The sequence below is a fragment of the Arachis hypogaea genome, chromosome 2 (genome assembly GCF_003086295.3).
Source record: "Arachis hypogaea cultivar Tifrunner chromosome 2, arahy.Tifrunner.gnm2.J5K5, whole genome shotgun sequence".
Taxonomy (NCBI): Eukaryota; Viridiplantae; Streptophyta; class Magnoliopsida; order Fabales; family Fabaceae; genus Arachis; species Arachis hypogaea.
The window spans coordinates 41,733,136-41,805,224 of NC_092037.1; the positions used below are offsets into that span (position 1 = coordinate 41,733,136).

The window sequence follows — 72,089 nt, forward strand, 5'->3', positions numbered from 1 at the left end:
GTGGTGGCTCAATACCATGGCATTACACAACTTCGCACAACTAACCAGCAAGTGCACTGGGTCGTCCAAGTAATAAACCTTACGCGAGTAAGGGTCGATCCCACGGAGATTGTTAGTATTGAAGCAAGCTATGGTCATCTTGTAAATCTTAGTCAGGCAAACTCAAATGGATATAGTGATGAACGAAAATAACACAAAGGTAAAGATAGAGATACTTATGTAATTCATTGGTAGGAACTTTAGATAAGCGTATGAAGACGCCTTCCCTTCTGTCTCTCTGCTTTCCTACTGCCTTCATCCAATTTTTCTTACTCCTTTCCATGGCAAGCTCGTGTAGGGTTTCACTGTTGTCAGCAGCTACCTCCCATCCTCGCAGTGAAAACTAATGCTCATGCACTCTGTCACAGTGCGGCTAATCACCGGTTTGGTTCCCTCCCCTACCGGAATAGAATCACTCTTTTGCGTCTGTCACTAACGCCCAGTAGGTTACAGGTTTGAAGCACGTCACAGTCATTCAATCATTGAATCCTACTCAGAATACCACAGACAAGGTTTAGACCTTCCGGATTCTCTTGAATGCCGCCATCAGGTCCTGCCTATACCACGAAGACTCTGATCTCACGGAATGGTTGGCTCGTTTTTCAGGCGAGCGCTCGGTTGTCAGGCGATCAACCATGTATCGTGCAATCAGGAATCCAAGAGATATTCACCAAGCCTCAAATGCTTGTAGAACAAGAGTGGTTGTCAGTCACTTTGTTCATGAGTGAGAATGGTGATGGGCGTCAATCATCACCTTCATCAAGTTGAAGAACAAGTGATATCTTGGAACAAGAACAAGCGGAATTGAATTGAAGAACAATAGTAATTGCATTAATACTCGAGGTACAGCAGAGCTCCACACCTTAATCTATGGTGTGTAGAAGCTCCACCGTTGAAAATACATAAGCATAAGGTCTAGGCATGGCCGAATGGCCAGCCTCCCAATGATCTAAGATAGCATAAAAATGAAGATAGCTACCAAAGTCCTCTATACAATAGTAAAAGGTCCTACTTATAAGAACTAGTAGCCTAAGGTGTACAGAAATGAGTAAATGACATAAAAATCCTCTTCCGGGCCCACTTGGTGTGTGCTTGGGCTGAGCAATGAAGCAAATTTCGTGCAGAGACTCTTCTTGGAGTTAAACGCCAGCTTTAGTGCCAGTTTGGGCGTTTAACTCCCATTTGGGTGCCAGTTCCAGCGTTTAACGCTGGGATTTCTTGAGGTGACTTTGAACGCCGGTTTGGGCCATCAAATCTTGGGCAAAGTATGGACTATCATATATTGCTGGAAAGCCCAGGATGTCTACTTTTCAATGCCGTTGAGAGCGCGCCAATTGGGCTTCTGTAGCTCCAGAAAATCCACTTCGAGTGCAGGGAGGTCAGAATCCAACAGCATCTGCAGTCCTTTTTGGTCTCTGAATCAGATTTTTGCTCAGGTCCCTCAATTTCAGCCAGAAAATACCTGAAATCACAGAAAAACACACAAACTCATAGTAAAGTCCAGAAAAGAGAATTTTAACTAAAAACTAATAAAAATATACTAAAAACTGACTATATCATACCAAAAACATACTAAAAACAATGCCAAAAAGTATACAAATTATCCGCTCATCACAACACCAAACTTAAATTGTTGCTTGTCCCCAAGCAACTGAAAATCAAATAAGATAAAAAGAAGAGAATATGCAATGAATTCCAAAAACATCTATGAAGATCAGTATTAATTAGATGAGCGGGGCTTTTAACTTTTTGCTTCTGAATAGTTTTGGCATCTCACTCTATCCTTTGAAATTCAGAATGATTGGCTTCTTTAGGAACTCAGAGTCCAGATAGTGCTAATGATTCTCTTAGTGAAGTATGATGATTCTTGAACATAGCTATTTATTGAGTCTTGGCTGTGGCCCAAAGCACTCTGTCTTCCAGTATTACCACCGGATACATACATGCCACAGACACATAATTGGGTGAACCTTTTCAGATTGTGACTCAGCTTTGCTAAAGTCCCCAATTAGAGGTGTCCAGGGTTCTTAAGCACACTCTTATTTGCCTTGGATCACAACTCTTTATTCTCTATTTTTTTTCGTTTTTCTTTTTCTTTTTCTTTTTTTTTCGATTTTTTTTTTAATAGCTTTTTCTTGCTTCAAGAATCATTTTTAATGATTTTTCAGATCCTCAGTAACATGTCTCTTTTTTCATCATTCTTTCAAGAGCCAACATTCATGAACCATAAATTCAAGATACATATGCACTGTTTAAGCATACATTCAGAGAACAAAAATATTACCACCACATCAAAATAATTAAACTATTATAAAATTCAAAATTCATGCAATTCTTCCTTTTTCAATTAAGCACATTTTTATTCAAGAAAGGTGATGGATTCATAGGACATTCATAACTTTAAGGCATAGACACTAAGACACTAATGATCACAAGACACAAACATGGATAAACATAGGCATAAATTTTCGAAAAACAGAAGAACAAATAACAAGGAAATCAAAGAACGGGTCCACCTTAGTGATGGCGGCTCTTTCTTGCTCTTGAAGATCCTATGGAGTGCTTGAGCTCCTCAATGTCTCTTCCTTGTCTTTGTTGCTCCTCCCTCATGATTCTTTGATCTTCTCTAATCTCATGAAGGATGATGGAGTGTTCTTGATGCTCCACCCTTAGTTGTCCCATGTTGGAACTCAACTCTCCTAGGGAGGTGTGTAGTTGCTCCCAATAGTTTTGTGGAGGAAAATTCATCCCTTGAGGAATTTCAGGGATTTCATGATGAGTGGGATCTCTTGTGTACTCCATCCTTTTCTTGGTGATGGGCTTGTCCTCATCAATGGGGATGTCTCCCTTTATGTCAACTCCAACTGAATAACAGAGGTGACAAATGAGATGAGGAAAGGCTAACCTTGCCAAGGTGGAGGTCTTGTCCGCCACTTTATAGAGTTCTTGGGCTATAACCTCATGAACTTCTATTTCTTCTCCAATCATGATGCTATGGATCATGATGGCCCGATCTATGGTAACTTCGGGCCGGTTGCTAGTGGGGATGATTGAGCGTTGTATGAACTCTAACCACCCTCTAGCCACGGGCTTGAGGTCATGCCTTCTCAATTGGACCGGCTTTCCTCTTGAATCTTGCTTCCATTGTGCGCCCTCTTCACATATAACTGTGAGGACTTGGTCCAACCTTTGATCAAAGTTGACCCTTCTAGTGTAAGGATGCTCATCTCCTTGCATCATAGGCAAGTTGAACGCCACCCTCACACTCTCCGGACTAAAATCCAAGTATTTCCCCTGAACCATAGTAAGATAATTCTTTGGATTCGGGTTCACACTTTGGTCATGGTTCTTGGTGATCCATGCATTGGCATAGAACTCTAGAACCATCAAGATTCCGACTTGTTGAATGGGGTTGGTAAGAACTTCCCAACCTCTTCTTCGGATCTCATGTCGGATCTCCGGATATTCACCCTTTTTGAGTGAAAAAGGGACCTCGGGGATCACCTTCTTCAAGGCCACAACTTCATAGAAGTGGACTTGATGCACCCTTGAGAGGAATCTATCCATCTCCCATGACTCGGAGGTGGAAGCCTTTGCCTTCCCTTTCCTCTTTCTAGAGGTTTCTCCGGCCTTGGATGCCATAATGGTTATGGAAAAACGAAAAAGCAACGCTTTTACCACACCAAACTTAAAATGTTTGCTCGTCCTCGAGCAAAAGAAGAAAGAATAGAGTAGAAGAAGAAGAAATGAGGAAGAGGGAGATGGTGGTGTGTTCGGCCAAAGAGGGGGAGAAGTGGTGTTTAGGTTGTGTGAAAATGAAGGGTTGACGAAGGGTATATATAGGAGAGAGGGGGTAAAGGGTTCGGCCATGATGGGTGGGTTTGGGAGGGAAAGTGGTTTGAATTTGAAGGGTGAGGTTGGTGGGGGTTTATGAAGGATGGATGTGAGTGGTGAAGAGAAAGATGGGATTTGATAGGTGAGGGGTTTTTGGGGAAGAGGTGTTGAGGTGATTGGTGAATGGGGGAAGAAGAGAGAGAGTGATGGTAGGGTCCTGTGGGGTCCACAGATCCTGTGGTGTCAAGGAAAAGGCATCCTTGCACCAAATGGCATCAAAATCCACGTTTTGAGCCATTTCTGGCATTAAACGCCGGGCTGGTGCCCATTCCTGGCGTTTAACGCCAGGTTCTTGCCCTTTACTGGCGTTTAACGCCAGTCTGGTGCCCCTTTCTGGCGTTAAACGCCCAGAAGGGTGCCAGACTGGGCGTTAAACGCCCAACTGCTAGGCTGACTGGCGTTTAAACGCCAGCAGCATCTTCCTCCAGGGTGTGCTGTTTTTCTTCCTGTTTTTCATTTTGTTTTTGCTTTTTTCATTGTTTTTGTGACTTCTTATGATCATCAACCTACAAAAAAGATAAAATAACAAAAGAAAATAATTAATTATAAAACATTGGGTTGCCTCCCAACAAGCGCTTCTTTATTGTCATTAGCTTGATAGAGGACTCTCATGGAGCCTCAGAAATGCTCAGAACCGTGTTGGAACCTCCCAACACCAAACTTAGAGTTTGAATGTGGGGGTTCAACACCAAACTTAGAGTTTGGTTGTGGCCTCCCAACACCAAACTTAGAGTTTGGTTGTGGGGGCTCTGTTTGGCTCTGTTTTGAGAGAAGCCCTTCATGCTTCCTCTCCATGATGACAGAGGTATATCCTTGGGCCTTAAACACCAAGGATTCTTCATTCACTTGAATGATCAACTCTCCTCTATCAACATCAATCACAGCCTTTGCTGTGGCTAGGAAGGGTCTGCCAAGGATGATGGATTCATCCATGCATTTCCCAGTCTCTAGGACTATGAAATCAGTAGGGATGTAATGGTCTTCAATCTTCACCAAAACATCCTCTACAAGTCCATAAGCTTGTTTTCTTGAGTTGTCTGCCATCTCTAGTGAGAATTTTGCAGCTTGTACCTCATAGATCCCTAATTTCTCCATTACAGAGAGGGGCATGAGGTTTACGCTTGATCCTAAGTCACACAAGGCCTTCTTGAAGGTCATGGTGCCTATGGTACAAGGTATAGAAAACTTCCCAGGGTCCTGCCTCTTTTGAGGCAATTGCTGCCTAGACAAGTTATCCAGTTCTTTGGTGAGCAAAGGGGGTTCATCCTCCCAAGTCTCATTTCCAAATAACTTGTCATTTAGCTTCATGATTGCTCCAAGGTATTTAGCAACTTGCTCTTCAGTGACATACTCATCCTCTTCAGAAGAAGAATACTCATCAGAGCTCATGAATGGCAGAAGTAAATCCAATGGAATCTCTATGGTCTCATCTTGAGCCTCAGATTCCCAAGGTTCCTCATTGGGGAACTCATTGGAGGTCAGTGGGCGTCCATTGAGGTCTTCCTCAGTGGCGTTCACTGCCTCTTCTTCCTCCCAGAATTCGGCCATGTTGATGGCCTTGCACTCTCCTTTTGGATTTTCTTCTGTGTTGCTTGGAAGAGTACTTGGAGGGAGTTCAGTAATTTTCTTGCTCAGCTGACCCACTTGTCCTTCCAGATTCCTAATGGAAGATCTAGTTTCAGTCATAAAACTTTGAGTGGTTTTGATTAGATCAGAGACCATGGTTGCCAAGTCAGAATTATTCTGCTTGGAACTCTCTGTCTGTTGCTGAGAAGATGATGGAAAAGGCTTGCTATTGCTAAACCTGTTTCTTCCACCATTATTGTTATTGAAACCTTGTTGGGGTCTCTGTTGATCCTTCCATGAAAGATTTGGATGATTCCTCCATGAAGGATTGTAGGTGTTTCCATAGGGTTCTCCCATGTAATTCACCTCTTCTATTGAAGGGTTCTCAGGATCATAAGCTTCTTCCTCAGATGAAGCTTCCTTAGTACTGCTTGATGCATTTTGCATCCCAGACAGACTTTGAGAAATCATATTGACTTGTTGAGTCAATATTTTATTCTGAGCCAATATGGCATTCAGAGTGTCAATCTCAAGAACTCCTTTCTTCTGACTAGTCCCATTGTTCACAGGATTTCTTTCAGAAGTGTACATGAATTGGTTATTTGCAACCATTTCAATCAGTTCTTGAGCTTCAGTAGGCATCTTCTTCAGATGAAGAGATCCTCCAGAAGAGCTATCCAAGGACATCTTGGACAGTTCAGAGAGACCATCATAGAAAATACCTATGATGCTCCATTCAGAAAGCATATCAGTGGGACACTTTCTGATCAATTGTTTGTATCTTTCCCAAGCTTCATAGAGGGATTCTCCTTCCTTCTGTCTGAAGGTTTGGACTTCCACTCTAAGCTTACTCAATTTTTGAGGTGGAAAGAACTTTGCCAAGAAGGCATTGACTAGCTTTTCCCAAGAGTCCAGGCTTTCTTTAGGTTGAGAATCCAACCATGTTCTAGCTCTGTCTCTTACAGCAAAAGGGAATAGCATCAGTCTGTAGACCTCAGGGTCAACCCCATTAGTCTTGACTGTGTCACAGATTTGCAAGAACTCAGCTAAAAACTGATGAGGATCTTCCAATGGAAGTCCATGGAACTTGCAATTCTGTTGCATTAGAGAAACTAATTGAGGCTTAAGCTCAAAGTTGTTTGCTCCAATGGCAGGGATAGAGATGCTTCTCCCATAGAAGTCGGGAGTAGGTGCAGTAAAGTCACCCAGCACCTTCCTTGCATTGTTGGCATTGTTGTTGTTTTCGGCTGCCATTTGTTCTTCTTCCTTGAAGAGTTCGTTCAAGTGCTCTAAAGAGAGTTGTGCTTTGGCTTCTCTTAGCTTTCTCTTCAAGGTCCTTTCAGGTTCAGGATCAGCCTCAACAAGAATGCCTTTGTCTTTGCTCCTGCTCATAAGAAAGAGAAGGGAACAAGAAAATGTGGAATCCTCTATGTCACAGTATAGAGATTCCTTTAGGTGTCAGAGGAAAAGAAGAATAGAAGACAGAAGTGGAAAATTCGAACTTAACAAAGGAGATGGAGTTCGAATTTTGCATTAAGGGATAGTGTTAGTCCATAAATAGAAGGATGTGAGAAGGAGGGAAGTCATTTTCGAAAATTAAGTGGAAAATTTAAAAAAAATATTTTTGAAAAACATTACTTAATTTTCGAAAATGAAAATGGAAAAGAAATCAAGTGATTTTTGAAAACGATTTTGAAATTAGAAATCAGAAAGATTTGATTGAAAAACTATTTTGAAAAAGATGTGGTTAAGAAGATATGATTGGTTTTAAAAAGATGTGATTGAGAAGATATGATTTGAAAAACATTTTAAAAAGATTTGATTTGAAAATTAAAAACTTGACTAACAAGAAAAGATATGATTCAAACATTAAACCTTTCTCAACAGAAAAGGTAACATACTTGAAATGTTGAATCAAATCATTAATTGGTAGCAAGTATCTTTGAAAAAGGAAAGAAGTTAATTTTGAAAAAGATTTGATTGAAAAATTGATTTGAAAAAGATTTGATTTGGAAGAAATTTTGAAAACTTAGAAAAAAATTGATTTGAAAACAAAATCTTCCCCCTTTAGCCATCCTGGCGTTAAACGCCCAGAATGGTATCCATTCTGGCGTTTAACGCCCAAAATGCTACCCTTTTGGGCGTTAAACGCCCAACCAGGTACCCTGGCTGGCATTTAAACGCCAGTTTGTCCTTCTTCACTGGGCGTTTTGAACGCCCAGCTTTTTCTGTGCAATTCCTCTGCTGTATGTTCTAAATCTTCAATTCTCTGTATTATTGACTTGAAAAGACACAAATTAAAAATATTTTTGGATTTTTAATAATAAGGACAAACCAAAATGCAACAAGAATCAAATGACAATGCATGCAAGACACCAAACTTAGCAGTTTGTATACTACTGACACTAACAAAACGAAAATGCATATGAGACACACAAAACACTCAAGTCAATAGAATTCAAAGATCAGATCAAGCAAATCATCAAGAACATCTTGGAGATCAATAAGACATATGAATGCATGCAATTGACACCAAGCTTATGATGAGACTCTAGACTCAAACAAGAAATATTTTTGGATTTTATGATTTTGTAAATTTTTTTGTGTTTTTCGAAAATTAAGTGGAAAAAGGTATCAAAATTCTCAATGAGAATTCCAGGAATCAGTGCAATGCTAGTCTAAGACTCCGGTCCAAGAATTAGACATGGCTTCACAGCCAGCCAAGCTTTCGAAGAAAGCTTCGGTCCAAAACACTAGACATGGCCAGAGGCCAGCCAAGCCTTAGCAGATCACTGCTCCAAAAGCAAGATTGATAAGAAATCAACAAGCTCTTGTGGTGATGAGTTGAAACCTCGGTCCAATCAGATTAGACATGGCTTCTCAGCCAGCCATATTTCAACAAATCATCATGAAACTCTAGAACTCATCTTCAAGAATTTCGAAAAAAAATAAATACCTAATCTAAGCAACAAGATGAACCGTCAGTTGTCCAGCCTAAACAATCCCGGGCAATAACACCAAAAACTTGATGTTGTTGCCGGATCTTGGCACTGATGTTACCAAAAGCTTGCTCAAAACTTGAACAATCCCCGGCAACGGCGCCAAAAACTTGGTGTCGCGAAATTGTGAACATTACTTTTTCACAACTCTCATAATCCCCGGTAATGGCTCCAAACACGTGGTGGCTCAATACCATGGCATTACACAACTTCGCACAACTAACCAGCAAGTGCACTGGGTCGTCCAAGTAATAAACCTTACGCGAGTAAGGGTCGATCCCACGGAGATTGTTAGTATTGAAGCAAGCTATGGTCATCTTGTAAATCTTAGTCAGGCAAACTCAAATGGATATAGTGATGAACGAAAATAACACAAAGGTAAAGATAGAGATACTTATGTAATTCATTGGTAGGAACTTCAGATAAGCGTATGAAGACGCCTTCCCTTCCGTCTCTCTGCTTTCCTACTGCCTTCATCCAATTTTTCTTACTCCTTTCCATGGCAAGCTCGTGTAGGGTTTCACTGTTGTCAGCAGCTACCTCCCATCCTCGCAGTGAAAACTATTGCTCATGCACTCTGTCACAGTGCAGCTAATCACCGGTTTGGTTCCCTCCCCTACCGGAATAGAATCACTCTTTTGCGTCTGTCACTAACGCCCAGTAGGTTACAGGTTTGAAGCACGTCACAGTCATTTAATCATTGAATCCTACTCAGAATACCACAGACAAGGTTTAGACCTTCCGGATTCTCTTGAATGCCGCCATCAGGTCCTGCCTATACCACGAAGACTCTGATCTCACGGAATGGTTGGCTCGTTTGTCAGGCGAGCGCTCGGTTGTCAGGCGATCAACCATGCATCGTGCAATCAGGAATCCAAGAGATATTCACCAAGCCTCAAATGCTTGTAGAACAAGAGTGGTTGTCAGTCACTTTGTTCATGAGTGAGAATGGTGATGGGCGTCAATCATCACCTTCATCAAGTTGAAGAACAAGTGATATCTTGGAACAAGAACAAGCGGAATTGAATTGAAGAACAATAGTAATTGCATTAATACTCGAGGTACAGCAGAGCTCCACACCTTAATCTATGGTGTGTAGAAGCTCCACCGTTGAAAATACATAAGCATAAGGTCTAGGCATGGCCGAATGGCCAGCCTCCCAATGATCTAAGATAGCATAAAAATGAAGATAGCTACCAAAGTCCTCTATACAATAGTAAAAGGTCCTACTTATAAGAACTAGTAGCCTAAGGTGTACAGAAATGAGTAAATGACATAAAAATCCTCTTCCGGGCCCACTTGGTGTGTGCTTGGGCTGAGCAATGAAGCAAATTTCGTGCAGAGACTCTTCTTGGAGTTAAACGCCAGCTTTAGTGCCAGTTTGGGCGTTTAACTCCCATTTGGGTGCCAGTTCCAGCGTTTAACGCTGGGATTTCTTGAGGTGACTTTGAACGCCGGTTTGGGCCATCAAATCTTGGGCAAAGTATGGACTATTATATATTGCTGGAAAGCCCAGGATGTCTATTTTCCAACGCCGTTGAGAGCGCGCCAATTGGGCTTCTGTAGCTCCAGAAAATCCACTTCGAGTGCAGGAAGGTCAGAATCCAACAGCATCTGCAGTCCTTTTTGGTCTCTGAATCAGATTTTTGCTCAGGTCCTTCAATTTCAGCCAGAAAATACCTGAAATCACAGAAAAACACACAAACTCATAGTAAAGTCCAGAAAAGAGAATTTTAACTAAAAACTAATAAAAATATACTAAAAACTGACTATATCATACCAAAAACATACTAAAAACAATGCCAAAAAGTATACAAATTATCCGCTCATCAGGAGGCAACCCAGCCATTTACAAGTTTTATTTGTTAATTAATTGATTTTTACAGGTTTATGTCAATTTTTTTCAAGGTAAAATAGCAATTGCTTGAGCTCACAGAGTTACAGAAGGATTCAGAGGATAAAACAGCAAAAAGAAGCTCACTGGTGCGAAAAAAACCAGTAAGAGTTGTTTTGGGCGCTGAACGCCCAAAAGAAGCACTTATTGGGCGTTCAACGCCAGTAAGGATAGCCATCTGGGCGTTAAATACCAGAAAGAAGCATCTTCTGGGCGTTGAACGCCAGAAAGAAGAACCTTCTGGGCGTTCAACGCCAGATTTATAGCGTCCTAGGCGTTCAGAAAAACGCCCAATATGACAAAGGAGTTCCTAGCGTTCAACGCCAGCTAGAAGCAACAGCTGGGCATTGAATGCCCAGGAAAAGCTGCAAATGGGCATTAAACGCCCAAGACATGCAGTGTTTGGGCGTTTAATGCCAGGATTGTGGGGAGGAAGTAATTTCGTTTTTACTTCACATTTTTTTTCAATTTTCATATTTCAATTCATGATTCCTTGCATAAACATGTTACAAACTCTGATCCTTCAATTCCAAAAATTTTAATCCTAATTTCTAAAATCCCTTTTTCAAAAATATCAAATGCATCTTAATTCATAAACACAAATCCTTTTTCAAATCCCATCCAACTTCTTTTCAAATCTTTTTCAAAAAATCAATTATCTTTTCAAATTAATCCCAAATCTTTTTAAAAAAATTCAGAAATATCTTTTTCAAATATCTTCTATATCTTTTCAATTTTCAATTATATCTTTTTCCTATCATATTTATCTTTTACAAATCATATCTTCTATCCTATCCTTCTTCAAAATTTTTGAAAACCCACCCCTTCCCTTTAAATCCACTTTCGGCCTCTCTCCTCTCCTCAACAGTTTGAAAACTAGCTATCCTTCTATCCCTCTCCTTTCTTTTCTTTTGCTTGAGGACAAGCAAACCTCTATGTTTGGTGTGTTTATCGGTGATCACTAAACCATACCCACTAAGATCATGGCTCCTATAGGAAAACAACCCACTCCAGGAGGCAAGAAAGAGAGTATTCCAAAACCACTTTGGAATCAAGGGAGGTTCTTAACCAAAGAACATTCAGACCATTACTACAAAATAATGGGTCTAAGGTCAGTGATCCCAGAAGTCAAATTCGATCTGAAAGAAGATGAATATACGGAGATCCAAGAGCAAATTCAAAACAGGAGCTGGGAAATCCTAGCTAATCTTGAAACAAAGGTGGGAAGAAACATGGTTCAGGAATTCTACGTTAATCTATGGCAAACAGATAGGCAGAGAATATCTGGAACTGCTCTCTATGACTATCGGACCCTGGTTAGAGGAAAGATTGTTCACATCCACCCTGATAAAATCAGGGAGATCTTTAAGCTACCTCAGCTGAAAGATGACCCAGACTCCTTTAATAGTAGATTGATGAGAACAAATAAAGCCCTTGACAAGATTCTAGAGAACATATGCATCCCTGGAGCCAGGTGGACCACCAGCACCAAGGGCGTCCCAAATAAACTCAAGAGAGAAGATCTCAAACCAGTCGCCAGAGGCTGGCTGGACTTCATTGGGCGTTTTATACTGCCTACTAGCAACCGCTCTGAGGTCACCGTTAAAAGAGCAGTGATGATCCACTGCATTATGTTAGGAAGAGAAGTGGAAGTTCATAAGCTGATTTCGTGTGAACTTTACATAATTGCAAACAAGAACTCCAAAGATGCCAAATTAGCTTATCCTAGCTTAATATCTATGTTATGTAAAGATGCTGGAGTGAAGATGGGAATAACTGAGTATATCTCAGTTGAGCGACCAATCACCAAAACATCAATGGAAAAATAACAAGTGCAGGATGACCCCATCAAGAGGAGAGCACAGGAATTTGATGACAAGTCATCATATACCTATTTTTCTATGCTTTTTTCATACAAGAAATTGATGAATTGTGCTTAAATATTGAATGCTTTTGTGATTAAATGGTATATTTTCTTGATCTTTTAAATTTATAAATCTTGTAGGAAATAAGAAGAAAAAGAAGCAAAGAAGCACAAAATAAGCTAAAAAGGAGAAAAAAAGAGCTTTGGGGCACACTTTGAAGTTGGAGCACACTTTGGAGCCTTAGGCCACGCTTTTAAAAGCGTGGCCCATGACCAAATCAAAGGAGGAAGCAACCAGCACGCACACTGCCCTGCTCTTGCCAAGGGCAGGGCAATATCGTGATGAAGCAAAGTGAGGTTGAAGCAAATTTTCACTAAGTTAAAATCTGGGTGCTCACAACATGACCATGCCTACTTCAAAGGGCTATAACATGAGTTACAGATGTCCAATTGATGTGCTTTCAGTTGTGTTGGAAAGCTGACATTTAGAGCTTTCCAACGATATATAGCAATCCATATTTGGCGTACAATTAAGGCATGAGTGAAAGGCATCTTTAAGGGCCAAAAACAAGCGAAAATAAACCAAAATACTTCCACCAAGGCTCGAAGAGGGAGACACAAGGAAACCAAGGAAGTCTGGCCTCAAGGAGAGCAGAGTGCTCTCTTGGAGGGCAATGCCGTGTTCTCTTCATAAAAATTCAAGGAAAATTGGCATGGTGTGCTTTCACCAAGGCTTGAACCGGGTACCTCCCCTTGGAAGCTCCACTGTCCCGCTCTCCACAAGGGCAGGGCAATCCCCTGGTGCCTCACTATACTCAGCACGCAACATGCATCCCCACACAAAGCTTCACTGCTCTACTCTCCACAAGACCAGAGCAGCCTCCTGGGAGCAAACACTCATGGGCCAAAATTCAATTAAAAATCCCTTTGAACTCATTTCTTCACCAATTGAACCAAGGCCATCCAAGACCCATTCTCCCTCAAATCCAAAGCAAGCTAAGCCCATTATCATCTCTCAATGGCACAAGGATCAATTAGATTAGGATTTTTTTTATTTTAAATGTAATTTGTTTTAATTTCATTTTCATTTTCACTTTGTAAAGCCTATATAAAGGCATCAATTGGAGCTCGAAAAAAAAGGCTAGCTCCACTAGGGAGCATTAGGAGTAGAGAGCTCTCTCCTTCAATTTTCATTTTTGTTTTGAATCTTGGATTGAGATTTGAAGGAATTCTGTTTCCCTCTTGGTCTAAGATTTCTCTTGTTATTCTTCTGCAAAATTTCAGTGAATTGAGTTTTGGACCCAAGTTTTTCTCTACAGCTTTCATCTTTCTTTCTTCTTCAAGCTGCTTTCTACTTTGATCAAGGAAGGAAGTGAGATCTAGACTTGTTTTCTAGTCTCTTTGATTCCCTAATATCTTTGATTTTATTTTGCAATTGAGTTGAGTTCTTGGCTGCTCTTCTGTTTTTACTGTTCCATTGGCTTTCAATTTACTTTCAAGCAATTTAATTCTTCTGCACTTGTTCTTTATTTTACATTTCTGTTCATGATCCCAATTTACTTTCCTGCAAGTTAAGCTTTCTGCAAGAGTTTCTGAGTTTTGATCTATTGCTCTCTTTAATTTCCAACACCCAACCCCCCTTTACTTTTCATGCAATTTACTTTTCTTGCAATTTAAGTTTCAGCTAATTTTACTCTCTTGTTATTTAAGTTTTATGCAATTTTACTTTCTGCAACTTTAAATTTCCTGTCATTTATAATTTTGTTAGCTACATTTCATCCAATATCCCTTCAATGTTAGCTTGACTAAACTAATCACCCACTAAAGTTGCTTGATCCATCAATCCCTGTGGGATCGACCTCACTCTTGTGAGTTATTACTACTTGATGCGACCCGATATACTTGCCGGTGAGTTATGTGTGTTGGAAATTCGTTTTTCCACAAAAACACCCATCAAGTTTTTGGCGCCGTTGCCGGGGATTGATTAGATCAACAATGATAGCTCTCTCTTAATTTTTCTTTCTGTTTTGAATCTGGATTGAGAGTGAAGGAATTATGTTTCCCTCTTGGTCTAAGATTTCTCTTGTTATTCTTCTGCAAAACTTCAGTGAATTAAGGATTTGAACCAAAACTCTCTTTACTGCTTTCATCTTCTTTCCATCTACAATTGTTCTTGGTTGGATCAAGGAAGGGAGTAAGATCTAGACTTGTTTTCTAGTCTCTTTGATTCCCTGAGATCTTCAATTTTATTTTGCAATTGAGTTGAGTTCTTGGCTGCTCTTCTATTTTTACTATTCCATTGGCTTTCAATTTACTTTCAAGCAATTTGATTCTTCTGAACTTGTTCTTCATTTTACATTTCTATTCATGATCCCAATTTACTTTCCTGCAAGTTAAGCTTTCTGCAAGAGTTTCTGAGTTTTGATCTATTGCTCTCTTTAATTTCCAGCATCCAACCCCCCTTTACTTTTCATGCAATTTACTTTTCTTGCAATTTAAGTTTTAGCTAATTTACTTTCTTGTTATTTAAGTTTCCTGCCATTTTACTTTCTGTAATTTAAGTTCACTGCAATTTTACATTCTGCTGCAACAATTCTCACTCACCAATGTTAGCTTGACTAAACTAATCACCCTCTAAAGTTGCTTGATCCATCAATCCCTGTGGGATCGACCTCACTCTTGTGAGTTATTACTACTTGATGCGACCCGGTATACTTGCCGGTTGGATTTGTGTGTTGGAAATTTGTTTTTCCACAAAAACACCATTAAGTTTTTGGCGCCGTTGCCGGGGATTGATTAGACCAATAATGATTAAGTGGATGAAAAGTCTAGATCAAGCATTTTTTTATTTTTTGTTCTCTGTTCTAAGTTGAAACCAAGGTGTTTGTGTTTTTGCCTCACTAAGCAAAACTCATTTCTGATATGAGTAATTTCAATTTTCAATGGTGTTGTATTTTACAAAACTCAGATGGAGACCAACTCATCTTATGATCAAACAAATTTTATGGGATATTACTCACCATCACTAATCTCTAATGGTGGCTGGGAATATCACCAAGAAAATACAAATTCTAAGCACTCCAATCCATGGAGATTTGCTTCAGAGACACAAGATGAGCAAGAAAACCATATGGGATATTTTCTTCCACCACAAAATGATGCTAGTCATGATTCTAATGGTGGCTGGGAAGGAAATTCTAATGCTCCATATGATATTCATCCAAAGATATCATCACTTGACCATGCTTCAACAGAAAGCCTCTATCAAAATTCACCACCCACACAAACTTCCATGAACCAAAGCCTCTCAAAGCTTGAGACCTTGTTTGAAAAATATGAGAGGGAGGCACAGATATCCTAGAACGAGCAAGAGAATTCATTCAAAAACATGGAAATAATGTTAGCTCAATTGGTGAGTGCAACAAGGAAAGATGAAGGGCAAGATGAGGAAGCCTCTGTATCAAGTGAACTTTCAATGAAGAATGAGGTTGTTGAAAATGAAACTGCACCTGAGGTGACAAAGGAACATGAACATTCACAACCCTCATAAACTTCCCTTGAATCTGTGATCTACAAATATGAAGAGGAGATGAAGAAATCTTGGGAAAAACAACAAACATCCTCCCTGAAAGAGCTATTAAGTCAAATGTTGAGTACAAAGGAAGGAGTGGAGGAGCAAGAAAGTGAGGAAGACACTCAAGAGAAGTCACACTCAAGTGAAGCAGAGAATTACATGAAGGAAGAGCTCATGGAAACACAAATTCAAGAGGATCTTAATGAAGAAATTACTCCAAAAATCACACAGCAACCATGTCTTGACATCCAAGAAGTGAAGGCAACTAACAAAAGCACCAATCCTGTCCCTGAACCGGCAAGCAAGATCAATCAAGCCATTTGCAAAAGGAAGCTTGCTGAGAAAAGGCCGAGGCAAGGGACAGTAGCTGAATCTTCTCCCCCTTTGAGGTCATTCCTTTTAACAAACTGGAAGAAGAGAAAGAAAGTGAATAATAGGTAAACAGTAGGTAACATTCCTTCTCCTTGCCTTGTTTAAATTTCAATAAATTGGCATATGATCACATTCTAAGTTTGGTGTTGCCCTGCAACAAATTGTTTTCAATTCCTTTGGATGATTGCATCAATTCTACATGAAAGTGTCACACTAAGATTCTAAGTTGGTGTGCCACTTATTTTTCTATGCAACTCATCCAGCAACATCACTTGTCTGCATAATCATATTGCCTTTACATTGTTATTTTTCTTTTCTTTTGACATTTCGTTTGCATTCTCTTTGTTTTAGTCACCTCTTTATTTTTAAGTTTTCTTTTATCAACTGTTTTTGTTAATACAGCATCAAGAGATCTTTATTCATGACAGATTTTTGGCTTGGTGATTGTATTCAACATATAACAGTTTCTTTTGTTTAGTTTTAGTTCAAATAAATTGACATATTGTTGCATTCTAAGTTTGGTGTTGCTATGCAACAAAATTTGGTTCCAATGTTTACTAGATACTTGCATCAATTCCAAGTGAGAGTGTCACACTAAGTTTGGTGTGCCACTTATTTTTTATGCAATGTATCATGCACACCATCTTATGCTTGCAATCATAATGTCTCTGTCTCTTGTGCCTTGATTCTTATCTTTAATTTTGCTTGCTTAAACACATGTATTGCTAACATTTCATTGTGTAAGACATTCATGATCCATCTTATCCCCATAGCCATTGTTCTAATTGTTGCTTGAGGATGAGCAAGCATTCTGAGTTTGGCAAGGGAAAGAGGAAGAATTGGAGAAAAAGGACAACAATAATGAAGATGAACTACAAGGTTGTAGAGTTCATTTTCTTCTAATTTGTTTCCAGCACTATAATTTGCATGATTGTCTTTATCTTCTCTGTATGCATGTGTGGTATGAATAAGCATAGCTTGAATTTTGATTTGTAACATGTTGCTGTGGCATTATGACTACCAACTTGAGTTTTGTGAGTTCAAAAGCAATAAAGCATCATGATCATAAACAAACAAGGAATTAAAGAAGAACTTAGCATGTGCATACAAGTATTGGAAAGCTAGTATGATTAATTATTGCTCAATTGCATTGAATTTTATTTAATTGAAGTTTTTATCTAGGACATTTTGTGAAATCTTTTGAAATCATGAAAACCTTAAAGAAGCAAATACAATTAAAGCAAGAAAAGAAAAAGGGAAAGAATGAGAAAGCTGAAGGCTCTGAGTACCAATGGCAATTTATTTGCTAAGTGCTTGTGGTGTTTATGTATCAAGCTAAATGCTTGAAAATAAAACACTTAGAAGTCAAGGCTAGGCTCAAGTGCAAAAGCACTCCCTCAAAACTCAAGGCTCTGAGCATCAATGATTAGAGAGTCAAGAAAAGAAAAGAAGAATGAGCTTAATGAAGTCCTCTAATTAAATGCTTGTGGTGCTTATGTATCAAGTGGTAATACTTGAAAACAAAGCATTTAGAAGTCGTAGCTTTGTTATTAACTCATGGGGCAAAGCACCCAAAAGGAGAAGCTAAAAAAAAAACCGAAAGCTTGTTTCAAGGAAAAATTATAAGGAAAAGATTTCATAAATTGAGCTAGATAGAAGCATCAATCATTTACATCTCTTTTGTGATTGTAGAATGCTTAGAAAACTAGCTAACCATGAACATTGAGTTGCTATTCTTTTTACCTTGGATTGTCAATCTTTATTGCATGATTCTTTTCTTGCTTGGGGACAAGCAAGGTTTAAGTTTGGTGTTGTGATGACAAGTCATCATATACCTATTTTTCTATGCTTTTTCATACAAGAAATTGATGAATTGTGCTTAAATATTGAATGCTTTTGTGATTAAATGGTATATTTCCTTGATCTTTTAAATTTATAAATCTTGTAGGAAATAAGAAGAAAAAGAAGCAAAGAAGCACAAAATAAGCTAAAAAGGAGAAAAAAAGAGTTTTGGGGCACACTTTGAAGTTGGAGCACACTTTGGAGCCTTAGGCCACGCTTTTAAAAGCGTGGCCCATGACCAAATCAAAGGAGGAAGCAACCAGCACGCACACTGCCCTGCTCTTGCCAAGGGCAGGGCAATATCGTGATGAAGCAAAGTGAGGTTGAAGCAAATTTTCGCTAAGTTAAAATCTGGGCGCTCATAGCATGACCATGCCTACTTCAAAGGGCTATAAATTGAGCTACAGATATCCAATTGATGTGCTTTCAGTTGCGTTGGAAAGCTGACATTCAGAGCTTTCCAACGATATATAGCAATCCATATTTGGCGTACAATTGAGGCATGAGTGAAAGGCGTCTTTAAGGGCCAAAAACAAGCAAAAATAAACCAAAATGCTTCCACCAAGGCTCGAAGAGGGAGACACAAGGAAACCAAGGAAGTTTGCCCTCAAGGAGAGCAGAGTGCTCTCTTGGAGGGCAATGTCGTACTCTCTTCATAAAAATTCAAGGAAAATTGGCATGGAGTGCTTTCACCAAGGCTTGAACCGGGTACCTCCCCTTGGAAGCTCCACTGCCCCGCTCTCCACAAGGGCAGGGCAATCTCCTGGTGCCTCACTATACTCAGCACGAAACATGCATCCCCACACAAAGCTTCACTGCTTTGCTCTCCACAAGACCAGAGCAGCTTCCTGGGAGCAAACACTCATGGGCCAAAATTCAATTAAAATTTCCTTTGAACTCATTTCTTCACCAATTGAACCAAGGCCATCCAAGACCCATTCTCCCTCAAATCCAAAGAAAGCTAAGCCCATTATCATCTCTCAAAGGCACAAGGATCAATTAGATTAGGATTTTTTTATTTTAAATGTAATTTGTTTTAATTTCATTTTCATTTTTACTTTGTATAGCCTATATAAAGGCATCAATTGGAGCTCGAAAAAAGAGGCTAGCTCCACTAGGGAGCATTAGGAGTAGAGAGCTCTCTCCTTCAATTTTCATTTCTGTTTTGAATCTTGGATTGAGATTTAAAGGAATTCTGTTTCCCTCTTGGTCTAAGATTTCTCTTGTTATTCTTCTGCAAAATTTCAGTGAATTGAGTTTTGGACCCAAGTTTTTCTCTACGGCTTTCATCTTTCTTTCTTCTTCAATCTGCTTTCTACTTTGATCAAGGAAGGAATTGAGATCTAGACTTGTTTTCTAGTCTCTTTGATTCCCTGAGATCTTCAATTTTATTTTGCAATTGAGTTGAGTTCTTGGCTGCTCTTCTGTTTTTACTGTTCCATTGGCTTTCAATTTACTTTCAAGCAATTTAATTCTTCTGCACTTGTTCTTCATTTTACATTTCTGTTCATGATTCCAATTTACTTTTCTGCAAGAGTTTCTGAGTTTTGATCTATTGCTCTCTTTAATTTCCAGCACCCAACCCCCCTTTACTTTTCATGCAATTTACTTTTCTTGCAATTTATGTTTTAGCTAATTTTACTCTCTTGTTATTTAAGTTTTATGCAATTTTACTTTTTGCAACTTTAAATTTCCTGTCATTTATAATTCTGTTGGCTACATTTCATCTAATATCCCTTCAATATTAGCTTGACTAAACTAATCACCCACTAAAGTTGCTTGTTCCATCAATCCCTGTGGGATCGACCTCACTCTTGTGAGTTATTACTACTTGATGCGACCCGGTATACTTGCCGGTGAGTTATGTGTGTTGGAAATTCATTTTTCCACAAAAACACCCATCAGAATTCCTCCCAGAATTTCTGCAATTTGAATATTGGGAGCATCTTGAAGCATCGGTTACCAAGTTGCAAGAAGCTATGGACCAAATAAAGTAAGAACAGAATAATCAAAATAGCATGCTTTGCAAACTGCTTGGGGAACAAGAAGAGCAAAGGCGTGACTTGAAGGAACTGAAGCGTCAGAAATTATCTCTTGAAGGATCAAGCACCCCACAGACTAGAGGAACATCCACTTCCCAAAATAAAGGTTGTTGAGTCCTAATCCTAGCTTTACTCTGTGATAGTTATCTTATAGATTTACCTTAGAAGTTATATAGGAGTAGTAGTAATTAGTATATCTATTTTGATTTTATTTAAAATTAAGCTATAATTTATTTTTCTCATCATCATCAAACATGAATAAAATAGTATATTTTTAGAATAAAGAGGCAATTTAATTTCGAGTTCTTAATAAGAAAAATTCTAATTATTTATATGTGGTGGCAAAGCCTGTCACTTGCTAGTGGAACTGGAACATAAGGCCTACTAGGCAACCAGATTCCTAAACCTTGATGCCAAATTAGCTGGAGAAAAATGATTGCTTCAATTAAATGAGCTAGAGGAATTCAGACTCAATGCTTTCGAAAATGCAAAAATTTACAAAGAGAAAGCAAAAAGATGGCATGACAAGAAGCTGTCATCCAGAGTCTTTGAGCCAGGGCAGAAAGTTCTGCTGTTTAATTCTAGGCTCAGATTATTCCCCGGGAAATTGAAATCCCAGTGGAGAGGACCATATGTGATTACAAGTGTGTCACCATATGGTTACGTAGAGCTTCAGGATAATGATTCTAATAAAAAGTTCATTGTTAATGGACAGAGAGTCAAACATTATCTTGAAAGCAATTTTGAGCAAGAATGCTCAAGACTGAGACTTGATTAAAAGCTCAGTAATAGTCCAGCTAAAGACAATAAAGAAGCGCTTACTAGGAGGCAACCCAGCCATTAACAAAGCTTATTTTTCAATTAATTGATTTTTATAGGTTCATATTAATTTTCTTCAAGGTAAAATGGCAATTGCATGAGTTCACAGAGACACAGAAGGATTCAGAGGATAAAATAGCAAAAAGAAGCTCACTGGTGTGAAAAAGCCAGTAAGAACTGTTTTGGGCGTTGAACGCCCAAAAGAAGCATCTACTGGGTGTTCAACGCTAGTAGAGATAGCCACTGGGCGTTAAACGCCAAAAAGAAGCATCTTCTGAGCGTTAAACGCCAGAAAGAAGCATCTTCTGGGCGTTAAACGCCAGAAAGAAGCACTTTCCGGGTGTTAAACGTCAGAAAGAAGCACTTTCTGGGTGTTGAATGCCAGATTTACAGCGTCCTGGGCGTTCAGAAAAATGCCCAGTGACAAAGGAATTCCTGGCGTTTAACGCCAGCCAGAAGCAACAGCAGGGCGTTAAATGCCCAGGAGAAGATACAAATGGGTGTTAAACGCCCAAAACATGCAGCGTTTGGGCGTTTAACGCCAGGATTGTGGGGAGGAGGTGAATTCGTTTTCAACTTATATTTTTTCCATTTTTTCACGTTTCAATTCATGATTTGTTGCATAAACATGTTACAAACTCCCATCTTTCAAACTTCAATTCCAAAAATTTTTAATCCTAATTTCTAAAATCCCATTTCAAAAATATCAAATGTATCTTAATTCATAAACACAAATTTTTTTTTAATCCTCTTCAACTTCTTTTCAAATCTTTTTAAATTCTTTTCAAATCTTTTTAAACTCACCATATTTTCTTCTCAAAATTCAGATTTATCTTTTTCAAATATCTTTCATAACTTTTTAATTTTAAATTATATCTTTTCCTATCATACTTATCTTTTACAAATCATATCTTCTATCTTATCTTTTTTTCAAAATTTTCGAAAACCCACCCCTACCTTTAAATCCACATTCGGCCTCCCTCCTCTCATCCACCATTCGAAATTAGCTCTCCTTCTATCCCTCTCCTTTCCTTTTTCTTGCTTGAGGACAAGCCAACCTCTAAGTTTGGTGTGTTTATCCGTGATCACTAAGCCATACCCACTAAGATAATGGCTCCTAAGGGAAAGCAAACCACTCCAAGAGGCAAGAAAGAGAATATTCTAAAACCACTTTGGAATCAAGGAAATTTCTTGACCAAAGAACATTCAGACCATTACTACAAAATCATGGGCCTAAGATCAGTGATCCCGGAAGTCAAATTCGATCTGAAAGAAGATGAATATCCGGAGATCCAAGAGCATATTCGAAACAAGAGCTGGGAAATCCTAGCTAATCCTGAAACAAAGGTGGGAAAAAACATGGTTCAGGAATTCTACTCTAATCTGTGGCAAACAGACAGGCAGAGCATATCTAGAACTGCCCTCTATGACTATCGGACCTTGGTCAGAGGAAAGATTGTTCACATCCACCCTGACAAAATCAGGGAGATCTTTAAGCTACCTCAGCTGAAAGATGACACAGACTCCTTTAATAGGAGAATGATGAGAACAAATAAGGGCTTAGACAAGATTCTAGAGGACATATGCCTCCCTGGAACCAAGTGGACGACCAACACAAAGGGCGTCCCAAATCAACTCAAGAGAGAAGATCCCAAACCAGTCGCTAGAGGCTGGCTGGACTTCATTGGGCGTTCTATACTGCCCACTAGCAACCGCTCTGAAGTCACCATTAAAAGAGAAGTAATAATCCATTAAATTATGTTGGGAAAAGAAGTGGAAGTTCATCAGCTGATTTCGTGTGAACTTTACATAATTGCAAACAAGAACTCCAAAGATGTCAAATTGGATTATCCAAGCTTAATCTCTATGCTATGTAGAGATGCTGGGGTGAAGATGGGAGTAACTGAGTATATCTCCGTTGAGCGACCAATCACCAAATATCAATGGAAAGACAACAAGTGCAGGACGACCCCATGATGAGCGGATAATTTATACGCTTTTTGGCATTATTTCTAGGTAGTTTTTAGTAGGATCTAGCTACTTTTAGGGATATTTTCATTAGTTTTTATGCTAAATTCACATTTCTGGACTTTACTATGAGTTTGTGTGTTTTTCTGTGATTTCAGGTATTTTCTGGCTGAAATTGAGGGACCTGAGCAAAACTCTGATAAAAGGCTGACAAAGGACTGCTGATGCTATTGGATTCTGACCTCCCTGCACTCTAAATAGATTTTCTGGAGCTACAGAACTTTAAATGGCACGATCTCAATGGCGTTGGAAAGTAGACATCTAGAGCTTTCCAGCAATATATAATAGTCTATACTTTATTCGAGATTAGAAGACGCAAACTGGCGCTCAACACCAGTTCCATGCTGCATTCTGGAGTCAAACACCAGAAACACGTCATGAACCAGAGTTGAACGTCAAAAACACGTTACAACTTGGCATTCAACTCCAAAAGAAGCCTCTGCACATGTAAAGCTCAAGCTCAGCCCAAGCACACACTAAAGTGGGTTCCGGAAGTGGATTTCTGCACTTAGAATTAATTCTGTAAACCCTAGTAGCTAGTCTAGTATAAATTGGACATTTTACTATTTTATTAGACGTCTTTTGATTGATCTTTAATCAGTGTATACGATTTTAGACCTTCATGGGGGCTGGCCATTCGGCCATGCCTGGACCATCACTTATGTATTTTCAACGGTGGAGTTTCTACACACCATAGATTAAAGGTGTGGAGCTCTGCTGTACCTCGAGTTTTAATGCAATTACTACTACTTTCTATTTAATTCAGTTTATTCTTGTTCTAAGATATTCGTTGCACTTCAACATGATGAATTTGATGATCCGTGACACTCATCATCATTCTCACCTATGAACGCGTGATTGACAACCACTTCCATTCTACCTTAGGCCGGGTGCATATCTCTTAGATTCCTTAATCAGAATCTTTGTGGTATAAACTAGAATTGATGGTGGCATTCATGAGAATCCGGAAAGTCTAAACCTTGTCTGTGGTATTCCGAGTAGGATTCAAGGATTGAATGGTTGTGACGAGCTTCAAACTCGCGATTGTTGGGCGTCATGACAAACGCAAAAGAATCAATGGATTCTATTCCGACATGATCGAGAATCAACAGATGATTAACTGTGCTGTGACAGAGCATTTGGACCATTTTCACTGAGAGGATGGGATGTAGCCATTGAAAATGGTGATGCTCTACATACAGCTTGCCATGGAAAGGAGTAAGAAGGATTGAATTAAGGCAGTAGGAAAGCAGAGATCCAACAGGGACAGAGCATCTCCATATACTTATCTAGAATTCTCACCAATGATTTACATAAGTATTTCTATCTTTATTTTCTATTTATTTATTATTATTATTCAAAAAATCCATAACCATTTATTATCCGCCTAACTAAGATTTACAAGATGACCATAGCTTGTTTCATACCAACAATCTTCGTGGGATCGACCCTTACTCACGTAAGGTTTATTACTTGGACGACTCAGTGCACTTGCTGGTTAGTTGTGCGAAGTTGTGAAGAAAGTGCTGAGTTAGTAGATGCGCATACCAAGTTGAACACCATTATTAGAGATCACAATTTCGTGCACCACCCAATCAAGAGGAGAGCACAGGAATTCCTCCTGGAGATCCCTCAATTTGAATACTGGGAGCATCTTGAAGCATCTGTTACCAAGTTGCAAGAAGCTATAGACCAAATAAAGGAAGAACAGAATAATCAAAATAGCATGCTTTGCAAATTGCTTGGGGAACAAAAAGAGCAAAGGCGTGACTTGAAGGAACTGAAGCGTCAAAAGCTATCTCTTGAAGGACCAAGCACCCCACAGACTAGAGGAACATCTATTTGCCAAAATAAAGGTTGTTGAGTCCTAATCTTAGCCTTAACTCTGTGATAATTGTTCTTATTAGGAATTTACCTCAGAAGTCATATATTAGTAGTAGTAATTAGTATATCTATTTTGATTTCATCTTCAATTAAGCTATAATTTATTTTTCTCATCGTCATCAAACATAAATAAAATAGTAGATTTCTAGAATAAAGAGGCAATATTTTTTTCGAGTTTTTAATAAGGAAAATTCTAATTATTTATATGTGGTAGCAATACTTTTTGTCTTCTGAATGAATGCTTGAACAGTGCATATTTTTTATATTGAATTTTATGAATGTTAAAATTGTTGGCTCCTAAAAGAATGATGAACAAGAGAAATATTATTGCTGATCTGAAAAATCATGAAATTGACTCTTGAAGCAAAAAAAAGCAGTGAAAAAAAGAGAGAAAAGCAAAAGAGGTAGAAAAAGCCAATAGCCCTTTAAACCAAAAGGCAAGGGTGAAAAGGATCCAGGCTTTGAGCATCAATGGATAGGAGGGCCCAAGGAAGTAAATCCAGGCCTAAGCGGCTAAATCAAGCTGTTCCTAACCATGTGCTTGTGGCATGTAGGTCCAAGTGAAAAGCTTGAGACTGAGTGGTTAAAGTCGTGATCCAAGGCAAAAGAGTGTGCTTAAGAACTCTGGATACCTCTAATTGGGGACTTTAGCAAAGCTAAATCACAATCTGAAAAGGTTCACCCAGTTATGTGTCTGTGGCATTTATGTATCCAGTGGTAATACTAGAAAACAAAGTACTTAGGGCCACGGCCAAGACTCATAAAGTAGCTGTGTTCAAGAATCAACATACTAAACTAGGAGAATCAATAATAATATCTAAATTCTGAGTTCCTATGGATGCCAATCATTCTGAATTTCAAAGGATAAAGTGAGATGCCAAAACTGTTCGGAAGCAAAAAGCTACTAGTCCCGCTCATCTAATTAGAATTTGAGCTTCACTTAAAACTCTGAGATACTATTGCTTCTTGATTTCTTTTTATCCTATTTTATTTATCTAGTTGCTTGAGGACAAGCAACAGTTTAAGTTTGGTGTTGTGATGAGCGGATATTTTATACGCTTTTGGGGGTAATTTCATATAGTTTTTAGTATGTTTTAATTAGTTTTTAGTATATTTTTATTAGTTTTTAGGCAAAAATCATATTTCTGGACTTTACTATGAGTTTGTGTGTTTTTCTATGATTTCAGGTATTTTCTGGCCGAAATTGAGGGAGGTGAGCAAAAATCTGACTCAGGCTGAAAAAGGACTGCTGATGTTGTTGGATTCTGACCTCCCTACACTCTGAATATATTTTTTGGAGCTACAGGAGTCCAATTGGCACGCTCTCAACTGGGTTGGAAATTAGACATCTAGGGCTTTCCAGCAATATATAATAGTCCATACTTTGTGCGAAGATAAATGACATAATCTGGCATTTAACGCCAGTTCCATGTTGCATTCTGGCATTCAGCGCCAGACACAGGTTGCAAGTTGGAGTTAAACGCCAGAAACAGGTTACAACCTGGCGTTTAACTCCAGAAACAGCCCAGACACGTGAGAAGCTCAAGTCTCAGCCCAAACACATACCAAGTGGGTCCCAGAAGTAGATTTCTACACCATCTATCTTAGTTTACTCATTTTCTGTAAACCTAGGTTAACAGTTTAGTATTTAAACAACTTTTAGAGACTTATTTTGTATCTCATGACATTTTAGACCTGAACTTTGTACTTTTTGATGGCATGAGTCTCTAAACTCCATTGTTGGGGGTGAGGAGCTGATGAGCGGATAATTTATATGCTTTTTGGCATTGTTTTTAGGTACTTTTTAGTATGATCTAGCTACTTTTAGGGATGTCTTCTTTAGTTTTTATGCTAAATTCACATTTCTAGACTTTACTATGATTTGTGTATTTTTCTATGGTTTCAGGTAATTTCTGGCTGAAATTGAGGGATCTGAGCAAAACTCCGATAAAAGGCTAACAAAGGACTGCTGATGCTGTTGGATTCTGACCTCCCTACACTCGAAATGGATTTACTGGAGCTACAGAACTCCAAATGGCGCACTCTCAATGACGTTGGAAAGTAGACATCCAGAGAATAGACGACGTGAACTGGCGCTCAATGCCAGTTCTACGCTGCATTTTGGAGTCAAGCACCAGAAAAACGTCACGAGCCAGAGTTGAACGCCAAAAACACGTTACAACTTGGCGTTCAACTCCAAAAGAAGCCTTAGCTCGTGTAAAGTTCAAGCTCAGCCCAAGCACACACCAAGTGGGCCCTGGAAGTGAATTTCTGCATCAATTACTTACTTTTGTAAACCCTAGTAGCTAGTCTAGTATAAATAGGACTTTTTACTATTATATTTTCATCCTGGATTGTATTTTTGATCCTGTGATCATGGTTTGGGGGCTGGCCTCTCAGCCATGACTAAACCTTCATCATTTATGTATTTTCAACGGTGGAGTTTCTACACACCATAGATTAAGGGTGTGGAGCTCTGTTGTACATCAAGTTTCAATGCAATTACTACTATTTTCTATTCAATTCCGCTTGTTCTTATTCTAAGATATTCATTGCACTTCAACGTGATGAATGTGATGATCCGTGACACTCACCATCATTCTCACCTATGAACGCGTGACTGACAACCACTTCCGTTCTACCTTAGACCGGACGCATATCTTTTGGATTCCTTAATCAGAATCTTCGTGGTATAAGCTAGAATTGACGGCGGCATTCATGGGAATCCGAAAAGTCTAACCTTGTCTGTGGTATTCCGAGTATGATTCCGGGATTGAATGACTGTGACGAGCTTCAAACTCGTGATTGTTGGGCGTGATGACAAACGCAAAAGAATCAAGGGATTCTATTCCAACATGATCGAGAACCGACAGATGATTAGCCGTGCTGTGACAGAGCATTTGGACCATTTTCACCGAGAGGATGGGATGTAGCCATTGACAACAGTGATGCCCTACATACAGCTTGCCATGGAAAGGAATAAGAAGGATTGAAGGAAGGCAGTAGGAAAGCAGAGATCCAACAGGGACAAACATCTCCATACACTTATCTGAAATTCTCACCATTGAATTACATGAGTAAATCTATCTTTATTTTCAGTTTATTATTTATTATTATTCGAAAACCCAATAATCAATTATTATCCGCCTGACTGAGATTTACAAGGTGACCATAGCTTGCTTCATACCAACAATCTCTGTGGGATCGACCCTTACTCACGTAAGGTTTATTACTTGGACGACCCAGTACACTTGCTTGTTAGTTGTGCGGAGTTGTGACAAAGTGTGATTCATGTTTGAGAGCACCAAGTCTTTGGAGTCATTGTTGATGATCACAATTTCGTCCACTATGTTTTTGGCGCTGTTGTCAGGGATTGTTCAAATATGGACAACTAACGGTTCATCTTATTGCTCAAATTAGGTAATTTTCTTTTTATTTTTCTTTTCAAAAAGTTTTCAAAAATTTTTTTCAAAATTTTTTTCTTTGTTTTTGAAAAATTATCTAAAATTTTTAAGAATGAATTCTAGTGTTTCATAAAGTATGTTGAAGCTTGGCTGGCTGTAAAGCCATGTCTAACTCAATTGGATTGAGGCTTCAAAACCATCAGCGTAGAGGCAAGTTAATTGGAATATCAGTTGTTACATGCCTGATTTATATCTTCTAAAGCTGGCTGGCTATTAAGCCATGCCCAACCCTTGGATTGAAGCGTTAGGCTAATATTGAAAGATTTCTGGAATTCTTATTAAAAATTTTGGATTTCTTGTTTTCTTTTTTTGTTCTATATATGTTTTTCGAAAAAAAAAATTAAAAGAAAATCCAAAAAAATTCATAAAATTATAAAAATAAAAAATATTTTTGTGTTTCTTGTTTGAGTCTTGTGTCAATTTTTAAGTTTGGTGTCAATTGCATGTTTTTAAAAAATCTCTTGCATTTTTCGAAAATTCATGCATTCATAGTGTTCTTCATGATCTTCAAGTTGTTCTTGGTAAGTCTTCTTGTTTGATCTTGATGTTTTCTTGTTTTGTGTCTTTATTGTTTTTCATGTGCATTTTTGCATTCATAGTGTCCATGCATTAAAGATTTCTAAGTTTGGTATCTTGCATGTTTTCTTTGCATCAAAAATTTTTCAAAAATATGTTCTTGATGTTCATCATGATCTTCAAAGTGTTCTTGGTGTTCATCTTGACATTCATAGTGTTCTTGCATGCATCATGTGTTTTGATCCAAAATTTTCATGTTTTGGGTCATAATTGTGTTTTTCTCTCTCAATTAAAATTTCAAAAATCAAAAATATATCTTTTCCTTATTTCTCTCAAAATTTCAAAAATTTGAGTTGACTTAGTCAAAAATTTTTAAAATAATTTGTTTCTTATGAGTCAAGTCAAATTTTCAATTTTAAAAATCTTATCTTTTCAAAATCTTTTTCAAAAATTAAATCTTTTTTATTTTTTATTTAATTTTCGAAAATCTTTTTAAATATTTTCCAAAAATATTTTTCTTAATTTTATCTTGATTTTCGAAAATTATACTAACAAGTAATATGATTGATTCAAAAATTTGAAGTTTGTTACTTTCTTGTTAAGAAAGGTTCAATCTTTAAATTCTATAATCTTATCTTTTAGTTTCTTGTTAGTTAAGTAATTAATTTTAATTTTAAAAATTAAATCTATCTTATCTTATCTTTTATATCATATCTTTTCAAAATTTTATCTTTTTCAAAAATTTGATTTTAAAATATCTTATCTAACCTCTTATCTTTTTATCTTTTCAAATTTGATTTTCAAATGTTTTTCAACTAACTATTTGACTTTTTGTTTGTTTCTTATCTTTTTCAAAACCACCTAACAACTTTTTTTCTCTCTAATTTTCGAAAATACCTCCCTCTTTTTCAAAAATTCTTTTTAATTAATTAATTATTTTAAATTTTAATTTTATCTTCCCTTTTATTTTCGAAAATCATTTAACTCCTTTTCAAAATTTATTTTCGAAAATTTCTCCCTCTCTCATCTTATCCTATTTATTTATTCATTTACTAACACTTTTCTTCATCTCTCTTCATCTCAAATCACTACCCCTATCCTCACCCTTCTGTTTGGATTCTCCTTTCTTTATCCCTTTTCTTCTTCTACTAATAATAAGGAACCTCTTTACTGTGACATAGAGGATTACTCTTTTTTTTCTATTCTCTTCTCTTTCATATGAGCAGGAACAAGGAAAAATGCATTCTTGTTGAAGCTGGTCCAGAACCTGAAAGGACTCTGAAGAAGAAACTAAGAGAAGCTAAATTACAATAATCCAGAGACAACCTTGCTGAAATTTTCAAACAAGAATAGGAAATGGCAGCCGAACCCAACAACAATAGTGCAAGAAGGATGCTTGGTGATTATACTACACCTACTTCCAAGTTTGATGGAAGAAGCATCTCAATTCCTAGCATAGGAGCAAACAATTTTGAGCTGAAACCTCAATTAGTTGCTCTAATGCAACAGAACTGCAAGTTTCATGGACTTCCATCAGAAGATCCTTACCAGTTCTTAACTAAGTTCTTGCAGATCTATGAGACTGTTAAGACTAATGGAGTAGATCCTAAAGTCTACAGGCTCATGCTTTTCCCTTTTGCTGTAAGAGACAGAGCTAGAGCATGGTTGGACTCTCAACCTAAAGATTGTCTGGACTCCTGGGATAAGCTGGTCATGGCTTTCTTGGCTAAGTTCTTTCCTCCTCAAAAGTTGAGCAAGCTTAGAGTGGATGTTCAAACCTTCAAACAAAAAGATGGTGAATCCCTCTATGAAGCTTGGGAAAGATACAAGCAGATGACCAAAAGATGTCCTTCTGACATGTTTTCAGAGTGGACCATGATAGATATATTCTGCAGGTGGATCCATTCACCTAAAGAAAACGCCTGTAGAAGCTCAAGAACTTATTGACATGGTTGCAAATAACCAGTTCATGTACACTTCTAAGAGGAATTCCGTGAATAATGGGACGCCTCAAAGGAAGGGAGTTCTTGAAATTGATGCTCTGAATGCCATATTGGCTCAGAACAAAATGTTGACTCAGAAAGTCAACATGATTTCTAAAAGTCTGAATGGATGGCAAAATGCATCCAACAGTACCAAAGAGGCATCTTCTGAAGAAGAAGCTTATGATCCAGAGAACCTTGCAATAGCAGAGGTAAATTATATGGGTGAACCTTATAGAAACACCTATAATTCATCATGGAGAAATCATCCAAATTTCTCATAGAAGGATCCACAAAAGCCTCAACAAGGCTTTAATAATGGTGGAAGAAATAGGCTCAGCAATATCAAGCCTTATCCATCATCTTCTTAGCAACAGACAGAGAATTATGAATAGAGTACCTCTAACTTAGCAAATTTAGTCTCTAATCTATCTAAGGCCACTTTAAGTTCCATGAGGGAAACAAGGTCCTCCATCAGAAATCTGGAGGCACAAGTGGGCCAGCTGAGTAAGAAAATCATTGAAACTCCTCCTAGTACTCTCCCAAGCAATACTGAAGAAAATCCAAAAAGAGAGTGCAAGGCCATTGATATAATCAATATGGCCAAACCTAGAGAGGAAGGAGAGGATATGAATCCCGATGCGGAAGACCTCATGGGATGTCTCTCAAGCAAGAAGGAGTTCCCTATTGAGGACCCACGGGAATCTGAGGCCTATATAGAGACCATAGAGATTCCATTAAACCTCTTTTTGCCATTCATGAGCTCTGAAGACTATTCTTCCTCTGAAGAGGATGAAGATGTAACTGGAGAGCAAGTTGCTCAATATCTAGGAGCTATCATGAAACTGAATGCCAAGTTATTTGGTAATGAGGAGGATGAATGCATCATCCTTGGAAGACCTTTCCTAGCCAAAGCAGGAGCTGTGATAGATGTTAACAGAGGAGAATTAGTCCTTCAATTGAATGAGGACTACCTTGTGTTTAAGGCTCAAGGGTCTTCTTCTTTAACAATGGAGAGGAAGGATGAAAAGCTTCTCTCAGTACAGAGTCAAACAAAGCCCTCACAATCAAACTCTAAGTTTGGTGTTGAGAGGCCACAACCAAACTCTAAGTTTGGTGTTGAATCCCCACATCCAAACTCTAAGTTTGGTGTTGGGAGTCTACAACATTGACCTGATCACCTGTGAGGCTCCATGAGAGCCAACTGTCAAGCTAGTGACATTAAAAGAGCGCTTATTGGGAGGCAACCAAATTTTTATTTATCTAATTTTATTTTTATTTCATGTTTTATTAGGTTCATGATCATGTAGAGTCACAAAAAAATACTAAAATTAAAAACAGAATAAAAAATAGCAGAAGAAAAATCACACCTGGAGGAAGGACTTACTGGCGTTTAAACGCCAGTAAGGAGCATCTGGCTGGCGTTCAACGCCAGAACAAAGCATGGATCTGGCGTTGAATGCCAAAAACAAGCAACATCCCGATGTTCAAATGCCAGGAATGTCCCCTAAGGAGAGCTGGCGCTGAACGCCAGAAACAAGCATGGACCTGACGTTCAACGCCAGAGACATGCTGCACATGGGCGTTGAACGCCCAGAATGAGCATCACTTCGGCGTTTAAATGCCAAAATTGTATGCAAAGGCATTCTACATGCCTAATTGGTGCAGGGATGTAGATCCTTGACACCTCAGGATCTGTGGACCCCACAGGATCATCTCAGGATCTGTGGACCCCACAGGATCCCCACCTACCTCACCCTTTCCCTCTCCATTCACGGTCATCCCTTCTGTTTTCCACTCAATACTCACATCCCTCCATCTCCTCCATATCTTCTTCTTCTTCTATTCTTTCTTCTTTTGCTCGAGGGCGAGCAACATTTTAAGTTTGGTGTGATAAAAGCATAGCTTTTTTGTTTTTCCATAATCATTGATGGCACCTAAGGCCAGAAAAACCTCTAGAAAGAGGAAAGGGAAGACAAAAACTTCCACCTTCGAGTCATAGGATATGGAAAGATTTATCTCAAAGGGTCTATAGCTCAGTGGTAGAACATTTGACTGCAAATCAAGAGATCCCTGAGATACCTCAGGGGATAAATTGTCCTCCACACAACTATTGGGAGAAACTAAGGATAAGAGCACTAAAATCACTAGGGAGGAGCAACAAAGACAAGGAAGAGACATAGAAGAGCTCAAGGACATCAATGGTCCTTCAAGAAGGCGCCACCCTCACTAAGGTGGACTCATTCCTTGTTCTTAAATTTTTTTCTGCTTTTCATTTTTTATGTTATATGTTTATCTATGTTTGTGTCTTTATTACATGATCATTAGTAACTATGTCTTAAGGCTATGAATAATTCCATGAATCTTTCACCTCTCTTAAATGAAAAATGTTTCTAATTCAAAAGAACAAGAAGTACATGAGTTTCGAAATTATCCTTGAATTTAGTTTAATTATATTGATGTGGTGACAATACTTTTTGTTTTCTGAATGAATGCTTGAACAGTGCATATTTTTGATCTTATTGTGTATGAATGTTAAAATTTTTGGCTCTTGAAAGAATAATGAACAAAGAGAAATGTTATTGACAATCTGAAAAATCATGAGATTGATTCTTGAAGCAAGAAAAAGCAGTGAAAAAGCAAAAGCTTGAAAAAAAAAAGAAGAGTGGCGAAAAAAAAATAGAAAGGAAAAGAAAAGCAAGCAGAAAAAGCCAATAGCCCTTAAAATCAAAGGCCAAGGGTAAAAAGGATCCAAGGCTTTGAGCATCAATGGATAGGAGGGCCCAAGGAAATAAAATCCAGGCCTAAGCGGCTAATTCAAGCTGTCCCTAACCATGTGCTTGTGGCATGCAAGTCCAAGTGAAAAGCTTGAGACTGAGCAGTTAAAGTCATGATCCAAAGCAAAAAGAGTGTGCTTAAGAACTCTGGACACCTCTAACTGGGGACTTTAGCAAAGATGAGTCACAATTTGAAAAGGTTCACCCAGTCATGTGTCTATGGCATTTATGTATCTGGTGGTAATACTAGGAAACAAAGTGCTTAGGGCCACGGCCAAGACTCATAAAAGTAGCTGTGTTCACGAATCAACAAAATTAACTAGGAGAATCAATAACACTATCTGAAATTCTAAGTTCCTATAGAAGCCAATCATTCTAAACTTTAAAGGATAAAGTGAGATGCCAAAACTGTTCAGAAGAAAAAAGCTACAAGTCCCGCTCATCTAATTAGAACTAATATTCATTGATATTCTGAAATTTATAATATGTTCTCTTCTTTTTATCCTATTTGATTTTCAATTGCTTGGGGACAAGCAACAATTTAAGTTTGGTGTTGTGATGAGCGGATAATTTATACGCTTTTTGGCATTGTTTTTAGGTAGTTTTTAGTAGGATCTAGCTACTTTTAGGGATGTCTTCTTTAGTTTTTATGCTAAATTCACATTTCTGGATTTTACTATGAGTTTGTGTGTTTTTCTATGGTTTCAGGTAATTTCTGGCTGAAATTGAGGGACCTGAGCAAAACTCCGATAAAAGGCTGACAAAGGACTGCTGATGCTGTTGGATTCTGACCTCCCTGCACTCGAAAGAAATTTTCTGGAGCTACAAAACTCCAAACGGCGAGCTCTCAACGGCGTTGGAAAGTAGACATCCAGAGCTTTCCAGAAATATGTAATAGTTTATACTTTATTCGAGATTAGATGTCGCAAACTGGTGCTCAACGTCAGTTCTATGCTGCATTCTAGAGTCAAACACCAGAAACACGTCACGAACCAGAGTTGAACGCCAAAAACACGTTACAACTTGGTGTTCAATTCCAACAGAAGCCTTAGCTCATGTAAAGTTCAAGTTCAGCCCAAGTACACACCAAGTGAGCCCTGAAAGTGGATTTCTGCATCAATTACTTACTTCTATAAACCCTAGTAACTAGTCTAGTATAAATAGGACTTTTTACTATTATATTTTCATCCTGGATTGTATTTTTGATCCTGTGATCACGTTTTGGGGGCTGGCCTCTCGGCCATACCTGAACCTTCATCACTTATGTATTTTCAATGGTGGAGTTTCTACACACCATAGATTAAGGGTGTGGAGCTCTGCTGTACCTCAAGTTTCAATGCAATTACTACTATTTTCTATTCAATTCCGCTTGTTCTTATTCTAAGATATTCGTTGCACTTCAACATGATGAATGTGATGATCCGTGACACTCATCATCCTTCTCACCTATGAACGCGTGACTGACAACCACTTCCATTTTACCTTAGACCGGGCGCATATCTCTTGGATTCCTTAATCAGAATCTTCGTGGTATAAGCTAGAATTGATGGCGGCATTCATGGGAATCCGAAAAGTCTAACCTTGTCTGTGGTATTCCGAGTAGGATTCTGGGATTGAATGACTGTGACGAGCTTCAAACTCGCGATTGTTGGGCATGATGACAAATGCCAAAGAATCAAGGGATTCTATTCCAACATGATCGAGAACCGACAGATGATTAGCCGTATTGTGACAGAGCATTTAGACCATTTTCACTGAGATGATGGGATGTAGCCATTGACAACGGTGATGCCCAACAAACAGTTTGCCATGGAAAGGAATAAGAAGGATTGAAGGAAGGCAGTAGGAAAGCAGAGATCCAACAGGGACAAACATCTCCATACACTTATCTGAAATTCTCACCATTGAATTACATGAGTAACTCTATCTTTATTTTCAGTTTATTATTTATTATTATTCGAAAACCCAATAATCAATTATTATCCGCCTGACTGAGATTTACAAGGTGACCATAGCTTGCTTCATACCAACAATCTCTGTGGGATCGACCCTTACTCACGTAAGGTTTATTACTTGGACGTCCCAGTACACTTGCTCGTTAGTTGTGCGGAGTTGTGACAAAGTGTGATTTATGTTTGAGAGCACCAAGTCTTTGGAGCCATTGTTGATGATCACAATTTCGTCCATCAAGAGCTCTGCAGCGTCTCGATGAATTAATGCAATTATTTTTGTTTTCTATTCAAACACGCTTGTTCCTATCTAAGATGTTCATTCACGCATCAACATGAAGAAGGTGATGATCCATGACACTCATCACCATTCCCAACCCATGAACGTGTGCTTGACAACCACCTCCATTCTACATTAGACTGAATGATTATCTCTTAGATTCCTTAATCAGAATCTTCATGGTATAAGCTAGAATCCATTGGCAGCATCCTTGAGAATCCAGAAGGTCTAAACCTTGTCTGTGGTATTCCGAGTAGGATTCAAGGATTGGATGACTGTGACGAGCTTCAAACTCGCAAGTGTTGGGCGTAGTGACAGACGCAAAAGGATCAATGGATCCTATTCTGACATGATCAAGAACTGACAAATGATTAGCCGTGCTGTGACAGAGCATTTGGACCATTTTCACTGAGAGGATGGGAAGTAGCCATTGACAACGGTGACGCCCTACATACAGCTTGCCATGGAAGGAGCCTTGCATGTTTGAAAGTGAGAAAGCATTATGTTACAGGAATTCAGATGACAAAGCATCTCCAAAACTCCAACATATTCTCCATTATTGAGTAACAATTACTTATTTTATGCCCTTTCACTTTTTACAATTGAAATTAAAGAACCCTATTGGTATCCTGACTGAGAATAATAAGATAACCATAGCTTGCTTCAAGCCAACAATCTCCGTGGGATTCGACCTTACTCACGTAAGGTATTACTTGGATGACCCAGTGCACTTGCTGGTTAGTTGGGCGGAATTACATAGTGTGAGTGTAATTTTCTCCGGCATAGCAAATTGTCCTGCTGCATGACTAGTTGTTGTTGAGAGTGTGTGGAGCCTATATCTCCGGTGTGACAGATGTTTCTGTCGCATGACTTATTGTATGTTAAGAGTGTGCAGGGCCTATATCCATGGCGTAGTAGACTCCCTACTACATGAGTGTGTAGTGCACTATATCCCTGGCACAGCAAAAGAGCTGTTGCATGAGTGTGCAGGGCACTATATCCCTGGCATGGTAGAAAAGGCTACATTTGGGAGGATGTGTCGGGTTGCCATTTACGAACCGACAAGTGATATCATGAGCCAATAGGATAGACATTCATCATATGCATCTCTTATGTGCTTGTTTGCTTTGATTACTTGGGTGTGCCTAATTGTATAATATGCCTATTTGCTTCCTGAATTACTTGATATATATAAATACTACCTGTGTTTTACTTGCTTGCATTATCTGTGATTGTCTGGTGCTAAGGAGGTTAGGTAGGCAGTGGCAATGGGATCGCACGGAGGGTAGGTTGGTGAAGGCTGTGGGACAGCATTGACTAGTCTTAGTTAGAAATTTGTTAAGTTTAGAAAACCCTGTTTACCATTTATAGTTTGAGTTATTTATTTATTAATGTTAAGCTTGAATATCTAGTTGGTGTGAAGTTCTAGGATTGCCTTTAGCATCCCGTAGCCTTACATCTTACATTATTGGGAACTGTTACCATACTGAGAACCTCCGGTTCTCATTCCATACTCTGTTGTGTTCTTTTCAGATGCATGTTGTAATTCACCTCGGTTAAATTGCGGACATGGTGATAGAGCGGAGTATAATTCTTTCCTCGTGTGTTTCTGTTTTACTATTGTCGAAGTATTCTCTCACCTTTTGTATATTTATCCTTATGGCTTTAAAGGCTTACTTGAGAGATAAGTTGTATAAGCTATTTTAATTCCAAAACTCTGTATGTCTGTATAAACTAGTGGGCTTAAACTCCGCAAGCTACGGCTAATTTCCTATGATTATTATCCTCTTATATATATATATATATATATATATATATATATATATATATATATGTTTTATTCTCTTGTATTTATACCTTGTGTCTTGTGCGTTAGTTTCGTGTGAACATTTCGCACCTTTGTAATTCTGTTTTAAGCTTAATCCTTCATCGGGCTTCTAGAATATATATATATATATATATATATATATATATATATATATATATATATAAGCCTTAGGATTATCGTAACCTCTGATTAACCTTTGCTTTACGGCTAGAGGTAAGGCTTAAAGTAATTAGGGTATTACATTTAGTGGTGTCAGAGCGGTTCGTCCTCGTGAGCCTGAGGGATGGACCGATTGTGCTTCGTTGCACACCCTGGTCATTTTTCTTTCATGCTATTTTATCTACTTGATATTTCATAACATACTTGTTTGTGAGTGCCTTTTTGGGATAATTGAAGCACTAGATTTGTGATATTGAGACTGATCACCTTGATTTTGACTTTTTGGTGTGGAAAGAAAACCCAAATGGGAACTAGTGGGGATGGCTAACCTAGTCTATGCGTTACGAGCTTCGGATGTTTCAGAGAAATATGTCCGTGAAGTTTGCGGCACGTCGGTTGATGGGTGCGGCTCAGTACTAGTGGCAATGCAAGTAATGACGAATGCTTTTGCGGTTTTTAACTATGATTTTCAGTTTCTAACTGGTATGGTCTTCAATCTTGTTGAAAAAGTTTTAAAGTTTAAAATAATTTTGAAATTTGATTTGGAACTTTTGTTTTGAAAGTTGGTCGGAAACTCTTGGTTTCCAAATTATCTTATCAAAAGGAATTCAAATTGAAAAGTTTTTATTTAAGAAAACCACAATTTCAAGTATTTGACTTATGAGTAAATGATTTTTTTACTCTTTTGAGAAAAAGCATTAACAATGAATTCGTTTAGAATAAACTTGTTTTGGAGGTTTTGGAAAATGTTCCAACAATCGGTATTTGTTTTAAGGAAAATTTTGAATTCTTGATGACGATAATCAGAGTGACATAGCGGAAGGCGAGAGGAAACATCGGCACAGTAGAACGCTTTGATGGGGAAATATCGAGTGATTCGAATCATCGAGGGAGAAAATTTCATTAGGAGGGGAAATGTAAGAACCAGAATTTTTCATATAAAACCATTTTAATAAAATAATTTTTAAGTGCCCAGAATGGATTCAAAATTTAGAAGTTTTAATTTGAAAATATAAAGGTGAAATTTGGTTTCAATGAATTTTTCTGATTCAGAAAATGTATTTTCTGCGAAAGACTGAGAACCGGCAGCTAAACCGGTCGAACCAGTTTAACCCCTGTCCGGTACTGTGTTTTAAGAAAAATAAGATTTAGAAAATTGATTTATTGTTTTTAAAAGGACAAAAATAATTTTGGAATTGAAAACCGGGCACTAATCTTAAAGGTTTTGGCCCAAAGTGGGCCAAATGGGCTAAAAACGCTAACTGATTGGACCGGACCCAAACCGGGCCCAAGATCCAACATATATAAGCTCATTAAATGAGCTTTGAGCTCATTTTTCGGAAAAAAAAAGAGAGAGGGATGGTGAGAAGAGAGAAGAGAGGAAGAAGGGAGTGGCACTATTCACCTCCACCTTCTGGGAGCCATATCTTGAGCTACAGAGCTCCAATTGACGAGCCGTTTATGGCCACGTGAAGCTCTCGACGAGCTCTTCCTTTCTATCTAAAGAGATCTGGTATGAACTCGAAACCTATTCCCCAGTTTCCTGCCCTAGCTTCTGCGCTTTTGAGGATTTGGTTTTTGAGTGGATTTTGTGGTTTTGCTTGTTTAGGTGATCTCTAGTAGTGGATAATTGTTGGATTTTACCCCTAATCTCGTTGGGTAAGGTAAGGTTTCACTAAACCTTTGTGTTTAGTTGTTTTGTGTATTCTAGGTTTTGATTTTTGTTATATATATGTTGTTAGTTAAGCTTTGGTGGCTTGTTCTTGGGTCATGGAAGCTTGTTTGGACTCATAGTGGTAGTTTGAGCATATTGGGAATCGGCCAAGGTATGGTTTCAGTTTTCTTTATGTAATATGGATTGTTTCTGGACACTTAGACTAGTTGACCTTAAGATAGGATTCAATTAAATACATGGTGGATTAAATTATGTAAGTGACATGTGAATTGTGTTGATGATTTTATGAGTTATGTATGTTAGAATTTGATTATGATGTTGATGAAAAAATTGATGATTGGGGTTTTTGATTGGTATTGATTGATGTTGTAGTGGTGTTGTGTGGAAGGAATTGGAATGATAATGATAATGATTATATGATTTGGTGATGATTGTTGCTATTTTAATTATTATAAAGGTTGATGATGAATGTGAGACTTATTGTTGTTGATGAGGGTTGTTGATATGGTGGATAAATAATGATGAATATTGATGTTGTTGGTAATTGAAGGTGAGTGTGAAGATTGTTGATAAATGATGTGGATTATGATGAGTTGATGATTTTTGAATATGTTAATGAATCATGATGTTGAAATTGGTAAATATGGTGTGAGAAATTGAAATTTAGATTAAATGGGATTGATTTTGATGTTGGCATTGATTGAATTATGATTGTTGAAAGTGTTGGTGGAGGGTTGATTTTACTGTTATATAATTGATGTTTGAGGTTGAGAATAACGGATTGTGAAGAAAAATTTGGTATGAATGGTGGGATTTGATACAAAGAGTGAGTTATAAGGTAAATTGGAGTTTGGTATGGTTTTAGTTTAGTTTTGGTTGTGGAATTTGGTAAATTGAGGTTTTGAGATTTTTGTGTAAAACTTTATTTTTGGTGAATTTTGGCGGATCATAACTTGTGCATCGATTTTTGAAATCAATTAAAGTTTGTTTTAAAATTGAAGATGATTTCAAGGGCTTTAAAACAATATAAAGTTTGAGGAAAATGGATTTTTTAAGAGGAAGTTATGATCGTTCAAAGTTTGGTGTTAAAATCTAAAATTCTGCTGAGTTGCAAAATTTTGTGATTTCTGGTATATGCATACACACAGTCTTGTGCGCACGCACAGCCTTGTGCACACGCACACACCACTGAAGTTTTACAACCTGTGCGCATGCATAGCCCTGTGCGCACGCAAATGTTGGGAAGGTCAGTCTATTGGGGGCATGATGACAAGTAATCTTAGGCTAAATTCACAAACCTTTTTCATCTATTTTGCTTAGCTTTCATGAATTTCTTAGGCAATAAGTAAGTGTGAGTGAGAAATCCATGCTTGTCTTTATTCAATCAAACATTGTTAATTTGATGCTTTCTCATGAGATTTTTGTAAGATTTAGTTGATGTTATGAATGATGCAAAATCTTGTGATTGAGCAAGGCTTTGATGCATGTGTGTTTGTTGATGATAAATGGGGCAAAGAGAGGATCATTGAAGACATTACCAACTCAGGTTTGGGCGTTGCCAACACCCTCCTTACTCCAACATTGAAGACGTTGCTAACTTGAGATTTCAAGTTAGCAACGTCTTCATTAAAACACCATGAACACATTGCTAACTTGGTTTTCCAAGTTAGCAACGCCCTCCTCATGAAGCAGCACCACTCCTTCACTATTTCAACTATGAATACGTTGCTAACTTGATTTCGAAGTTAGCAACGCCTTCTATTTTCAACTTAGGAGAATGGTGATCAAAATGTGAAGGCGTTGGCAACTTGATTTCTCAAGTTAGCAACCCCTTCCTTAATTCAACATGGGAGGATGGTGACCAAAATGTGAAGGAGTTAGCAACTTGGCTTTCCAAGTTAGCAACTTGGATTTCCAAGTTAGCAACTCCTTCTTTGTTTCAATTATGGACGTTGGAGGGCAAAGTTTATAAAGGAGTTAGCAACTTAGGATTCAAGTTAGCAACACCAATAACTCTAGCTCATGGAAATGCAATGAAGAAGCCATTAACTCATGCTTACAAGTGGCTAACGTCTCCTTCAAGATGGACATTTAAACACATTGCCAACCTGGAATTCAAGTTAGCAACGCCATTGAAACTTAACTCCCGGAAGAACATGAACATGTTGCTAACTTAGAATCCAAGTTAGCAACACCCTTGCAAGAATTTGGCTTCCTGGGAAGAGAAGAACACGTTGCCAACTTGGTTCAAGTTGGCAACGCCCTTGTAAGAAGCTCCAGCCATGGAAGGTGACTCACGTTGCCAACTTGAGGAGTGTGAAGGTGTGTTTGCCAAAAACGCTTGCGAGCTCCAGCCCTGGAAGGTAACCCACATTGCCAACTTGAGGAGTGTGAAAGCGTGTTTGTCAATAACGCTGGTAACCTTGGGAGCCTGACCTTGTCCCCTTCCATGGAGTATATCTTGAGTTGTAGAGCTTCAAATGATGCACTCTCAACGGCATTGGAAAGTAGACATCCAGAGCTTTCCAACTATATATCATAGTATGAGGTTGACATTCGTTTGAAGTTTCAAAAGCTGGCTTAATTTAGAGCTTCAGAATCTGAAGGCATTGGCAACTTGAAAACACAAAGGCGTGTCCACCAAAAATACCTGTGATTCTGGCAGCCTGACCTTGCCCCCTTCAATGGATCATAACGTGAGTTAAGAGATCCAGTTAAGGTGATTCTTGTTGTCTTGGAAAGCTGACATTCGAAACTTTCTAACGATGTATAATAGTCTATAGTGGGGCATGAAATTGAAGCTCAAATCATGGTCATCTTTAAGCCCCAAGAACAAGAGCAAAGGCTTGAACCTCTAGGGAGCAGAAGAGCATGTTGCCAACTTGCAAATCAAGTTAGCAACGCCCTCACCAAGTCTCAGCCCAAGGGGAATTAACACACACGTTGCCAACTTGCAAAATACAAAGGCGTGTGTGTCAATAACGTGCTCAATGGGCCAGAATTGCTAAGGCATGTGTACAAGCTCTCTGTTTTCATGAAGGTGCTACAACTCCATTCCGGAGCTGATCAATCCAACAAGAACAAAGCCCATTTGCTAACCCAACAAGAATGCTTGAGGGCCTCTCAAAGAGCTAGAAGACTAGTATAAATAAAAAGGAACTTTGTACTTTGAGGGGGAATTTTTTACACTACAATTTTCACTTTTACTTTTTACTGCATTTTTTGGGAGAATACTGATGAACTATTTTGTTTTCTTGTAGCTTTGAATTTCAGTTTTTAGAATTCCTCTTCTTCATTCTTCTCTACACTTAGTTTAATTTTGATTCTTGCAATTGTAGTTGTAATTGGAGCCATGATTCACTAAACCCCAACTTCACTAGGGGGAGGAGCTCTGTTTGTTCAAATGAATTGATAGCTTTTCTTTTCTTCTCAATTCAAGTGGTTTTTCCAAGAGGAAACTCTTGCACTTCACAGATCCAATTACTACCGAGAGGGGGATTGGATCTATTTAAATTTTGTGATGAACTTGAGAAAGGAGTCATAAAATTCAGTGTAGAGTTCATCCTTTCATAATCCTCTTGATTGTTATACTTTGGGTTGGTATGTGAGATGTAACCACCCTTGGTTGAGATCCTGAGAGTTGTGTGGCATGAAGGATTAGCTATTGAGCTTCATCTCTTCTCATGAACAATTAGATTACGACAGTGGCAATTGATTGTGTTGAGAGAAATTGAGCCACTAAGAGATTAGGACTCAATTATTCACAATCCGCCATGGATCTATTCCTATTATTGAGGAGGAATTGATAATCATCAATTCATGAGAATTTACACCTCCGCTCCCTAGTGATCTTTTCCATCAATTCTCATTTCTATTGCTCTTTAGTTATTTTGAGTACCCACTACCCAATTCCCTTTTATCTTCCAACAATTTAACATTCTTGCCATTTGATGACAAGTCATCATATACCCATTTTTCAAGCTAATTTTACTTGTTTTATTAGTCTTTATGCACTTTCTGACATCCTAAGTAAGTGATTTGGAATGAAAATGCATAACTTCTTTAAATCAAACAACCACCATTAAATTGATGCTAACTCATGAGGTTTAAGCTAAATTTAATTGATTTTTAATTGATTTATAAGCCTTGTGAATTTAGTGATACTTTGAGTGGTTGTTTTGATTATTTAAAGGTGAAGAAAAGAAGAAAAGAGGAAGTGTGGCTTAAGAAAGTGTGGCCAAAGAGAGAAGAAGTGTGGCGCATAGAAGGAGGAAGCAAACATTGCCCTCCACAAGGGCACATTGCCCTCTAGGAGGGCAACATAAGGAAACAAGCTTTGAGAGGCAACACTGCCCTGCCCTCAACAAGGGCGGAGCACAAATTGGTGCCATGGATCAAGGAGAGCAAAAACTCTGCCCTGCCCTCCTCAAGAACAATATCGGCCTCATCAAAGGAATAAATTCAAAGAAAAAGCTCACCAATGCTTGCCACAAGGATCGAACACGGCACCATGAGGAAGCAATGAACTAGGCCTTACTTTGGTGCCAAGAAAACCAAGGAAAAAAGTAGCGTGTGCATTAACCGAGTTTCGAATGCGGAGCTTCACTTTTGGAAACACTGCCCTGCCCTCCGCGGGGGCAGGGCAGCATTTTGTGGTGCACAGCCAGCGCACCAGATTGGCGCACCAAGGAGTCTCGGCAGCAACAGCACGCACGCACGGGCAGAATCTGGCACACCAAAAATTTCTGCCCTGCCCTCCACAAGGGCAGAGCAGCATCCTACAGTACCAACACGCACCACACGCACGCACGAGCACCAACACGCACCATTTTCTGCCCTGCCCTCCACAAGGGCAGGGCAGCCTCCTGGAAGCAACCTTTCTTGGGCTGAAAATTGGATTAAAAATCTAATTTAATTCATTTCTTCACCAAATCAAAAGCCCATCCAAATCCCAAGATCCAAGAATAGAAAGTGTATAAATAGGAAATAGTTTGATGTAATTGGAAAACTTTTCTTTTGAGCTTTTGAATCTTTACTTTTATTTTTGAACTTTTGAACTTTCTCTAGGAGACTTCACTAAATTTCAGAGAATTGGGGAGGAGAATTGATCTCTCTTCTTCCTCGTTCTTGCTTGAGCGTTTTTACTTTTCTTGTTTGAGTTTTGAGTGTGAAGAATTGAGGAAATTCTGTCTCAATCTCCATTCAAAATCTCTTTAATTCCTCTTCTGCCTATTTGAGTTCAATCTGATTTCCTTTACTGCTTCTTTTTTAATTTCTTGTCAATTGCTTTGTGAACTTGGATCTGGGAAGGGAATTGAGATCTAGACTCTGCTATCTAGTCTCTAAAGCCCTGAGATCTCATTTTCCTTTTTGGTTCTTCTGTGAACCCCTGCTGCAATTTAATTTCCATTTCTGTTTGAGATCTAGTTACTTCCAATTCATCTTCTGCTTTATTAATTGTTGCAATTTAATTTCCCTTGCTGAAATTCTGAATTCCCAATCCTCAATTCCCTTTTTCCATTCAAGCAATTTACATTTCTTGCATTTTAAGTTACTGCAATTTACATTTCTTGCACTTTAAGTTTCATTCATTTAATTTCTTGTTCTTTAAGATTCAGCATCTTTTACTTTCCTGCTCTTTAATTTACTGCAATTCTCCCCTCTCCCTTTACATTCCAAGAAATTTAGTTTCTGCTAATGCTAAACCACTCAACCAATACTTGATTCGCTTGACTAAATCAACCATTAAACTAAAATTGCTCAATCCTTTAATCCCTGTGGGATCGACCTCACTCCCGTGAGTTTTATTACTTGATGCGACCCGGTACACTTGCCGGTGAGTTTTGTGTTGGATCGTTTTCCACACATCAATTTTTGGCGCCATTGCCGGGGATTGAAATAGATTGACAATGATTAAGTGAAGTGGAGATCTAGATTAAGCACTTTTTCTTTTCTGTTTCTTTAATTTTTGACTAACCCACTAACTGTTTGAAAATTTGCCTCTATCAACTCGCTAACTATTTGAGAGTTTGTCTCAACTAACTGCACGTAATTCTCAAGAGTGCTGCTGTTTGTTCCTCCTGATTGTTTGCATGCCACAGAAAAATAGGGAAGTCAGAAGAAAGGCTATCATTGGAAAAGAAGTCTCTGCAGATGAAGAATAGCATGACATGAAGTCACCACTCATTACACTAATCAAGAACAATTGTTCTTACGACGGAAATCCATTGGAGGATCCTCAACAGCACATATCCACTTTTCTGAAGACGTGTAGTGCTGTCAAAACTGATGGTCTAGATCATGACACTTATAAGATCTTGTTATTCCCTTTCTCATTAAGGGGTGAAGCTGCACAATGGCTTGAAGCTTTTCCCCAAGGAAGTATCACTAGTTGGGATGATTTGGTCACCAAATTTCTGGCCAAATTCTCCCCACCCCAACAGATCATCAAGCTGGAAGAGGGGGAATGTCCATTCACACAAGGAGAAGAAGATCCACTCTTCAAGGCATGGGAAAGATACAAGAAAGCAACTGATAAAGTGGGCTTTCGAGCTTTCTATAAAGGATTAACCCCAGAAACAAGAAAAGCAGTGGACTACTTCTCAGACGGCCTACTCAAAGCAACAACAACTGCCCAAGGAATTGCAAATTTCAATGACCAAGGAGTCAACAACCAACACTCATATGAGAAACCACAAAATGCAATCTCAGAAAAAGAAGTAAAGAATTTTGAATGAGTGAATGCATGCGTGAACCTGAACAAACAAATGCACCATCAAACACAGCAACACATGGAGATGAGAGATAGAAAAGTTGATTGCCTGCAGTCTACTGCAGTGAATGCCCAATTTCCACCATGGAGGCCCCATTCTTATCTGAGAATGAGGGAGTCTCAACAACAAGAACAAGGAAGTTTCAACCAGGGCAAATCCATGACCACAAACAACCAACATCACTCACCCACTAATACCAATCAGAGCCAATACTCACAACACAAACACTTCCAGACTCATTCCAACTGGAGAAGGACCGAATATCAAAATCACAAACCAAGGGACTTCAATCATAACAACCCCAACTTCGCAAACCAACAAAAACACCATTATAGTAACAACAACCACTACATGCCACCACAACACCCACCCTTCCAACCTTTAACATCCCACAACCAACCAATCTCACAAGAATCTCAGAGGATCACGAACTTGGAGATCTTAATGGAGAGAATGATGAAACACCAAGAGAAGATAACAAAGAACCAAGAGATTTCAATCAGAAGAATTGAGGGGCAGATAGCCCAACTGGTGAAGCACTTTGCAGAAATGGGTGAAAAGAGGGTAAATACTCTCTCCAGAGCCACTGAAGACAAACCAACTAACAACGAAGATGCTGCAAGGAAGGAAGGATGGAAAAGGATCATAGAGGAAAGTAAGAAAACCTTGGACAAGGAAAGTACCAGCCGAGAAAAACACAACAAGGAATTCTTACAAGGAGAGACAGAGGATAGAATTAAAGAAAAGTAGAAAATCCCCACTGGGAAATTTTCACTAGGGGATAGAGTAATGATAAACAGTCAAACCATGAAGGTGTCCCCACAGCTGTCTGATCACTACATTGTGACTAGGATCCTTCCACAGGAATTCATAGAGGTCATCAAAGAGGAAACCGGAAGGAAGTTCACAGTAAAGAGAGACAAGCTAAGACACTGTGGTTTTCAATCTTCATGATCAGCAGATGGAGGATGTCAAGCTAGTGACAATAAAAGAGCACTTGTTGGGAGGCAACCCAACCTGAGGTAGTTTTCTTTTCATAGCTTTTTCAATAAAAATGTTGAATAATTGGTATGAATTGCAAGGATCTAAGTTTGGTGTTGCACATCAAAACAATTTAAGGGAGAATGAAAGAGTCTAAGTTTGGTGTTCCACCAAAAATCTCATTTAAAAACACATTCTCACCTCTTGCATGATGCTAGCTCTAAGCAATCAAACAAATTATCCAACTATTTAACGGCTTTCTAGCTTTAATTTCATTAACCTTTAGCAAGGACACAAGGTTTCACATATGATTAACTTGTTGCATAAGAGGCAGTGGCAAGCAATTAAGTTTGGTGTCCCCAACACCTAAATAAATCCAAGAGTCACACTCAATTTATGCATACTAACCATGTAATTAAGGGCTTGAGATGCAGGACATGAGTCAACAATTGAAGATATTATGCATCTTAACTCAAAGAAAACACAACAGAAGGAAGAATCAAAGGGCTGCAACTTCAAAGGTTGTATCTAAACTTAATCCTTGCTGCTGTGAATTGTTTTGAACATGGGAACCATTATGTATCCTGCTAAAGTGTTTATCTATTTGCAAGTGAAGTTGTTTGATCAAGTATGTTAATCTGCATTTTGCTTGTCATCCATTACCTAGCTGAATTTTGTTTTGTTTCCCATATGCTTAAATAAAAGAAAATTGTTTGAATTGGAAAGCAAATATCCAATGTTGCATAAGTAGAATGGAAGTTAATGGTGGTATATGTGTCTGATTAAATGCCTAACTCATGAAATAATTGCTTCATAGTATCATTTTCATTAAAGTGTGAGCTAGCTTGCTGTTATAAAGGTTCTTATCAATAAAGAAAAAGCCCTTGAGAACAAAAATAAAATAGAAAAAAAAGGAAGAAGAAAAAGCCAATGTGGTAAGAAAAACAAAGAATAAAGGCTGGACACCAATAGCTTGGACCCTAGGACACATGCCTGTGGTGTTCTTGTACTAGGATATGCTTGGATAAGTAAATTCTGAGGGGTATTTTGAAACCCGGTCACTTAGATCAACTGATTTGGGATGGCCAATTGAAAGTCCACAATAAAGAGCAACCTAGATACAGAACATTTAGTTATCCAAAGAGATGCTGGGCATCAATGATCCTAGGAGAGTGAGCCATGTGTATGTAGTGAAAGATGTTGAGTAAAAATAAAGCCAAAGGCTACTACTGCAACATTAGACACCAAGCCTCCAAAAGAATAATAAGCTTGTTAAGCAACATGAGAAAAGAAAAGTTAGCAAGGGAGTAATTAAAGAGTAAACTTTATAACAGCAAGATTAGTAAGCCTTTGAAGAAAGGTCTATATTATGTAACAGCAAACAATAACTTGGGTTGTCATTGTCTGCATAAAAACTCCATAAATCAATGTTCTGCTACATGCCTAATAAGGATATAATTGCTCTCCTTGTTCATTTCATTTTCTCTTAGTTTTGATGCTTGCTTGGGGACAAGCAAGATTTAAGTTTGGTGTTGTGATGACAAGTCATCATATACCCATTTTTTAAGCTAATTTTACTTGTTTTATTAGTCTTTATGCACTTTCTTGCATCCTAAGTAAGTGATTTGGAATGAAAATGCATAACTTCTTTAAATCAAACAACCACCATTAAATTGATGCTAACTCATGAGGTTTAAGCTAAATTTAATTGATTTTTAATTGATTTATAAGCCTTGTGAATTTAGTGATACTTTGAGTGGTTGTTTTGATTATTTAAAGGTGAAGAAAAGAAGAAAAGAGGAAGCGTGGCTTAAGAAAGCGTGGCCTAAGAGAGAAGAAGTGTGGCGCATAGAAGGAGGAAGTAAACATTTCCCTCCACAAGGGCACACTGCCCTCTAGGAGGGCAACATAAGGAAACAAGCTTTGAGAGGCAACACTGCCCTGCCCTCAACAAGGGCGGAGCACAAATTGGTGCCATGGATCAATAAGAGCAAAAACTCTGCCCTGCCCTCCTCAAGAGCAATATCGGGCTCATCAAAGGAATAAATTCAAAGAAAAAGCTCACCAATGCTTGCCACAAGGATCGAACACGGCACCATGAGGAAGCAAGGAACTAGGCCTTACTTTGGTGCCAAGAAAACCAAGGAAAAAAGTAGCGTGTGCATTAACCGAGTTTTGAACGCGGAGCTTCACTTTTGGAAACACTACCCTGCCCTCCGCGGGGGCAGGGCAGCATTTTGTGGTGCACAGCCAGCGCACCAGATTGGCGCACCAAGGAGTCTCGGCAGCAACAGTACGCACGCACGGGCAGAATCTGGCGCACCAAAAATTTCTGCCCTGCCCTCCACAAGGGCAGGGTGGCATCCTGCAGCACCAACACGCACCACACGCACGCACGAGCACCAATACGCACCATTTTCTGCCCTGCCCTCCACAAGGGCAGGGCAGCCTCCTGGAAGCAACTTTTCTTGGGCTGAAAATTGGATTAAAAATCCAATTTAATTCATTTCTTCACCAAATCAAAAGCCCATCCAAATTCCAAGATCCAAGAATAGAAAGTGTATAAATAGGAAATAGTTTGATGTAATTGGAAAACTTTTCTTTTGAGCTTTTGAATCTTTACTTTTATTTTTGAACTTTTGAACTTTCTCTGGGAGACTTCACTAAATTTCAGAGAATTGGGGAGGAGAATTGATCTCTCTTCTTCCTCGTTCTTGCTTGAGCATTTTTACTTTTCTTGTTTGAGTTTTGGGTGTGAAGAATTGAGGAAATTCTATCTCAATCTCCATTCAAAATCTCTTTAATTCCTCTTCTGCCTATTTGAGTTCAATCTGATTTCCTTTACTGCTTCTTCTTTAATTTCTTGTCAATTGCTTTGTGAACTTGGATCTGGGAAGGGAATTGAGATCTAGACTCTGCTATCTAGTCTCTAAAGCCCTGAGATCTCATTTTCCTTTTTGGTTCTTCTGTGAACTCCTGCTGCAATTTAATTTCCATTTCTGTTTGAGATCTAGTTACTTCCAATTCATCTTCTGCTTTATTAATTGTTGCAATTTAATTTCCCTTGCTGAAATTCTGAATTCCCAATCCTCAATTCCTTTTTTCCATTCAAGCAATTTACATTTCTTGCATTTTAAGTTACTGCAATTTACATTTCTTGCACTTTAAGTTTCAGTCATTTAATTTCTTGTTCTTTAAGATTCAGCATCTTTTACTTTCCTGCTCTTTAATTTACTGCAATTCTCCCCTCTCCCTTTACATTCCAAGCAATTTAGTTTCTGCTAATGCTAAACCACTCAACCAATACTTGATTCGCTTGACTAAATCAACCACTAAACTAAAATTGCTCAATCCTTCAATCCCTGTGGGATCGACCTCACTCCTGTGAGTTTTATTACTTGATGCGACCCGGTACACTTGCCGGTGAGTTTTGTGTTGGATCGTTTTCCACACATCACCATTTACATTCTGCTCTCAATTACTTGCAATTTACTTTTCTGCTCTTTACAATTCTACACTCTTACTTTCTTGCAATTTAGTCTTGACGTCATTTAAGGTTCTTGCAATTTAAGTTTCCATTATTTAATCTTGTGCGAGTGAACAAAAGTATGAAAACTGGTACCTGTGCGTACGCACACTTTTAAAAATCTCTTTGGGCGTGCACGCGCACACTCCTATGCGTACGCACAGGCCTAGTTTCTCTAACTTAAACTTTTCTTTCAACCATTTCACCTTCCTAACAAGCTTGTAAGCTTCTGTGACACCATTTTACGACTCTTGGGCTTATTCTTGGGAATTGAATCATGGGAAGGTCCTTTAGAAGCTTTAGTTGGTTTTTCTTTGAAAGTTAGAAAATGGAGGTTTAGGTTTTTGGTGTATTGAGGATGAGTTAGTTGAGAGAGAAGGAATAGTGGTGCATATGGTGATTGTTGATAATGAATTGGGGAACTGATGAACTATTGAGTTGGAATAAAAAATATGAATTGAGGAAGGTTGAGATGAGTCGAGGACTCGAAAAGAAATTATGATCTTGATGAATCTTGAGAATTGATAACTGATAGTGATTTGGGATGAGAAATGGTAATGCATGGTGATAATTTGATGATGAGAAAATGATTGGATTATATGAGAGTGTGTGGGGCCTATATCTCCGGCGTAGCAAATTGTCCTGCTGCATGACTAGTTGTTGTTAAGAGTGTGCAGAGCCTATATCTTCGGCGTGGTAGATGTTTCTGTCGCATGACTTGTTGAATGTTGAGAGTGTGCGGGGCCTATATCCCCGGCGTGGCAGATTGTTCTGCTACATGATTTGTTGTTGTTATTTCCTTCTCTACTCCATGAAGTTTGCGGGGCCTATATCCCTTGCGTAGCAGAAGAGCTGATGCATGAGTGTGCAGGGCACTATATCCCTGGCGTGGCAGAAAAATCTATATCCGGAAGGATGTGTCGGGTTGGCATTTACGGAACGACAAGTGATATCACGAGCCAATAGGATAGACATTCATCATATGCATCTCTTATGTGCTTGTTTGCTTTGATTACTTGGGTGTGCCTAATTGTATAATATGCCTATTTGCTTCCTGAATTACTTGATATATATGAATACTACCTATGTTTTATTTGCTTGCATTATCTGTAATTGTCTGGTGCGGAGGAAGTTAGGTAGGCAGTGGCAATGGGATCACACGGAGGGTTGGTTGGTGAAAGCTGTGGGACAACGGTGACTAGTCTTAGTTAGAAATCCTTTAAGTTTAGAAAGCCCTGTTTACCGTTTACGGTTTGAGTTATTTATTTATTGATGTTAAGCTTGAATATCTGTTTGGTATGAAGTTCTAGGATTGACTTCGGTGTCCCGGAGCCTTACATCTTACATTATTAGGCACTATTACCATACTGAGAACCTCTGGTTCTCATTCCATGCTTTGTTGTGTTTTTTTCAGATGCATGTCGTAATTCACCTCGGTGAACACTACAAGACTTTTGTTTATTTGTGGCAGTTTTTTTTTCTTATTTGTGGAGGTTTATAACCTCCACCAATTGGTTTGTGGGGGTTTCTAAAACCCCCAAAATTTGAGGTGCCACAAGGACTTTTGTGGGGGTTTTTAAAAACCTCCACAATCTATTCAGTGGGGGTTTTGTATGTGTTTAGTGCGGGTTTTATATTAAACTTTTGTGGCAATTTTAAATCACTTTTGTGGCAATTTAAAACCCCCACAAATTAATTTTCAATTTAACAAAAATTAACTATTTTGTGAGATTTTCAAACCCCCATAAATCCTGTAATTAATTATTTATTTTTAATTTCAAATCATTCATTAATCTCATCTTATTTATATACTCTCAAATTAAAAATTTATTTTTTAATATCAAAATTTAAAAACTAAATCTTTTATAACACAATTCTTCAATATAAGACATAATTGCATATGGTATTGTTTTACACAACTATTACTGTTTTTCTTAAAAAAGTAAAAATATTCAATATTTCAATATCATCTAATTACAAAAAAATCTCAAGTATTTGTCCTCGGATGTCCGTTGCTATCACCAACTGATCTTCTAGCATCAAAGGGAGTAGTAGGCTCACTTTCAGCATCATTAGCCTATATGTAAACATAAGATGTTATTAGTAATTTTAGTAAAGTTAAGCATCAAAATAATTCGATATAAAATCCTTACAACTCAATTTTAAAGAGCATCTAAACCTAGTGTAAGAAAACAGAAAACTGCAGCTGTACAATTGAAGAGGCAGAAACATGCGGATATGCTTAGTTGCTTACTACAAAATGATATCATTATCCTAAAACAGGATCAGAGACAACTTGCACTAATTTATGACCAAATTGATATAATTAAGTAATTGCCTAATAAATAATTATTACAAAATGTATTGGTGTTCATGGGTTCAGCCGAATTCAGTAAAATATGGTTATCTTTTTGTGAGGCTGATTTGTTTTGGGAAAATGAATGATATATGACTATAGCTTCTTATTGCAAAACGCAGCAGCAGAATAGTTTCCCATGTTTAATGGACAACAACCACTAACAGAAAGCAAGAATATTGTGATGTCCTTGTTCTTAACTATTCTCAGCCTAATTTTTGGCATCTAGAGTCGTGCGTTACCACTAATAATGAAACAAGTTGGTAAAATAATGTAACAACTTTAACATAACACTCCCTTTTCTATAATTAGAATTGATGATATGAACATATTCAATTTCAATAATTAGACTCCACTATTAATGAGTATTACTCCATCTAAACTTATATTCCTAACAAATGAATTTATTATAAAGTTACCTCGCGGGCAGAAAAGAAGCCAACAAGTGCTTCGGGAATTCCTCCTTCCTTCATCATTAGATATGCTTTCATCATATCAAATGATTGCTGCAACTTAGACTCTAGACTAATGACCTTTTGCTGTGAATTATGTAAGTCAAACTCCAAATTATTGATCTTTTCCTGTAAAATTGCAGCAGTAGTAGGCGAAGAAGATACAGCTGAATTAGTGGAGATGGTCATCCCATTAAGCCGGCTTCTCACATTCCTAAAGGTATTTGTAGGCGCTGCTCCCATGCCCATACAACGAACTCTCCCAGAGTGTTCAGGCCACAAAACTTTACCAACAGCATCATTAGGGGACACCTCAAATTGTGTATTTGACTGTGTCATATTCAGCTCAATTTGTTCCTATTTAAAAGTAGTAAATAGAAACTATTCAATTTAAAAGTAGCAACACATGTAATCAATGGCATTGCAGATTATGATTATTCTAATGTTCCTAGACCATTATCACAACTAAAAATTTAAAATGAAAAGTGCTTGCAAGTGAAGTGAACCACTTTCCTATAATCATTATATATCTCAATCCACAAGCAACTACACTCAAATCCCATTTTCACATGATCACATACAAATAAAATAAGATAAGATAGCAAAGGTTTACAAAACACTTACCACTATAGTTAATGCCTTGTTATTTACAAAAGACCCATCCTTCCTCTTATGTGTTTCAATGTACATCATTCCTCTACTAGGCTTCTTTCCCGTTTCCAAGTACTAAAAAAGAAGGAATAAAGAGTTAAACAATTAACATATATAATGCAAGTAAAATCACACATGTACCAAGTGTGTGTATATATACCATCTCATGTCACCTCCGAGAGTTGGATTTAGATCCACAAGTGTGAGGAATGGTTTGTTTGCTTCGATTTTCCTTATTTTTCATGCAAAGCTCCTAAAAATAAATATAATAACTTCAATTAATAATTTTTTTTAATTAAAGTACAACAATAACTAAATGAATTGTTTAGTGTCTTACAACTGTAGACGGTTTTAGTCGATAATTGACAAAGCAAGCCCATTGATCTCTTGGAACATCATCAGGCACATTGTTCACCAATGCTTCTCTTCTCATGGTTGGATCATAGAACTCATTCTACAATCTTTGCCTATATGTTGCCCACTTCTTTGCAATACTTTGAATGTAGGCAATCTTTTCTGTGCTTGTAAAATGGAAGTGGGGCTTCAAACAAACAAACAAATAATTAATTAATTAATTAATTAATTAATTACTTGAACTAATAGAAGTTTCAAATAAAATGGATTTTACCTTTATCATTGTATCAAAGCACTCATCCTTGAAAGACTTAGGCATGCCACCATTTTCTTGTCCTGACCACTTTTCAAAGCTAATTGGAAAGATACGTGCATTAGTTGCTAACATACCACAATAGCCAGCAAGTAAACCTTGTGCTTTGCCATATGCCGCACCCTCTTCGTCAACCTCTACAATTACACGATCTCCTCTAGGTAAGTTGCAAACATCCTTGACTTTGATCTTAGCCTTCTTCTTCACATTTGTAGAGTCTTAAGAAAAATAAAAATGATTTAAATGATAACAATGTATAATATTTGTTACAAATAGAAGCAGTGATTGGAAAAAGACATTAGAACCATGGGGTATGGGAGAAATTAATACAGGAAACAAGTAGTTAAAAAAATAAATAAACTAAAAGAACAGTGTTATAATAATCTAGCTAGTAAGTGACTCTTCAAGTTCACCGAAGCATATATACATGCTGCTACAATGATGCTACAATCCCATTGTTTTCCATAATATATAAATATCAAATAATGGCCAAAAGAAAAAATAAAATAAAATAAAAAAAGACATCATCATAATCTGAGGCGTGAGTGAGTGGTAAGTGAAATTTTTTGGTGAAATTGGGAGGTTTACATCTCAAAAAGAGGCAGTTATCATCATTTACCATTTTAAGTTATGAGAATTTTTTAAAGTTTTTCTACCTATTAAAATTAATATTGTGAATCAGTTGCCTCTACACTAGTTATGCAATATAAATTAATACCAATTATCTCCACATTCCAAGCAGATGAAGACTTTGAGTTAGAACAACGTGTGGCTCCATCAGATGAAATGGAATTTGCAACGACTTGAGAAGGAGCTTGAGAAGGAGCCTCACTAGCCTCTACACTAGTGGTATCTTCAGATGCTTCTGGTGCTGGAGGTTGAAGTGAACGAGAAGCATTGTTGTTTTCCCTCTCATCTACAAACTTCAATGGATTTTTTGTGTGTTTTCCCCTTGGCATGACTGCATATTAACAAACACAAAACTGTTAAGCACACAAAAGATAATTAGACATTATACTAACTTGTTACGAGAGACATAAAAATCATGAGTCTCCATTGATTCTTACTCATTTCTTAACTTGTTACAAAAAATTGTTATTAAGTTACAAGTTTTTTATGAATAAAGTTACAAAATTGACAAATGTTACAAATTCTCTATCAGAATTGAGAATAGTAAAAGATCCTCTACATTTTAAGTTTGAGCATAAGTATAAATCAACATATAAGAATTGTGACAGCAAAGCAGCTACACAACCTGCTCAAAATTTATATATCAAGCAGATAATATTCACATTTAATTCACAAAAATGCATGTCAATATCCAATATTAAAATACTCTTATACCTTTATGAATAAGACTAGTCTGTTATTACACAAGCATGACAGTAAAGTCAGCAAAAATAATCAAGTGCTTCATTATAGTTAGAACAATTAACTCCCTTTATTTACTAATTATTAAGCATCAGGTCTTTAAGTTAATATAGATCCATACAAAAGAACAAGTCATGCAAATAGATAAATAGACATAGACAAGTACAAGATTATTTATTATCCCTTCATTACTAAAGAATGCACAAGATAAATCCTTTCCATAATTCCTGGACATTCAAGTAGAGATCTTTTTTAGCACTATAGAAAATATGTTCATGGACTTGAAAAAACAAATTTCACACGACAAGTAGAGATCAAAAGATAGTTATATAATTAGATAGAGATATCTATATAGATTAAAGGTGACAAGTAAATATGTTAGAAACTTTAAAGTTTTGAACTTAATATGTTAAACGATTCATTTTATTACATTAATTGACAAGAAATTAATTAGATAGTAACTTACATCAAGTCTATGATCCTATTATTGAGGTTGAGAAGAATCCTGTGAATAACAAAGTAGTCGTCTCAGTTTCAAGGCAGATAAAACAAGTGACAGAATCCAATTAAAGTAGCTGATATAAAAATATAATTTTTTAAAAACTTAATTAAGAATTTCTATGCTATTCAGCATCAATCAAATGATGATGTCCATATTGAGTGGGAAACATAATCCAGTTGGGACATGACATATAAACCAAAAATAAGGAACAAAAGAGCTTGAAATAAAAAGCTGTTTTTGTTGAAGCAATTTTCAACTTTAACTCAATTGAAATGAATCATAATAAATCAGTATCACTGAACTCTTTAGCAAAACTAATTACTACAAGACATGAAAGGAAAAAACACATCAAAAGGCAGCTTCAAACCTTATAAAGGAAAATATATGAATAATGGAAATTGAAAAGCAACTAGACATTTAGCTCTTGCACTTTAATTAGTATTTGCAAGTTCTTTTACGGGAAAAAAAATCATTACTATTTGGTAAAATATATTCAGGGAATTTCTCTTATACTCTGCTTTGTATAAATTAAAAGAGATTCAGTTTAATTTTTTTATCCTTTCAAGATTATATATGTTAATATATATTTGAAGCTAAGTGATTTATTGAATATTCACTTTGTGATGGATTCTATTAGGCAAGAAGAGAAGTTAGGTTGTAATGGCTTCTCCAAACATTAACAACAATAATGCTTTAGAAGGAGAAACAAAACCTAAGATTCAGGAAATATTGATTAACATTCCAGAAACATTTTGAACTATTGGTTTTTGATGAATGTCGCATTTACAAGGTTCCTTCTCATCTATTCAAGTTGAATGAGGAAGCTTACAGACCAAAGTTCATCTCAATAGGCCCTTTTCACAGCAAAGATTCAAAACTGAGACAAGAGAATCAGAAACAAAGGTACTTCCATGCTTTCTATAAGCGACTAAATAACTCACAGGCTTCAACTTTGAAGAGATACAGAACAATATATCTTGAACATGAAAGGAAAACTATAAGAGACTCTTATTCAGAGCTTGTTAATAGAGAAGAGATATCAACAAATTAATAGCGAAGAAGAAGTACCTGCGGAAGCTCGAAGGAGAAATATGGAGGGAGAGAAGGTTGCGTCAAAGAAGTTTGGAACCGAACAGATCTGAAAATGCGTTAACAGAGGAGGTGACTCGATCCAGAAATGTTCTACCACGGCAACGGCGGCAGCAACAACAATGGCAGTGGTGACAGAAACGGTGGCAGCAACAACGGCAGTGGAAACTCCACTGTGGCAGCAATAACCGTATAGAAGAACAGATCTGAAAATGCGTTGATAGAAGAGGTGGCTCGAGAAGCTCTCTACCACAATGGACACGGCATGGTGACGGTGACGGTGACGGTGGCGGAAAGGCAGCAGAAATGACGGCAAAAATGGCGGTGGAAGGGTTTTCTCCCACCTAACTCACTCTCACGTAGTAGCTAACTCAGTCTCATTTTGAAAAATTGGGAAATTAGGTTTTGTTTCAAAACTTAATTTTAATTAATTATTAGTGGAGGTTTTTTAAATTGTCATAAATAAAATGTATTGTGGAGGTTTTTAAAAACCTTCATTAAAATACTCCCACAAACAAATATTAATCTTGTAGTGGAAATTGCAGACATGGTGATAGAGCGGAGTATGGCTCTTTCCTCGTATGTTTCTGTTTTACTATTGTCGTAGTATTCTCTCACCTTTTGTATATTTATCCATATGGCCTTAGAGGATTACTTGAGCAATAAGTTGTATAAACTGTTTTAATTCTAAAACTCTGTATGTCTTTATAAACTAGTCGACTTAAACTCCGTAAGCTGCGGCTAGTTCCCTATGATTATTATACTCTTATATCTATATATATTTTATTTTTTTCTATCTATACCTTCTGTCTCGGCCGTTAGTTTCGTGTGAACTTTTCGCTCTTTTGTAATTCTGTTTTGAGCTTAATCCTTCATTGGGCTTCTAGAATATATTATTTCCTTCTATATATATGATGGGTGAAAATTAGATTCCACACAAACTCACCGGCAAGTATACTGGGTCGCATTAAGTAGTAAAACTCACATGAGTGAGGTTGATCCCACGAGGATTGATGGATCAAGCAACTTTTGTTAGGTGATAAATTTAGTTAAGCTAAGAGTGGTGAATTGAATGATATTGAACTAACAGAATGTAAATTGCAGGAAATAAAAAAATGCAGAATGTAAAGTGCATCAAATGTAAAGGGACTGGGTGCTGGGAAATTAAATAGAACAAAAATAACAGAGAGAAACATTCATTAGGGACTGGAGATATCATAATCCACAATGAATCAAATGGGTCTCAACTCATTTCTCAATCATATGAGTAGATCTATGGCAGATTGAAATTGATTGGATCCCAATTCCTTGACAATCCAATCTCTCTAATCACAATCAATCTTGCCAATTCCTTGATCTAATTGTCATGAGAAGAGGTTAAGTACATGTCTCTCATCCATAAGCTCACTAACTCTTAGGATCTCAATTCCTCCCGAATGGTGTTGATCAAAAGAGTAGTGAAGGATAGAGCCTTAGTTCTAATGCTCATAATTCCCCTTCCGAGGCTCACACAAGCATTCACAGATTTAATCCCCCTTCCGGAGTGAATGAATCATCAATCAAAATAGATGATATCCAATAGCTATTCAATTGAATTGAGAAGAAGAAGAAATTCACTAAATCATATGAATTATAACAGAGCTCCTCCCTCTAATGATTGGGGTTCAATGGATCATAGCTTTAAGAACATTAGCATAAAATATAAATTGCAGGAAAGTAAATCAAGCTCAATAGAAACAGCAATAGAAAAGTGGTAGAAAGAAAAGTTACAGAAGAGAATTGCAGAATTGAAATTGCATAAGCTAAATTTGAATTCAATACTAAAATGTAAAAGTGCAGAAAAATAAAAGTGTTTACAAGAGCCTTCTATTGTACTCCTACTCCTACTCCTACTTTTACTACTACTCCTATTGTATTCCGGCGCTCTCTAACTAACTGTCTTCCCTAATGAAACTGATGCCTTTATATAGGCTTTTCTAAATGATAAATGAAATTGAAATTGAAAACAAATTACAAATAAAATGAAATTCCTATTCTAATTGTTTCTTGTGCCTTTGAGTGGTGTCAATGGGCTCTGCTTGCTTTGAAGTTTTAATGGGCTTGGAATCTGATTAATTGGAGCAGAAATTCACTTCTAGGAAAGTGTAGCATTCATTTGGAGAACGGAGCGTTCGGGCACCCACGCGTATGCGTGCTATACACTTGCACATCCCTTGTGTTTTGGCTCATTGACGCGTACGCATCACCCACGCGTACGCATCCCTTGTAGCATTCATTAAACGAACGCTACCCATGCGTACGCGTCATATACGCGTACGCATGGATTACAAAAATGCCATTTCCACACTGATGCTCCATGCACGCGTTTGCGCAATCCATCACCATTGCCACATCTACGCATACGTGCCATGCACGCGTACGCGTCGATGGTTGAACTTCAAATCCAAACTTCGCACTTTGTCGCAGGCATTCTTTGGTAACGAACGTAGCATTCTTGCTAAATGAATGCTGATCCCCCATCCACGCGTACACGTGACTTTTGTGTACGCGTGGATTGCAAAATTGTCATTTGCGCGTGCACGTCCTGTATGCTTGCGCGTCACTAGAGAGCGTGGCGTTCTATATTTAAATGCAGCGTTACTCTACACTGCCCTTCTTTCTCTCCATTTTTCACCTAAAATCAACCAAATATACAATTAAAGCCTTGGCAAAATCATCAAATCTTGCATCACTCATATTATCAACTAAATCTTGCAAGAAATCTAATGAAAATGCATAAAATCACCAATGTTCGATTGAATCAAGACAAGCATGAAATTCTCACTCAAATCACTTACTTATTGCCTAAAAATGCATGAAAACCAAGTAAAAAATAATGAAAAAGACTTGTAAAACTTACCTAAGATGACTTGTCATCAATATATATATATATATATATATATATATATATATATATAAGCTTTAGGATTGTCGTAACCTCTGATTAACATTTGTTTTACGGCTAGAGATAGGGCTTAGGGTAATTATGGTGTTACATGAATCATATAAGTGCATAATATATCAAACAATGGACATAAAGAATAAAAAAAAATCAAATATTACAATCCTAAAAAGAGAATAATATACACAAGATTGAAAATAGTGGTTATATAATGTAACCACACAATTAAGCTCAAAACTCACATGCTTATGTGTTCTTAGCTCAAATACATGTTCCACAATATTTTTTTTCAAGCAAGTTTCAATCAAAAGTTCCAACTCAAATCAATTAGGATATCAATGCCCTATTAAGAATGTTTTTCTTGGAAAATTTTATTATTTTAACTAAGCTTATTATATATGTGCAAAGAAATGCAATAAACTAAGAAAAATACAATTGAAGCTCTAAAATATATACAAACTAAGAAAAAATAAAATATGAAAATGTTTGGGAATAGAATTTGTCATCCATGATTGCCGATCGGTGACGACCTCCCCACACTTAAAAGTTGCACCGTCTGCGGTGCATTCAATGGTGAGCAAGGGGGTATGGCGACTACGGATTGCCACCTTCAGGTGGTGGATCAATCGGCTGCTTAGTGTGCTTCTTCCCGCTTCCTTTATTGCTTATGATGACTGGTGTGAGTTGAGAATTGCACCGGTTTGAATTTTTTTCCACTTAAAATAATAACTTCCGTTGCAAGTATAGACCAAACCGGCAACCAACTCCCAATCAACAAAAGTTTAGTTTTTCAAATACAAAATATAAACCGAGAGTAATGAAACTTCGGGTCGTTCTCCCTCGGAATGCAATTGAAATGTCACACTTTCAGTTGTGAGGAAAAGGGATTTTGAAACTAAGTAACAAAAAATTAAAGGAACTAAGAAATAAAAGAACTAATAAATGATAAAAAAAGAAACAAGATCAAAATTTGGTGAAAATGCTATGTATGCATAAAAGAGCCTTGACTTGGGAATGAGGATTCAAGGAATTCTATCATCGTCATAACCACAACTATGCAACTATGATGAGTCAATCTCACTTCCTCTACACCTAACATCGAGGAGTAAGTCAAGCAAGCATAATTGACCTTTATCCATAAGTCCTAGCTAACTTACCAAATTAATTGGTAAAAAGCTAGCGTCAATGGAAATAAGAGTCAACTAACTACCTAAGAATTGCCACTAAATGTCAAGCATTATGACTCTAGTATCCTAGGAACTCAAATCCCAAGCCAAGGTGTGAAAATCTACTCAAAATTATCAAGTGGCATTTTCACGAACACCTTGTGGGCATAAAAGCAAAACATGAGAAATTACAAAGGAAAATAGAAAACTATAACCAACTATTTACAATATCAATAATAAACATCCAAACAAGCAACTATAAATCATAAAATACTAAATTCATCAATCAAAGCTTCAAGAAACTAAAATTGGAAATATTAACAAAGTAACTTGAACCATAAGACAATAAAAGTAAAAGTGATGTAATTGAAGAGATATTAAAGGGTACTTACAAAAGAGTTGATCAACCCAAGATGAAAACTTGAAACTATAAAATGCTATAATGAAAATCGAAAATGAAATAAAACCATAAGAGAGCATTCTAACTACACTATTCCTACTCCTAAATTATGTTGTTAAATTGATCTAAGTGAGCTCCCTTTGATATGTGGTGAAATCCCCTTCATATAGCCTTGAAATCCAGCTTCAGCACACTCAAAACTGGTCCAAAAGGACCCCAAAATTGCGAGCCGCGTGCTTTATTAATAAAGTCACGCACAGGGACCTATGCGTACGCACAGATGTATGTGTACACACAATTTGCTGATTTTCACTCGTGCATTTGCACAGAAGGTTGTGCGTACGCACACATGCTGAATTCTTTCTTCATGTGTTCTCCCTTTGTACATGCTTCCTTCCATCTTTGCCTATCTATTATTGTCTCTATGACCTGAAATCACTCAACAAATATATCACGTCATCGCATAGAATAAAAGTGGAATTAAATTTCTCAATTTAAGCACAAAAATGCATGTTTTCACATTGAGGTCCAAATTAGGGAAAAAACACAAAAGTATGCTATTTTAGTTAATAAGTGTGAGTTTATATGATGAATTCCGTCCAATTCAAGCCAAAATTTGTCATCAAATATGGACTCATCGATTCCCCCACACTTAAACAATAGCATGTCCTCATGCTAAACACAAACAAGGAGAATGATCAAAGGGTAACCAACTTATTGAATGCAACTATCTATATGTATGCAAGTATACTATATACTATATATACCTATCTATACTATAGTGTACTATGAATTTGGTGAAACAAACCAACAAATTTCCAAGCAAGTATATGGACATATCGGCTAAGCAAAGATGTAGCTCAATGCAATCACAATCTAGAGAATTGATTTAACTCATGAAAACGAAGCAACTTGCAAGAATACATGACAAGAGAGGTGGAGACATAGAATTGAGTGATCGAACCTTCATTAGGTGTGTATACACTCTCATTGCTTGGTGTTTAGGGTTTAATCACTCAAGTCTCCTCTAATCATGCTTTCAAGGATTTGCTTTTCATCTAACAATCAATAACTATGTGATGCATGAATGCAATTATCATGAAGACTTTAGAAGGTTGTAATGGGGTTGGGGTAAGGGTAAGATGAATATATGGCTAAGTGGACTAAAAGATTGAATGTTTGATTAGCATAACTATCCAACTCAACCTATATCAATCAAATCACGAAAAATGATTCTAACCACCCATTACTTCTTTTCACACACATTCATGCCTTTGTTTCTATTCAAAATACATATACATTTCTTATTCATTTTTTTCTTTTCTTTTGGGGAAACCTTTGTCCCTTTTTTGCTATATTATATTTTTTTCTCTTTTTTTTCTTTTCTACATTAATTTTTTTCTTTGTCTATGACAAATGCATATGGTTAAAGCAAATTAATACATGAATGTGCACCCATTTTTCAAAATTTTTCTCTTTCAATGCATATCTAATATACTTTTTCATTCACTACCAATGTTTTCCAAAGATTTCTCCCACACTTGAATGACACACACACCTTAACCTAAGCTAATCAAGGATGCAATTCAAGGTAAACCATGGTCTTCCACTTAAGGTTGTGATGTGGTGATCTTAAAAATAATGGGGTAAGTAAGGCTCAAAAGGGGTTAACAAAGGTAGATGCAAGGGGTATGGCCATATGGGTTAGTGAGCTTAAATTCAATGATGGCCTTAATTATGCTCAATGCATTCAAAACCCCAATCATCGGAAATAAAGAATCAAGCAAATCTAAGATCATAATCATAGAAGGAGCATAGCACACAATGAACAAAAATAGTGGTTAAAATATATAACCACCCATTAAAGCTCAAAAACTCACAAGGTATTTTGTTCTATCTCTCTTCTATGTTCCACAAAAATCATTCAAGTAAGTTTAAAAATAATTTTCCAAATCAATTCAATAGAACGCCTTAAAAAACAAAATTCTTGAAAATATTTGTTTTTTTTCACCAAAATTATTTCCTATATGTATGTATGTTGTAATGGATGCAATTTTCAAAATTTTCTAGTTTTATTCCTAATTTTTAACATGCAAAAACCAACATGAACAATTAGGACAAAATTGAACTAGGTTCTATACTAATCACATTATCCAATTACAACTTCTATCTATAAACTATATACCATGCAAAAATGCAAAATGCAATAATCGAAGAAACATAATAAAAGATAACAAAAAATGAAGTGCAAAGTGTTCGGAAAAAGAAAATTTACGTAAAAAAGGTGGTGAATCCTCCCCCACACTTAAGTGTTGCACGGTCCTCCGTGCACGAATACAATCCAGTGAAAAGAAGCTTTAAGCACTCCACCTTCTGCTAGCGGATGCGGGGGCTCGGGTTGTAGTAAAATTGCCAAGTCCAATGCATTATTGGCATCTCCATCCTCGGTGTCCTCTTCCTCTACCGGCTCCTTGCCTTTATGTCTCATTTTCAAAAAGAATGATTAAAGTATAATTAGGAATCATAGGGCAAGTAGCACAAAAAGGTAAAGGAGGGAGTGTAACAACCCTAATTTTTGAGTACGTGAGATCTTTTCTGAAGGCACGAATTTCTACGACAGATCAGTAAAGGGAACACCTCTGCTGTATCATCAAGCACCTGAATCCTCATTTTCATTATGTCATCCTTAAGCTAGAACCTCTTCTGAGGCAAGCTTGATAACGCAATCACGAAGAACCTAGTTTTTGAATCGTATCAGTTAGGAGTTTTGATTCTAGTTTTCGTAAATGGTCTCTGTTTGATGAACCAGACTTGATTCATAAGAGAAGAGAGATAATAGTATAATATTATCATTATATTAGTATTAGAAGCTGCTTGAAAGATATTATAAGGTTACCTGGTCTGTTTTAGTTAAAAACAAAAAATCGGTTTAACCGGGTTCACGGTTTACTACTACAGCTTAACATCAGCACTCTCTAAAGACTTTAGCAATGCTAAGGCCTCATCATACATGTTCTATTCTCATATTAAATATGTTACTAGTGTCATTAATGCTAGTAGCTCAGAAAAGAATTTTTAGAGATGTTTTTACAAGTGTTCCGATATATCTAGTTTTATAAATTATACACCTGAGATATTTTAATATTATTTTAATTCACCTCCAAGTCAACCAATCACAACTCACCTTACACCCCCAAGGCACTTCAAGTCTGGTCATTTACTCCCTTTGGCCGAAATTGAAAGGAGAGAAAAGAGAGAAAACTTCATGAACACTTAATCTTCAAAGCTTGATTTCTGCTGAACTAAAACTCCAATCAAAATTACAATCCAACCAAAATGATCCTCTCTTCTTTCCCTACATGATCATATGACTTATCAAGGCTGGAATCAAGGTGAGTTGGCTGCACCATCTCCCTTTTTCTTCGGTTTCAAGGAAACATGCTTAAACATATGTTCTCTTGATGTTCTTCCTAAGGAATCATGCTTAACTTGACTTGAGGGCCAAGAAATGTTAATTTCCTAACGTGCTGAGAGAGATTTGTTCAATTGAGGGCTTGTGGATTTAAAGTTGTTCTTGACGTGATTTAGGAGGAAAAAGTGCTTAAGGACAACCTAAGGACATAACCGAATTCGGAGCAGCAAAACATGGTAGAGTTTGACGAAATTAATCTTGATTGATTGTGTTTGATTGTGTGATTATGATATGATTTGGATATGCTTGAAATTGATGATTTACATGAGGGATTCTTGTTGAAATTTTGGTGAAAATTTAATGAAATTTGATGATATTTAACTTTGAATTTATGTTCTTCATGGCTGCTGGAAAAATGAAACCCCAGGCCCTAAATTGGGTTTCAATATGTGTTAAAATCATGTAGAAAAGATGGATTTTAGTGGATGGGAATTTATTCTGAATTATGGTAAAAATCGGTTGCTGAAAAGATTGAAAAACGGGTGAAAACAGAGAAAGAATATGAAGAATATATGAAAAACACAAAGAACACTTTGAGTGTGATAAAGAATATTGAAGAACACCTTTTAGATCTTAAAAAGGGCAAGGTTGTAATTATTTTGGTATTTGAGGTGTTATTTGGTAATTTCTGAAAGTTAGGGTAGTTAAAGTAGAAATATTAAAAGTTACGGGTGGTAAAAAGTGAATTTAAAAGGCTAAAAGTTAAAGAGGGTAATTTTCGAAAATTTAGTGATAAAATAATAAATAATAATAAAATATTAAATAATAATATTTAATTAAAAATAATATTTTAATAAAAATAATAAAATAATGCGAAAAAGGCAGTTTTCTGTAAAAGCTTTAGAAAGACAACTTTAAGCGCAGAATCTCATAATTACCTTCACAAAACACTTAGGGAGTGGTAATAACATGTTAGTGAAGCAAAGATAAATGAAAGATAAGAAGTTAAAGAAAAGAGTAATCAGATCAGAGTAGAAAGACAAAGAGAAAAGAGTAATCTGATAAAGAGAAATGGTTTGAGTTAAGATGTTGTGAAAGTAAAAGCTATAAAGTTTGTGTAGTATGATTGAACAGAGAAAGAAAGAGGTACTGAATAAGAGTGTGAAAGTGATGATGAATAATGAGAATGATTATGTAAGAATCTGCTGCAGAGAGGCAGTTAGATAGATGGTGGTACGACCATTAAGAGCGCTTCCCTGGGATACTGAGCTATAATGCTATTCTGTAAGTCAGAGGACTCTTACAAAGGTATCGAGAAAACACAACTAGCATATACTCCTGTAAGTCAAAGGACTCTTACAGTGAGAGTGTGTGTGTGCTCCTATAAATTAAAGGACTCTTACAGTGAGTGTGTTGGGCAGATATAAGTTAACTCGCTCCGCTATGCAAGTCAAATAACTCTTCCAGCGGGTTGCTAGTGCTGCCCTGCAAGTCAAAGAACTCTTGCAGTGGTTTGCCTCACAAGTCAAAGGACTCTTGCGAGGGGCATTGCCAGTAGGGAAGCCTTACCTGCTCAGAGGACTCCGGGTAATGTTGGGAGCGGGTATGTAACCGACAAATGAGCTCATTACCTACACTAGGGCTAGACATACATCATACTTGGTTGCGCATTTTCTTTGTTATGATTGTTGTATGAATGTATACTTTCTTTGTTTTCATTCTATTCTCTGTGTCTTTGTTTTATTTTCTTGTATTCTTTTGTTTGTGTTTTGCATTCTGTTTTCTCTATTTTCTCTATTTATCTATTTCTTCTGTTTACTGCTTCTCGGTATTCTGCTATTTATCTGCTAAGCAACACGAAATTAATGAATTTAACTAATAACCCTGGCCCTACTAAGAACTCCCCAGTTCTTACCCCTTCTTTCTCCCTTCCCCCTTCAGATGGAAGTAGGAGTACCCTTCCGTAATCTACTGATGACCGTCTCGCAGAAAGGATTCTGCTCTTGGTAGTCTTTTGAGTCTAGGGAGAATCTCGTTCTCTCTTTATATGTATATACTGTGAAACTAGCCAACGTCTGCACCCCGTTCGTATACGGACTTTAGCCTAAATCCTATGTACGATACTCCTGTTATGTGGCTACTTGATGGAGTACTAGTGGGACGTCATATGGCAATGTAAGATCATACAGAGGAGTTCTACCTTTTGATGACGTTCCACCTGACTTGAATTTTAAAGATTTAGAACATACTTTTTCTCGCTTTAGTAATCTAGAGGGACTAGGTGAGTATAGAGTCTAGATAAGCCTGGGTGCCAGCTTAGGGGCTTCTTGAATCTAGGGGTGTTCTAACTAAAAGTCTATACTCTAATGAAGGCTGAATCACTGAATGTTGTCAACTACTTGTGATGTATGTATGTGTGGTTGTTTATAACTATTTTATCTTCTAATCTTTGTGTATTGATTATGAATGATTCTCTTTATTAACCCAAACGTTTTCAAAAAAAAATTACCTCACAAAATAACTACGCTCTTAACAATGATTCAAGCTCATATAATAAATAATAGATAATAATTAGGAAGACATGTTGGTAACGCTCAGTTTCTGGTATGATCTAGACATACTGAAAATTGGGTCGTTACAATTTGGTATCAGAGCAGTTCGTTCCCAGTAGAGCCTGGGGAGTGGACTGACTATGCCTCGTTGCATACTCTGCTTGTGTGTCTCATGCTATTAAGGTATCTTTAAGATACATTTGGCATGAAAGTCTATGAGCGCTCATTTTTGGAATATTCGTGCTTAACTTGAGATATTAAGACTGATCACCTTAATATTGATTGTTTGGTGCGGATAAGACCTCAATGACTGTGAATAGGCATGGTTTAATCGAGCTCCGAACGATGAATCGATGTGAGCCACATCTATTTTCATAGCTGTTATGATCTCCATGGCTATGACTATGTGAGATTTGGATGTTGTAAGGAACGGATCAATATCTTCATCAGGATGGCTTGATGGAAATAGACCGCTTGAAGAAGAATTCTTGCACGCAGCTGAAATTTTGAGGGCAAAATTTTCTTTTAGGAGGGTAAAATGTAATAATCCTGGTTTTCAAGTACGTAAGATCTTTTCTGAATGCACGGATTTCTCCGGAAGATCAGTAAAGGGAACACCTCTACTGTATCATCAAGCATCTCAATCCTCATTTTCATTATGTCATCCTTAAGCTAGAACCTCTTCTGAGGCAAGCTCGATAACGCAATAACGAAGAACCTAGTTTTTGAACCGTATCGGTTAGAAGTTTTGATTCTAGTTTTCGTAAATGGTCTTTGTTTGATGAACCGGACTCGATTCATAAGAGAAGAGAGATAATAGTATAATAATATCATTATATTAGTATTAGAAGCTGCTTGAAAGATATTATAAGGTTACCTGGTCTATTTTAGTTAAAAATAGGAATTCGGTTTAACTGGGTTCACAGTTTACTGCTACAGCTTAACACCAGCACTCTCTGAAGACTTTAGCAATGCTAAGTGTAACAACCCCGTTTTTCGAGTGCGCAAGATATTTTCTGAAGGCACGGATTTCTCCGAAAGATCAGTAAAGGAAACACCTCTGCTATATCATCAAGCATCTCAATCCTCATTGTCATTATATTATCTTTAACTCAAGACCTTAGTGGAGATAAGCCCAACAACACAATTGTGAAAAACCTAGTTTTTGAACCGTATCGGTTAGGAGTTTTGATTCTAGTTTTCGTAAATAGTCTCAGTTTGACGAATCGGACTCGATTAATAAGATAAGAAAGATAATAGGATAATATTATCATTATATTAGTACTAGAAGCTTCTTGAATGATATTATAAGGTTACTTGGTCTGTTTTAGTTGAAAACGAAAAATCGGTTTAACTGGGTTCACAGTTTACTGGTGCAGCTTAGCACCAGCACTCTCTGATGACTTTAGCAATGCTAAGGCCTCATTATACATGTCTTATTCTCATAATAAATATGTTACTAGTGTCATTTATGCTAGTAGCTCAGAAAATAATTTTTAGAGATGTTTTTACAAGTGTTTCGATACACCTAGTTTTAGCAGTTATACACCAGAGATATTTTAATATTATTTTTATCCATCTCCAAGCCAACCAATCACCACTCACCTTACACCCCCAAAACCTCCAAGGCTGTCTCATTTCTTCATTTTGGACGAAAATAACAAGAGAGAAAAGAGAGAAACTTTCATGAACACTTAATCTTCAAAGCTTGATTTCTTCTGAACTAAAACTCAAATCAAAATTCCAATTTCACCAAAATGATCCTCTCTTCTTCCTCTACATAACCATATAACATATCAAGGCTGGAAATAAGCTGAGATGGCTGTCTCCCTCCCTCTTCAATTTGGTTTTCAAGGAAAACCATGCAAAACATGTGTTTTCTTGATGTTCTTCCTTAGGAATCATGCTTAGCTTGACTTGAGGACCAAGAAATGTTAATTTCCAGCAACGGAAGGTGAGATATCTCTTCCTAACATGCTGAGTGAGATTTGGTCAGTTGGGAGTTTTTGGATTTAAAGTTGTTCTTGATGTGATTTAGGAGGAAAAAGTGCTTAAGGACCACCTGAAAGTCTAACCGAATTAGGAGCAGCAAAACCAGGTAAGGTGTGACAAATTTAATCTTGATTGATTGTGTTTGAGATGTGTGATTATGATATGGTTTGGTTATGCTTGAAATTGATTGCTTCTATGAGTTATTCTTGGTGAAAGTTTGTTGAAATTTTGATGAAATTTGATGATATTCAAGCTATGAATGTTGTTCTTGAGGGCTTCTGGAAAAACGAACCCTAGAGCTTAAATTGGGGTCCAATCTGTGTTAAAATCATGTGGAAAAGATGGGGTTTTAGTGGCTGGAAATTTATTATGAATTATGGTAAAAATCGGTTGCTGAAAAGATTGAAAAACGGGTAAAAACAGAGAAAGAATCTGAAGAATTTACGAAGAACACTTTGAGTGTGGTAAAGAACATTGAAGAACACCTTTTAGATCTTATAAAGGGCAAGAAAGTAATTATTTTGGTGTTTGAGGGGTTATTTGGTAATTTTTGAAAGTTAGGGTGGTTAAAGTAGATATATTAAAAGTTACGGGTGGTAAAAAGTGAATTTTTAAAGGTTAAAGGTTAAAGTGGGGTAATTTTCGAAAATTTAATAATAAAATAATAAATAATAATAAAATATTAAATAATAATATTTAATTAAAAATAATATTTTAATAAAAATAATAAAATAATACGGAAAAGGCAGTTTTCTGTAAAAGCTTTAGAAAGACAACCTTAAGCGCAGAATCTCATAATTACCTTCATAAAACACTTAGAGAGTGGTAATAACATGTTAGTGAGGCAAAGATAAAGGAAAGATAAAAAATTAAAGAAAAGATAAAAACCAAAGAAAAGTCTGTAAAGTTTTAATGACAGAAAAACAGACAAAAATTAGTGAACAAACTATGGCAACATAGTTAGTCCTTGAGTTGCGACTAGGGTTAGGTATTATATGAAAAGTTAAACTATTTCAGTATAGACTTAATGAACCTATACTTGGGACACGCTAAGTATTCATACCAAAATTTACATAAGCTTTAAATACATACGTTAAATAGAGAAATCAGAGAAAAGTAAAGAGATACAGAGAAGAGAGTAATCAGAGTAGAGTGGTGCACGAAATTACAATCACACTTCTGCAATTCCACACAACTAACCAGCAAGTGCACTGGGTCGTCCAAGTAATACCTTACGTGAGTAAGGGTCGATCCCACGTAGATTGTCGGCTTGAAGCAAGCTATGGTTATCTTGTAACTCTTAGTCAGGATATCAATAATTATCAGGGTTGATTGTAAAAAGCAAAAGATCATGAAATAAGTACTTGTTTTGTAGTAATGGAGAACAGGTTGAGGTTTTGGAGATGCTCTATCTTCTGAACCTCTGCTTTCCTACTGTCTTCTTCTTCAAGCATGCAAGGCTCCTTCCATGGCAAGCTGTATGTAGGGTTTCACCGTTGTCAATGGCTACCTCCCATCCTCTCAGTGAAAATGTTCAACGCGCTCTGTCACAGCACGGCTAATCATCTGTCGGTTCTCAATCGGGTTGGAATAGAATCCAGTGATTCTTTTGCGTCTGTCACTAACGCCCAGCCCTCAGGAGTTTGAAGCTCATCACAGTCATTCAATCCTTGAATCCTACTCAGAATACCACAGACAAGGTTTAGACCTTCCGGATTCTCTTGAATGCCGCCATCAATTCTAGCTTATACCACGAAGATTCTGATTACGGAATCCAAGAGATATCTACTCAATCTAAGGTAGAATGGAGG

The 72,089-nt window shown here is 37.3% G+C and overlaps 1 protein-coding gene and 2 non-coding genes across 4 annotated transcripts; 1 reads left to right on the forward strand and 2 right to left on the reverse strand.

The window, feature by feature from the left end:
* Positions 1-6,240: 6,240 nt before the first annotated feature.
* LOC112764923 (small nucleolar RNA R71) lies at positions 6,241-6,348 on the forward strand. Its single transcript, XR_003183401.1, has one exon. It is a non-coding gene; the product is annotated as a small nucleolar RNA R71 (small nucleolar RNA).
* Positions 6,349-30,552: 24,204 nt separating this feature from the next.
* On the reverse strand, positions 30,553-30,656 carry LOC112766392 (small nucleolar RNA R71). The gene has a single exon (XR_003184322.1). It is a non-coding gene; the product is annotated as a small nucleolar RNA R71 (small nucleolar RNA).
* A 21,961-nt stretch (positions 30,657-52,617) lies between these two features.
* On the reverse strand, positions 52,618-54,269 carry LOC112743528 (uncharacterized). Of its 2 annotated transcripts, XM_072211315.1 has the most exons (3): positions 54,160-54,269; positions 53,617-53,892; positions 52,618-52,804 (listed from the first exon to the last, which is right to left on the reverse strand). In XM_072211315.1, exons 1-3 carry the CDS (start codon positions 54,226-54,228, stop codon positions 52,715-52,717), a joined length of 435 nt encoding a protein of 144 aa, XP_072067416.1. In that variant the 5' UTR covers positions 54,229-54,269; the 3' UTR covers positions 52,618-52,714. The 2 variants fall into 2 exon arrangements, with proteins under 2 accessions (XP_072067416.1, XP_025648559.2); XM_025792774.3 differs by lacking the exon at positions 52,618-52,804 and having other exon boundaries at positions 53,402-53,892.
* Between the last annotated feature and the right edge of the window lie 17,820 nt (positions 54,270-72,089).

What these genes read in the sequence shown, in the direction of transcription:
- LOC112743528 (XM_025792774.3), bottom strand. Translation starts at nt 54,228, where the DNA reads ATGATGTACATTGAAACACATAAGAGGAAGGATGGGTCTTTTGTAAAT. An exon ending in ACAAGGCATTAACTATAGTG is followed by an intron (nt 53,893 to 54,159) that starts GTAAGTGTTTTG and finishes ACTTTTAAATAG; the next exon opens with GAACAAATTGAGCTGAATAT.